Source organism: Polistes canadensis, unplaced genomic scaffold (genome assembly GCF_001313835.1).
Source record: "Polistes canadensis isolate GaletaPanama2010 unplaced genomic scaffold, ASM131383v1 scaffold_49, whole genome shotgun sequence".
NCBI classification, from domain to species: Eukaryota; Metazoa; Arthropoda; class Insecta; order Hymenoptera; family Vespidae; genus Polistes; species Polistes canadensis.
The window spans coordinates 212,763-283,062 of NW_014569596.1; the positions used below are offsets into that span (position 1 = coordinate 212,763).

At 32.7% G+C, this 70,300-nt stretch overlaps 3 protein-coding genes across 3 annotated transcripts; 2 read left to right on the forward strand and 1 right to left on the reverse strand.

Annotated features, from left to right (window-relative positions):
* Nucleotides 1-1,739: 1,739 nt before the first annotated feature.
* Nucleotides 1,740-4,282, forward strand: LOC106785399 (E3 ubiquitin-protein ligase RING1). Its single transcript, XM_014745819.1, has 4 exons — nt 1,740-2,200; nt 2,541-2,988; nt 3,077-3,379; nt 3,455-4,282. Exons 1-4 carry the CDS (start codon nt 1,916-1,918, stop codon nt 3,670-3,672), a joined length of 1,254 nt encoding a protein of 417 aa, XP_014601305.1. The 5' UTR covers nt 1,740-1,915; the 3' UTR covers nt 3,673-4,282.
* Nucleotides 4,283-11,860: 7,578 nt separating this feature from the next.
* LOC106785404 lies at nt 11,861-45,057 on the forward strand. The gene is made up of 2 exons (XM_014745828.1): nt 11,861-12,014; nt 43,196-45,057. Exons 1-2 carry the CDS (start codon nt 11,998-12,000, stop codon nt 44,154-44,156), a joined length of 978 nt encoding a protein of 325 aa, XP_014601314.1. The 5' UTR covers nt 11,861-11,997; the 3' UTR covers nt 44,157-45,057.
* A 3,171-nt stretch (nt 45,058-48,228) lies between these two features.
* On the reverse strand, nt 48,229-49,047 carry LOC106785370. Its single transcript, XM_014745760.1, has one exon. It carries the CDS (start codon nt 49,014-49,016, stop codon nt 48,234-48,236), a length of 783 nt encoding a protein of 260 aa, XP_014601246.1. The 5' UTR covers nt 49,017-49,047; the 3' UTR covers nt 48,229-48,233.
* Nucleotides 49,048-70,300: the final 21,253 nt, after the last annotated feature.

Here is a 70,300-nt window from a genome sequence, read left to right on the forward strand (position 1 = left end):
AAGCGTTAGTTATCTAACGCGAATGCATCTCACGTCCTTTCTACACGAGAGAAAGAAAAAGATAGCTTAAGATGAAGATGAAGAAGAAGAAGAAGAAGGAGAAGATGAGGAGGAGAAAGAAGAGAGGGAAAGAAGCGTCTGCAACTTGTTCTCTCTTTCTCTCCTCTCTTTCTTCTATATGGCTGCGTGCCTACGCCCAGTAAGGCTGAGTCCTTACACACAGTATCGCATACCGTTATATTATTTATACCGGAGGCATATATTTTGCCTACGCGAAAGCCCTCCTCCTCCTCTTATTCTCCTTTTGCACGCGAGAGAACTCGCCTTAACCTCGATTCATTATCGAGCTTGGCTCTAAGACTTTCCAAAAGGATTACACATTTCCTCCGATCGATGACATAATGATGAGAAATTACCTATAGCCTCTTCTATTTATTCAAGTAATTTCTCTCATCGTGATGGAAATTTCGAGAGAAACTAATTGTCCTGACGATTCTATGAGACATTGATAACTAATCCTTTTTTCGAGTATCGACACGTTCATATTTATTGTGAAAAACAATTTAACAAGTATAGGATAATTAAAAGGAATACTTCCGTAAGAATATTAACTCTTTTAATATCTGTGAAAGAAGATTAACATCGATTTAAAAGAGAACATCATACTTTTATGATACGCAGTTGGTATATCAAGTATCAGTCTTGATAATAAAAGTGACGATATAAATAATATTACGGGTAATTTGTTTATCCCGATCAACGATTGGATTATATGATCTTTAGATCCGGTTTCGAATATGGTAAAAAAAAGATTTTCTTCTTTTTTTTTTTTTATTTACGTAACGCGAGTAGTAATGGACAGTTAAAAAATTGATGTCATAAATTACTGTAACGTGCGAAAAATAAATTTCTAATAATGGGATCGTGACAGGATCGTGAAAGCATTAGACTCGTATACTTTACGTATCTCCAAGTTCGTTCGGGTTTCTTTACGAGCTTGCCGCGCCTTGTTAAAAGCCCTTTGTCGCGCGCCACCGACGTTTAATTATAGCGATCTGTTTTATCGACGCGTATAATTTCTTTTTTTTTTTTTTTTTTTACTATATGCGCCTGCTTGATTTTTCCTTTCTCCCGTCGATCCTCGATAATTGCAATTTCCGTTTAACGACGTCCTAGCTCGTACACGTTAATAGGAAAGCTAAGCGATTGCTGTCGCGCGTGTCGAGTTCCAAGATACAAATAATAAAACGAGTAATATAATAAATGTATTTCATTTGATTTACACATAGAGAAATATTAGAGAACATTGCAATAAGAAGATTATGAATTTTTTATTAATAGGGGAATACGATGGCTATATAAAGTTATTCATATTTTACATTAAATGCAAAGCGAAATAGCGATGTTCATCAAGTTACGGTATTAAGTCCTATTAATTAATTGAAATCGTAAATAGTCATGATGGAAAATAATATATATTTGTAATTACATACCATAATAGTGTTACGTATTGCGTAAGTTTTTCTTTTTTTATTCAATGTCTATTTTACGTTTTTTTTATAAACCATTATTTTCTCTTACTACTTTTTATAAGCACTTAGAAAAATATTTTGAATTTATGAAACACACACACACATTTTCATAAATTGCCGGTAAAGAAGAATCAGTAAATGGCGCTGCGAGCGCTATCTTAAGGCTGGTTCTTAACACGCAAGCTGATTGGACAAAATCAGAAAGTGTTCAACGTATATAAAATTCAGTACAACGTGAGCCTTTTACTTCGATGTGCCTAATATTGTATGATTTCATAATCATCGGCAGTTGTTTTTTGAGATATTTTGATAATATCAGATTCATTAGTGTTTTATTTAGAATATGTGAAATAATTATGCATTAATCTTGATAGTGTAAATACATGGTATTTGTAGTTTTAGCTGATAATTTGTACATGACCAAAATGGCGTCAGCCGAACAGGTCGGTCTTAACAAAACTTGGGAATTATCGCTTTATGAGTTACATCGAACGCCTCAGGATGCAATTACCGACAGTACTGAAATCGCGGTTAGTCCGCGAAGTTTACACAGTGAACTTATGTGCCCTATTTGTTTGGATATGCTCAAAAAGACCATGACTACCAAGGAGTGCCTCCATCGTTTTTGTTCCGATTGCATTATTACTGCACTTCGAAGCGGTAATAAGGTAAATATTTACCATTTAATACTTAGAATCTTTAAGTTGTTGTTTATTTTATTGTTTGCACAATCGTTCTATTTATTCTCTTATTCTTATTAAACTTTGAGCTGTGTTGTTCTGATTGTTAAAGATTTAAATATGTAAACACACGGTTATTAGATGAAGAAACTTCGTTCAATTAACCTTGACATTAATTTTATGTTTGAAATATAATGTTAGGATTGGTGGAATATACAAATTTATCTATTTAGAAGATATTTAACATTATTTGTTGGAAAAACTTTTAAGTATATCCTTTTATGTTGTAGTTATTGATATGTACTGTATTTGTATTGTTTATTTATAGGAATGTCCAACTTGTAGAAAAAAATTAGTTTCTAAACGTTCCTTGAGACCAGATCCAAACTTTGATTTGTTAATTTCAAAGATATATCCTAGCAGAGATGAATATGAAGCGCATCAAGAAAGAGTTTTGGCTAAATTAAACAAATCACATTCCCAGGCTGCCTTAGTAAACTCTATTACAGAAGGTATCAAATTACAAAGTCAAAATCGACCACAACGTTCCAGAAAAAATGCAAATGAATCTGAAAACACAAGTAATGCAACTTCGTATAATAATACCCCAAATGTTAGTGCACCTACAACGCCAAATCCTTCTACGAATGCTGCAAATCAAAGTGATTCTTCGCAAAGTGCTACAGGACCATTAACTACTAATAATGGTGGAGCAAGTAATAGTTCGCAGAATTCTACAAATATTTCTCAACCTGCAAGTAGTCCTGCAGTTTCAGGTAATTTAACTTATTTCTTTTATTACCGTACAAGTAGTATATATTTATATAAAATATATGATGTAACAAGAATTTCCAATATTTTTAGGAACTACATCTAGAAATTCTACAACACCTTCTCCAAATCCAACGAACCAAATACCAAAGCCACCAAAACGACAAAAAAGTCTTCAAAACTCAGAGAATGATTCTTCTAGTGCGGAAGCAGAAACAGGCGGTGGAGATTCTATGGTTGATACAGAAGGCGAAGGTCCTAGTGAACCTTTGATGCTTAATGAAATTGAACTTGTTTTCAAACCTCATCCAACAGAAATGACAGGAGACAATTCATTAATAAAAGCATTAAAGGAGAATAGCATTCGATATATAAAAACTACAGCAAATGCAACAGGTAATAATCTTATTAAGAAAATCATCTTAAACGATTTATTTTAACAAAACAATAATAAATGAATTTTTTTTACAGTTGATCATCTCAGTAAATATTTAGCAATGCGGTTAACTTTAGACCTCGACACAGAATTGTCAGATTCAGATAGGTTAGTAAATTTTTGTATTTATATAGCACCTTCGCCAGGACAGCTAGTCGTATTGAGCGGATCACAAACATTACGACAAGTGAATGACAAATTCTGGCGAGTCAACAGACCATTGGAAATGTACTATTCGTGGAAAAAAACCTAGGGAAGGCCTCGAAAATATCAATCAGATGGGGGCTAGTTGTATCATGCTCCAAATCAAAATTAAAACCTAGATATCAAGGGAACTATGTAGGACTGTTGTGAAAGAAAACACCTGATGTATTTTATTATATTTAGTTATATTATATATAAAACAGCTTTGAGAGATACAACTTAAGGGAAAGGTAGAACACGAGGAGAGGGTTCTTCGTGTTATTTTGACAGTGCAATTTTTACGATATTTTCAAATGGTTCTTAATGATTATGCTATACGAGTTTTTGTACAAGAGATTGTTATGGCAACATATTTTTAAGTGATAGATTTAAATTAGAAACATGACGTATATTGATGACGATGATTAGATAAAATAGGAAAGGGTGAGTGCATCGCTAGTATGTGATCATTGTTTTATATTCCTACAAGTAGTACCATTCTAATCTTGATATTTTTGAAAAGGTAATACTTAGGCCACACGTCATATACATTTCTATACTCGAGCAACGTCAATGATTAATTAACTTATTTCATAAGCGATGAACGAATTGCTGTGGACCATTATGTACAGTTTTGTGAAGAAAAAGAAAACTAAATAAATCGATGTATATAAGCGAGAGTTATGACAATCTTTTAAGTTATCATTGTCCGTTTTATAAGTTTATTAAATTTTTTGTTATTTTATTTCGTATAATATAATATATTCAATAAAAAGGTGCATTGTGCAATATGTTTCCCAAATAACATTATCTTATCCTATTTAGAATAATCTATGTATATAGGGGAACGCGTGAATGCTTAGTTAGTCTACTCTAAGGTGTTGGAGCTTACATTTTCTGTGAGTCAGACGCGATAATCGAAAATCACATTTCCGGTCTCGTTAAAGATACATAGAAACCGTCTTTGCCATGGAAAGGCAGAGTAATCGATAAGAGAACCCTACGACGCACCCCTGCGTTTGCCGCTGAAGCGAAAACAATGCGGATACTACGGCCTTTGATAGCATGCCACCCTCCTTCACAGTCAACGACAAACCAGATTCTGAATTCCTCCTCTTTCTACTTCATGAGAAAACGAAGGGATAATATCAAGAACTTTGGAGAAACATATAACAGGATTCTTTAGTAAGCAATCTCATAAGGATAACTTCGAATAATCTTGCGAAAAATCTTCATATTCTTAGATGCTATTTATTTTTTTTTTTACAGCTTTTTCAAAGTTATTTAAGCTAACTAAACAAGATTTATATTGTTCGTCTCTTTCATATTATTGTCCTTTCGATTCGTAAGATTATTTCCGCAATACGAGTAATGATTAATGTTTATGTGTTTAATAGAGTGCTTTATTTTTTATTAAATCGCTAAAACTGTACAAGACAATCTTTACTATTCTATGTTATAAGATAGAATCATCAAGTTTGCACCGTAGGAAATTCGAGATCATATATCTTTTTCAGAATAATAGTCTTCTGTTTATCGTACGACAATACGCTTTAAATTACATTCACTGACGGAAGTATTAAACATTCGAAATTTCCGGTCGTATTTAATAGTATGCTCTTTGTTCGAACTGTCCACAATCGGCTCGATTTTCACGTTCTTAGATAGTTCTATATGAATTAATTAAAGAATACAGTGGCATGGCCGCGCGGTGAGCCTAATCTAATTACAGGGTATAAAGCAAAGTAATACCGCCGTATAATGACTTCTTCTAATTAGCGCTTGAAATGTATTCCAAGATTAATAAGATCTTTCTGCTGTATGCGCGGTCTAGAAACAATGATTAATGTTCTTTATGTGAAAACTAATTGGTTTAAGTATTATTATACGAAAGTAGATCATATATAAGAATATATTTTAGAAAATATTTATTTAAAAAATTTGTTTCTTTTTTTTTTTTTAATAGTTTTTCAATTTTTTTTTTTTTATAAATTAAAACGATTCTGTATAAATTTTATAAAATGGCAATACGATTCATTGGAGCGATTAGGTTTACATTGGATTGCACGAACGAAACGGTGATCACAATTCGATGATTTATCACGTTCTCTTACGAGATTTCAATTTTAATTTACAATAGGATATTACAGACGTGATTTGCGATCGAATTAATGTCTAGATTTGAAATAATTAAGAATCGAATCATCGAACGGGAAGCGCAGTATCAATGTTTTCGTAATCTTCGTCCTCGTCCTCGTTTTCGTTCTCTTCATCCGATAGTAATATCGTCGAATGGTTTTCGTCATCAGTTTCGTCATATGAAATAGAACTTTCGGTGGAATTTTCGTCGACAGACGAATGATCGAAAGATAGATTCGTTAAAGATTTAACCGTATTTCTCTTATCTTCTTCGGTTTTTTTTAAATTTACGTTGTCGTTTTCATCCTCGGAGGTCGAAAATTCTTCTTCTATACAATTTTTCGATTGTACATTTGAATTTATATTCATTTTAGCATATTTTTCTTTAAGAAGTTGATACTCTCTTTTTGCTGTGATTCTAAAACAGAAATGTTGATCGAAAATTGATTGGGAAAGTGTGACGTAAATGAAAAGAAGTGAACAAAAAAAATGGAGGAAGGAAAGAAAATCGATGCTTGTAATATTAAAGATTCTATTACGGTACTCTTCTTGGTCCGGTTTCTTCGTTAACGCAGGAAGAGAAGACCTTACTACAAGATAAAGTAGGGTCAAGACCGCTTTGATTATACTCACGGCATTTTGTAAGGGTCCTTGTACCAAAGCGGATATCCCGTGGGGTTTTGTCTTCCATCGGGGATAGAATTTTCGGACGGTAGTGGGTTCACTCGGAAATTTGCTGGCTCAACCGTCTCTTCTAAAAGGGCCGAAACTTGTCTTGCGTATTCCTCAGTACCAGCTGACCTTTCTAGTCTAATAAATAATGAAATATATTAATGCATTATGCTGTTTATTTATTTTTATGATAGGACAGATCAATATAATTGACTGTAATAACGTTATTTTTGTTATCTACTAACATGTGAAACATTTGTCTCGTAAATTCTGATTTCGTCGATGCATTTAAATCAACATTTTCAACACCATGATCTCCGTTATTAATTTTTCTAATAGTATTTTCTGTAATTCCATAAAAATTTCCAAAATGTACTGCTGCATCTCGTGGAACTTTTAAAGGAGATAGTTTAGGGATATTAGATTTCACATTTCCTGTTGGTGTCGTTCTTTTTGGAGGATTGGATGTTGTAGTCTTTTTTATATTCCTTGAAAGAGATAAAATGAAAAGATTATTAGTACATTTAAAATGTTAATATTTTTTTAATAATTAATTTGATGTGAACGCCTTATACTTTCAATCTTTCTGTTATTATTCTATATATCATTCTTACACGTAACGTTACGAAAGCAGTATGCTACAATTATAAAATCATTATTATCGAAATAAATACGTAAGCATAAGTTTATGTGAGAAAGGAAATGTTGTTCATATCATGCTATAAGAAGCGTACAAATTCCACCACAAGATGATTTCTAATCTTATGATGTACATAAAAATCTTGCTTTATGGCTGAAAATAATATACGAATGGGCATTACTGTAAAAAATAGAAAGACATACGAGTATTTTACGGCCTAAGTGGATATTGTAAAATGGTAGGACTGATAAATAAACCGTTTTCTGTACGTATAAGTATTTACACGACACTTTGACGGATAGTTAATGACCTGTCTCTTTAAAAGTCAACGAGGGCCAACGACTTTACCATGAATACTAATAGTACAGTCTTACTTAACTTTTGTTTCTTTTACACGATATTACGTAAATTAACGTTTGTTTAATTTAAAAAAAAAAAAGAAAACATTTTATATATTATTATCTTAAAAAACAATATATAATATAGATCTTTACTTTTCACTTTTATTTGGAACGGGAAAAATTCCAGAAGTTTTCAAATTTTCAGACTTGAGAGATTTTTTACTAATACTTCGAGTGATTTTTGTTACAGAATTGATTTCAAAATGATTCAGAAGATTTTCAGCTTTTTTCTTATTTTTTCTTACGATTTTATTTTCATGATTTCTTTTTAATCTGCGTTCCATCGTTGATGAATTACTTAGAAATTTATTTTCTATTTTTTTTTTTTTTTCTACTCTCTTTTTTTTTTTTTCTATATATATGTATATATATATATTTTAAGTTTTTAAGATGATAGATATAAAGTTATTTCATACAAGAATCGATTTAACTCATAGAGTATTTCGCTCCTTTCTTTCGATGATTCTCAAACCGATTGCAAACAAATGAGATAAAATTTCTCGTCGATATAACGAATGAAGTTGGTTTTCCAAAATGAAAACGATTAACCGCGAACGTTTTAACGAAATTAATCGATTAGATGGCATATGATCACAATCCATTTTAACGAAATTACATTGGTAAAGAGAAGAAGGGGATACTCGTTTTCACCCTTTCATTCTCATCCACATGTTTCCGCACGATTTTCTATTATCCTTTTCACGTATCATTCTCATTCTCAATAAATCAGGAAAGACTTTTATTACTAGTGTTTGGTTTTAATGAAATTTTAGTTCTTTTATTAAAAAAATAATATAGAATGATTCATTATAAAAAAATTTTTTTTCTTGTACAATAAAATTATCAACGAATCGTAGACGATTAATGAATATTTTTAATATTTATTTTAACAACGCGTATATAAGAGAGAGAGAGAGAGATTATTTTATTTTATGTATGTGTGTACGTCGTATATTTTTATACATAAATTCTTTTTCATCCAATAAGAATATAAAGTAATAACAGAAGACAAAGAGAGAAAGAAAACGTTCCTATGTGAAAAGTTTAGCAAGCGAAATACGAATAAAGGAGGAAGGATATAGTAGTAGGTGTATTTTTATTTACGATCGAAGGTGGCTTAGTAGCCGCCGGCGGTTCGAAATCGTCCTGCACCATCTCAACAAAAGCGAGCAAAACGTACCGCTTTTTTTTTTTTTTCTTTCTCTCGTACGTGATATGCAAATGGATGAATTCTTTCACGTATGTGCACGCGTGTGTTACGAACAAAAAAAAATATATATACATATAATACTGGCCCACGAAGCGGATCTACCGAAATTATTTATCGCCCGCTGTGTTGAAGGTTAAGAAAAATTTTTATTCGTTCATTTTGTTCTTTGATATCACCTTTTGTTTAGATTTTATTTTACGACGAGGGAACTCGGAGATACAGGCTGTATCCTATTAATATTCGTATATATTATATTACTTTGATATTCAATCGTGAATAGATAAAATTATCTCGCGAGTGATAATGAAAATTAATTACCAGGTGGTCAATATTTATTACATCAGTCTGACGCTTTTGGGTTGGTGGTTTCGCGTGAAGGTATCATTAATATTAATGTTGATTTTAACGATTCCCTTTCTCCTTTTCTTCAGTAATAATAAAGTAACAATGATAATAATTTTATTTAACGAATATAATTATAGAGTTTCTAATGGAACATAGAAGAAAAGTTAGTCAAAGGATATATTTTTAGAATTTCATGAAATTGATCTTTCTGTTCCCATACGTAAATTATTTGTGTTCAGTAATTCGTAAACTGACAGGAATAGACGTAAGATGATTTTTTTGAACTTTAACAGCTGGAAGTTATAGATACCTATTCGCTTTCCTGTTAGTAAAGTTTAATTACTCGATGGAAGCTGCCGACAATCGTGAGTATAAAGTCTTACGAGTAATAAAAGTCGACGGGGGTTTTGAAAAGTGATCAGGCAATCGGTAGTCGGTCTGTTCACTCTGGTAGGACACGAATTTCGTCGAGGGTGGTCCTTTGATCATTCTGGCATTTCTCAGTCGGGTACTCTTGTGTATGTGCAGGAACACTTTTTAAAACAACTCCAAGACGAAATACACTATTATTGTGTACTCATACGAATACAATTTTTTTCCAATTAGCATAATTAAAATGACACGAATTTTTAATAAAAATTTAACATTAGAATATATAAAATTCATAATAACAAGAGGAATCTCAAATCACTGATAAAGTATCATATTATTCTGTGTTTTTAACCCGATCCAATCCGATGCTATGCAATGCGATGTAATTTAATGTAATATATATTTACTTTCTATAAGAATAATATTACAACAGTATATAATATAATTCTTAAGTAATGCTGTAACTATAATGTGTGTAAACGATGAAATATAAAATTTATAAATTGTTGCATCGAAAAAAAGAATCCTTTCAGATAATTTTCTTCTGATTTACTTTGATTGCTAGTATAAATGAAGATTTTAACGCATTGCCAAGAGACATCTGTGTTAAGGTAAAACAAATGTTTTTTAAAATTATATACTCGATTGGAAGAGACATATTTGATTTATTATTATAAATTATTTTCTATAAATTAATCTCTCTCGAATAATGATAGTCTTTTGTAATATATCAATCGTGTTTTGGCAACGAGCCCGTGTGAATTAATCATCTCGGATTGAGGTTGGTTCATCATCTGACAAAACTTTCATGCACTACTAAGCGGAATCGCGAATCGCTGCCAAGTTACAGATACCTTCCAAAGTGAGAATGTCCTTAACATCTGCGAGAGTTAGCAACTGCTGTGACATTCTACCGAAACACGTGGGGTCGATCTTGTAGACATCGTAAGATGCAGAAAGGATCAATAACAATATCAAATCACACAAAAAAATAAATATCATTTAATATTAGATACTTTAGCAATCTCGGAATGATGATCTTTTTAATTGGTAGATTTTATCAATTATGTTCATTTATATAAATACTGCTAATTAAGTTATATAATGAATAAATCATGGAGTTAAGATAGATTATAAAAAATTATTAATACTATCTAATTATTATTTAATGAAAATATTATATTATTACCATTATATATAAATATACATGAAATTCCTTGTTTAAATAATACAAGATAAAATACAATCATTAGAGTGAAACGATGATTTTATATACTCGTAACTACGATCTTCTGCTCTTAATATAAACGCGAATCAAATTATTTTCTTTACGTTCTGATTGATATTTAGAACATTTAACATAGGAAATCAAGTCGTTGTTCTTTCTTTTTTTATTTTTTTAAATAAATTTTTAAAGCGTCTCGCGATTCCATCAAGTATATTTGAATAGGGTCTATTTACCTTTGATCAGTACTTGCCGTTTGTGCCCGTTATTTCTGATTTGTGTTGTCGATTCTATCGGATCGTTAGGTCAAAGCTATCGGTTCGGATCTCCGATTGAACTAAAGACGCGTAGAAGGAGGAAACTAGGAGGGTTGGATAGGAGTTAACACACGGATATCGTTGTAGGTAGGTACATGCAGTATGTTTCTACGATACCATGGCATTCCTGACTCGGTCACAGGTTTATATACATATGTACATAGATACACTTCGTTTTAACGCATATACGGGCACATCGCTGTGGGAATCGCTCGGCTGTTCTTTCATACACCGCGGAGTACCTTGCATCGTTTGCCAACGACCAGGCAACCTGGCCTCCTTACCTTCGCAACTCATAATATGTGCAAGTAGAAAGACGATTGAAGTTGGATAACAGTAGGGGGTAGAAAGAAAAGAAATTATTGGATTTTTATACAACCACATTGCATACGCGGGCGCGAATTTCTTTCAACTGGAAGAATCTTATTTACATTCCTTCCTGTGAGTTCATAATTTTTCTTTTTATTTTTTTTTTGTGTTTGAACATAGCTTATTAAATTTATTATTCTATCGCTCGTATATGTTTATTTTATATTTGGATAATACTAATTAATAAGTTATCATATTCATCGAGTTTATAATTGTTTAGAAATGTTACCATAAATTTGGATGTTTTTATAATGAAACTTTGTTAATTAATTGGTTTTGAAGGATTTTTAATATGGATAATTGTATTTATGAATGAATTATATAATTATAATTATATTTTTCTTAGTTTATGATATTAAAAGGTAATAAGTTTGAATTTAAAAAAAAACAAACATTAAATGAAAGAGGAGGTGGTAAGGGTGGGCCAACAGGAGCCTTATTCTTTTCGAACATCCTTTTCACCTAGTGTTCGGCAGTGTTCGATTGAATTCGGTAACATTCGGCGGTACTCGGTGGGGTTCAGTCTTACTCTTAACTCGTGCTCACGGCGCTCGGCTCAGTCGTCGAAGCGCGCTTCTTTCGTAAACATTAGGTGTCACGCTTATTGTGTGTTCCTTGTCTTTACTTCAACAAGCTCGAATTGAGAGGAAGGATCCTACACCATTGAGATATCGCTTATCTCTCACCTACGTTATCACAGAAAGGATGTTTGGAACTACGAGGTTAGAAAAAAATAAATATATTTGTTCATTTTATTTTCAAATTTATATTCAAAAACACATTCGTATATTTTTTCTATGTAATTTATTTTATTATTTAATTCTAAATCAATGATAAAAAAAACATTGTAAAATGATTGAAACTTTATTCGTTTAATTACTCCAATATTTTAAAAAAAGGAATAGGATAATAAGTAAACATTTTATAACGTTGAAAATAACTCATCGTGTAAACAACGAATTTCAATTGTTTATAATATTAATTTTTTACTTTCGTTCATACTTCGAATAAATTTGAACGTACGAAGAAATGAATTGACCAACAAGTGATGACTTCAAATTATGTATAATAATAAAATAATCAATTAATGTAATGATCGTGTGCTAGATTGGATTAGTTTTAATTTCCTGAATTTTATTACACGATAGGTTAACAAACATTTTCGAATTAGCATAAGAATAGTAGGGATCGTTTGTAACATTTCGAACGCATTGCAATTACGTTGGAGTTGCGTGTAATGCGAATAAATTGCACTGAACGCTCGAGTAGGATTTCCCTCAGTGCTTTCAATGATTTTCGCTGGAGAACGTTCTCGTTCGTCCAGCAACATTATGCCGTTTCGAATGGCTATGCGTTTTAACCAATTTGACATAAATGGCTGCAACTCTATGAACCATGTATTTACTGCATAATTTTACGATAGTATAAATATATATATATGTACACATATATATATACGCTCTTTGAGAAGCAAACGACGTATATTACAGTTCATTTGTTGTCTTTTAAACAGAATTGAAAAAAAAAACAAATCTGTTACCTACAAAAATTCATCGTTTCTCTCTTTAAACATTTAAATTAATAAAAAAGTAAATAATGTTGCTAATTAAAATTGTCAACAATTTATAAATCGTTTCAAATGACTTTGTTGAATTTTTTTTTTTCCATCAATTCGATGTGTTTCACGTAATAATTCCGATTAAAAATTGTAATAACGATATATCCCAAGCATTAAACTTTACCGTACGTTCTCGCAGTTTCATTGTTCCCAACATCAAATATCGAAAGTCGATAATGGTCCTTTAACGTCCATCGTTATCTTCTTTCGTACGCGAATCCACGCAGAATCCTTCGATGATACTCGCGCTTTGCAGTTAAAAGCCTTACGGGTCATTAATTTAATAATCGTTATGACAAACGTAATAATGATTGTATATTATTAATCGAATAACACAGATGTTTTCTTAAGAACGATCATTAGTTACTCGAATAGATCAAATGATTGGCCAATTAAGTAGAATATCTCACGTATAACACTGAGATATAAGGTGTTCGAATACTTCTAAGAAACGATCCATAAGATGGTTTGTATTATACGAAAAAATAGTGTAGACAATTTGCAAAAAGAAAGTAAGAAATTAAATCGTCACATTTTGGAAATACCGATTATTCACAAAAAAAAAAAAAAGAAACTAATAAATTTTCATTTCATTTAACATAGAGTAAAAACTTTCGTGAAAAATTCAAACTTTTCAATGAATTATTATTACGAGTATCCTTTTTAAACGTATAAGATTATATTTATTTCTATCATAAAATTAATTTCTCGTAAAGAGATACAAGATTTCGTATTTAATTTACCTATCCTTTTAAATCAAACACAATTAGTGTTATCAATTAACTATAATAGCTTTGAATGTAAAGAGTAAAAAAGCACTTCTATTCGATGGGATCCACTCGAGTTGTTACTGACGTAGCTCGAATCTCTGTAAATTTGGAGTCTTTTTATTATTTTCATTTTACCAGGTAATTTCTCTCTATCTTCTCCCTACAAGCTAAGTTCGAGAAAGCTAATGCAAATATTTGCGAACAGAGCCTTCTCGATTGAATTTGTTGTAGTGCGCGGCGAACGGCGCCGTAGTCTCTATCCCAGCACGGTCAATATTGACTCTGGCTCGAGCCAAAGCCCATCGTAATAAATTATTGACTTCATAGCAGCGATACGAGAAAGAAATATATATATATAGAAAGAGAGAGAGTGAGAGAAAAAAGAGAATTTGAAAAATCTGCAATGATCTGCATTAACCGTTAAGCTTCCTCGCCTAGCTTGAGTTACAAGAAGATGGTATTTGTCATGGGACATACACGAGAAATCATATAATACATAAATCACTCATGTACATATATATGGTAGGGTATTTATGTTCGTAACGCATATGTATATGTATATAACTTTTTCTCATCAATCATAAGAAAGTGACAATGTAAATATCGATGAACGATATATTATTTTGAATAATATTTAACAGGTAGATGAGTGCACATTGAACATATACGAAAATTAATCTTTTTTTTTTGTTTTTTTGTTACGTTCCTCTTGTGTTCAATTTGATTAGAGACTTGTTTAAGTTATTCATAGAATTCTGATAGATTGTGTGTGGGGTATTTTATTGAATAGATATAAATGAAATCGTATATTATATTGTATTATAGATTGTCATATTAAATAAAAATAGCAATATGATTGTCTATTTATATGAGAGTTTGATAAGTAAAAAATAATTGAAACTGAATAGAGTAATGAAATCAAGTAATTACCTTTAGATTCGTTTAAAATTGTCGGTGATCGATAGCTCATGTCGTTTGGCATCGTCCTGAAAAAGGGAACATGGCGATGCGGAGTTTATTTCTAGTCGTACTACTCACGTTGTATTTTGGGAACGAATTTGTTCTGTTAATTGATCACTATCACAAGTATCATTCGGTATTGTTATTTTTTATTTTTATTAAAATTCATTTTGAGTTTAGTACATTTTAGTTTTTTTTTTTTTTCGAAGATCGTTTTTCGTAAACCAGATTTTGATATACGAAAATTAATCTGTAATATTTTATTGCGTAACGTTTAAATGAACTTTCAAATTCATATATTTGCGGTTTAAACGAAATGTAATTGGTATTTATATTGAAATCAAAATAAGACCGAATCCCTTTTTTTGGGAAGAGTTCAAAGCTACATCGAGATATTCGAGTTAATGAAACTTTATATATCAAGACTTCAAATGAAGTAAGTTTCTCGACAAATCTGTCATCTCCATAATTTCTTAACATTGTATACACAAATTAAACATTTATATTTAAATATTATATTAAATTTAAAAATAAAATGATTTATTATATTAAAAAAAAAGGTTGAAAAGTTTAATACGAAAGGTAAAGATCGATGCGTGCAACAGAGTAAATGTGAAAATCAGCTGTTCGCGTAGCACAGAACATTGACACGATACATAAACAATAAAAGCGAAATATAAAATTACGTTAGGGACGAAAGTGATCGTTTCAAGATCGAGTATGAATAAAATGAACATACATAACTACATATACGCTGCATGCATAGTTCTTGAAAGTGAATCGAAATAAGAGACAGTAGAAAAAGAAATAAATAAGGATGAGGAAGAAGCAAGCGAACGCAGTGGAAATAACTCGATGACTAAAGCAAGGTGTATTCCACTATGCTAACGATAAATTTGCTTGAGTATGTCGTAATTTAGCATTGTGGCTTCTCGGAGGGAGACGCCATGCTTCGTGTTTTCCGTCGGTGCCTTCGGTACTCGATATTTCGTACGTTGAAGGGGTCGCCCACGCACGAGTGCGCATTTACACGTATGTACGCCAAGTTATTTCTTCTATTTTTGCTTTTTTCTTCACATTTTGCCTACCTTTCGTCTAGAAAAATGATGAAAAATAGATGTCACGAAGGAGGAACAATTGCTTCGTTATGTAAGATGATCTGACTTCAGCATATTTTTTCTTTACTTACCGTTAGCGAAATTTAGATCGTCAAACTTTTGAGTATTATCAAATGTATAATTTATGTAACATTTTTTAGATATCTTTTTTAAGAAGTACACATTGAATTATTTTTATAATTATTTATTAGCTAGACGAATTTTTCTTTAATTTACAATTTTCAAATCATCGTAATTCAGAAGTCAAAAGGGTAACATAGAGTTTAGAAAAAGGTATTATTTAAGTAAGATTCCTTCTATGATTATCATAATTCTAGTGATAAGAATTTGACTTTTATCGATTTATTTTTACATATAGAATTATCCTTATCCTGGTTTCAGTCACAAAAAATGAATATATTACGTCGAATATAGTCTGATGATGATGATGAGATTCGATTCTTAGAAATGTCGTGCTTAAAGAAATAATGTTGTTTATATTCCAAGAAAAAGTTTTCTTATATTGTTACTTATTATCTCGTTCATTAAAAATAAATGTTGACCAAATGTTGATAATTTGACAGTAACGTCGATCGTGACCCTGACTCATTATATAATAATATGAGGGTTGAAAAAAAGAGAGTGCACAACGAAGTAGCTCGTAGATCTACGGAAAAAAGAGTTGGGAAAAAGGGTTGGTTGGTGAATAAGAGAGTAAAAGTAGTAGTAGTAGTAGTAGTAGTAGTAGTAGTAGTAGTAGTAGTAGTAGACGCTTCAGGGGTCAAACGAGAAATCGCGGCGCGAGAGTGCGTGTCGAGTGCGCGTAATCGTTCCTCTTTCCCTTTCAATATATGTCGAGAATACAGCTTTGGCCCTCTGTGATTTTCGTGGCTTCGCTATGACCGTTCTTTTATTATTTATTATTAGCCTTTATACAGCCTCTGTTGAAGTGGCTTCCTCTCGTCTCGAGATTTAGTTGCTCCCTTCGTTACACGAGAACACCTTGCGTATCATGTAAAATACATCTAGTCATTTATTAAATTACACCAATAATTACGTTCAATCGTAAATTACAACGCGATGCGAGGAAATTCAATATATAATACATTTATATAAAAATAAAAATGAATAATAAAAAGGTATCTTAAGGAATTTGAACATTCAAAAGAAACGGATCAAGATTTAACCAAGTGTAGATGTATAGTGTTTTGAATATTATAAGTAAAAAGAAAAAATGTATGTCTGCTTAAATAAAAAAAGACGCTGAACTTTAGAGACCAAATTCCCTAAGATACCTTTTTATTAATAATTTTATTTTTTGGACGAGAGAAACACAACTAATTGAATAAAAATTAATTATTTCCATAAAAAAAAATATTCAAATATTTTCGTTTTATCTAATATATCATCGCGATTAATAAATTACAAAAATAATTAAATATTTATATACGCGTTGCAAGCATGTATCCAATCAAGCTGCTACTGACGTCTTGTTTTTTTTTAGAGTTCCTTTGATAAAATTTTACTTTAACCTGCAAATTCAAGGATCATTCGCCCTTTTTGAACTGCAAGACTCTTCTTTTAAAATATATCCTTGTGAGACGAGTAAGCTTCGTTATATAGTAACAGGGATACGTTATAGACGCAGACGTTTCTTTTTGAAAATAGCATAGTGTGAAAAGGTGGAGCGGATGGATGGATGGATGGATGGATGGTCGGCTAGACGCGTGTCAAGTGTTCGTAACGAGACAGAGCGAGCTTTATTGCCTCCGTTGCAACTTGCTTGCTTCCCCCCTTTTCTCTCTTCCTCACTCTCTTTATCTTTTTTTCTTTTTCTCTATCTGTCTCTCTCTTTCTCACGTAAACGCTCTGCATTTCCTGTATCATACTTTACAAGTGTAACCGTAGTACGACACATGTGACAGCCCTTGTTAAATCCCCGAGGATAAACGCGTACACGTCAAAGCAAGATGGACGCATTTACGTGAATATATGCCTTCGCCCCTTTCAAACATTTACTTCGACAACTAACGCCGTGCTTCGCATGCTAGTTTACCCCTATTTATTGTTGGTACTCACGTCTGTCTTTTTTTCTTCTTTCTACATACACCTCGATCCTTTCTACACGTAGAAAAATAATTGTTGATTTAAACGACAGAGAGCTAAGAGATCAACGGTTTGATGTATAATATATTCGTTTTACGATAGTATTCAATATATCATACTTTGTTTCTAATATTAGATATTAATAACATATTCTTACGTTCATTACGAGATTATTCGACTCATTTTTTTTTATTTGTAATGTATATTTTATTATTTTTATTATATTTATTTTTAATTAATAGACTATAGTCACACACACAACGTTGGATTATTAGTTTGAGTCAAATTATTAAAGTCAAGCAACGTTGGCACGGTTAATAAAATGGATAGGTGACCCGTTTGGTAAAACGAAAACCGTGTGCTGTTGATTCTAGATACGCGGTAGAGAATGACTCGATCTTTTTTGATAGTATTGCATAGGTGTGAGAAGGTGTTTGTAGAAAGCTGATGGGGAAAGAGTAAAAAAGGAATTATTATTTGATGAAAAAATGTTTGGTCGAAAAATCATTCATTGAAAATTTGTATAAAAGATGGATAATTGAAATAATTGTAAAGAAATGTTGACAGCATTGATCAAAACACGCGCGATATATTATTTCCTTCTCACGTAGGTAAATACGAGCATGGGTGATGTCGACACGTTGCATAAGTAACACGTAAATGGCCTCGTAAACGATCATACAACCATACACGCACGAGCACGAGCGCGTGAATCGGCACGTGAGCAATGCCATACCCTGTCTTGCCTTTAAATCATCCCTTTCAACCCTTACAGTTGAATCTGATTTTTTGATCGAATGAAAAATGCCAGTGTTAACTGAATAATTATATCGAAAAATGAGTTTTGATTAATTAAAATAATCGTCACACGAATAAATAATTGGTATTTAACAATATTACCATTTCACTTACAGATTTGAATATATATTTAAACGATTTAAATATATATGTAATAATAATAATTATTCATAATTTATTTTAAATAGATTTTCAATTATACATGGAATGCGTATAATAATATCGTTTTTTATGCATATAGAAAAAAAAAAAAAAAACTATTGTGTCTAATTTAACAAACTTTATCATCAAGTAATATGAGAGTTTTTTGCAGGAGTTGCATCGATAGAGTGCATTGCGGTTGCACTAATCGTAAAAAGAACGAAGTTTATAGTCCGGTCTAGTTACTCTATAAAACCTGTATACTTGGATCTCTTATTGTTCGATTTATTTCACTTTACGAGATTTAATATATGAAAATATTCATTTGTATATGAAGATATATTTAGTTGTTCTTATTTTAAACGGGTATTTTGTAATGTAAGAAGAAAATTTAACGGTATTGTAAAGGTAAAGGAAAATAAAAGAAAATTTTTGCTAATGAATTCGAACTATACGGGGAGGAGTGTATCCATGAAGAATATTACCTGGCGCTATAAAATGTCAGGAAGTTAATAAAAAGGAGTTAGATAGTAATCCGTGATGTTCGAAACGCTCGAGGCATGCCGATGAATGTAAGGAAGAACGAACGGGCGGCTTATTCGAAAGAGAAATTACACCCCTCGCGATTCCTTCGTGCGTTCTTCCCCGTTGCTCCTTGTCTCACCTAGGGACAAGTCTTCTCTCTTTCTATCTTATTCTTTTTCTTTTTTTTCTCGGGGTGTTCAGTACCACGCGGGAATCGCGTCGACTCGTAATTAGTGGCAATTAGCCCTCGGTAAAGTCAACCGTTCGACTCGAAGGCGTAGGGACACGAGGAGAAGGGAAAAAGAAAAAAAAGAGAGAGAGAGAGAGAGAGAAAGAAAGAGAGTAAAGGGAAAGAGAGATACTCGTATAAAGAAAGAGTGTACGAATACACCGATGCAAATACAGAAATTTTCTTGGGATACGGGACGGGACGAATCGTAAATAACAGACCGAGTTCTAGCAAAAGGGTAGAGAGAAAAGGGTGGGATAGAAGTCACGTTCGTACGAATAGGATAAGAAAAGATTATTCGATTTGATCTTACATAGGTAACAGCAAATTTTCTCTACTTTATTTACTTTTTTCTTTTGTTTGTTTATTACTTCTTCCTTGCTCTTTTTGTTCTCTTTTCTTTTGTTTTAAATTAATCTTTTTATATTTTTTGTTGTTGTTGTTCTATTTCTCGCATCTCGCAGAAATGATTTCCGTCCAATTTCCTCAAGTTTCATTATTTCTTAAGCGTCTTCCCTTAATTATATCGCTATACCTATGGTAGTAGGTAGGAACGATGAGAGACGCGTGCTCTCCGGTTCGATGTCTCTCATTATGCAAGAAACACGCACTCTCGTCGTATTGAAGTGTCGTTTGATACGATAGAGGAGCTTGCATACCACGATTACGCGGTGGTACTTATGTGGTTATATTATATTATACCTCATACCAACCGGTGCACGTGATTACATCTTGATATCGGGGATACCCTTACGTATATTACACAATTTATCAAAGAACTCGGACTCGTACGGAAATCACGAAATAATGTTTAATTATTTAAATCTATTCATTTTTTTATTATTAATAATATATTATCCAAAATAATTATGATATATATATATATTTTAATTATTCATTTTGATTACAATAATTCGAATGAATTCGTTTCGTATGAATAGAAAAAAAACAAACAGCAATGTTAAATTTTCTTAAATACCGTATCGTATTTTATTTGTGATTCTTCGAATCGTGATTTATGGAACGACGTAGCTAGCAACATCCTCTTTCTCGGATATAGTGACATAATAGGCAAACGTCCAGGCCGATGCACCGTTATACTGAATGGTCCGAGGTCAAAGAGCCGACGGGCACAGCGACCACGTCGAGGGCACAGAAGGTAGAGAAAGAGATGGTGTTAGAGGAGGTGAACGAGGAGGAGGAGATGAAGGAGGAGGATGAAGAGAAGTCGGGATATGCGTTTCAGAGTGCATCGGATATACTCGTTCGGCTAGTTCGCTCATGTATATTCGATGAGACGTTAAACGAGGGAGGGAAAGGACTGGTGGGGGGAGGGGTGGGCGGTTTGTAGGGTAGGATGGTACTAAGAAGATACGCGCTACGAAACATCGTAAGGATGATCTTCGGATAAGGATGATTCAGCCGCGAATAACGTACTTGAATTTAGATCGTAAATTTGAATGAGCTCGAAACCATCCGAGGAATCCCGATTCTATTTTACTTTCGAAACAAATCGAGCGTTGAAATTTTATCGTCCATCATCATTTCGCTTTCCATTTAAATAGAAAAAAAAAAAAAAAAAAAAAAAAAAAAAAAGAAAAGATTGGAAATGCGTTTAGAAAGTTGTATACCAGTTTTGAAAGACAAGTAGAGCGAGTTTTATATTATATTTTTTTTCTTTTTTTCTTTTTTTTTGGTATTTATCTTCAGATTATATTTCTCGAGATATTATTATTGGTTAGTTCGCGCATAAATTTAGAAATCGATCGTTCTACTTTTTAAAGAATATATTGACCTATATTAAAGTGTTATCAATGAGAGGTATCACTGTATTTATAAAGATAATATCTAGGACATTGAATTAATGTGAATAGTATAATGTCATGGGAAATGAATAATCGATGAACATGATTATCCCTTTTGAAAGCAATTTTGATGAACAACTTTGGAACAATCGATGTTTCATACTGATAAAAAGAAAATAAAACTATTGAGTGAACAAGTGTATGTGTATATATTATGTATACTCGTGAATGCAATATTTTGTGCAATGTCTCTCGTAACCGATTGAAACAATGTATTGCGACTGCTTTTGATTGATGTTTGCGTTAGGGTGATATTTAAACCTTGGTCATTGACACTGACCCAATAAGTGTCAATGAATTGTTCCTCGCTTCGCAACGGGCACGCGATCTTATTTTATATGAGAGTACGCGTGCATACAATTCAATTGTATTTCTCTTTTATAATTTATATCTCAAGTAGGTATATATATTTTTGTTAATTGTTTTTACTCTATGAATAAATTTTAATACATTTTCGTTTATAATCGCGCGATTTGATTATTAATTAATAATTCATAGTAATAGGATAAAATAAACTTGTCAAGTATGTATTGCATTTTATATGTTCTACATCGTTCGTTGATATGCAAATATACGCACGGAAGCAAGTCGATATCTGTGAGAAGATCAACATGTCTTCCGCATGTTTCATGAGATTCGATACTTCCACAAAGTGAAACACGTTTATTACTTATCTTTCTGATCTTTCTCTCGATCTACGTTCTCGCGGTTTTATTATCAATTTTTGTCTCTAACTGTATTTGAATTTTTTATTAGATATTATTCTCACGATTTTATATGAAAAATTAACGATTAATTGTCATCTTAGTTTTAAATATATATATATGTATTATAAACAAAATTATAATAAAGATAAATATAATATTTATAATATAGAAGAGAAAATGTTTCGCCGTTAATATTTAATTAGGCTATTCGTTTCTTGTTTTTTTTTTCTCTCTCAAAGCGAATAAGTGAGAAGAATTTTATCAATGAATATTATAACTATCACATTTATCTTTAGCGAATATATTTATATTATTTATAAACTTAAAAGAGAATTCAAATGAAAGATTAGCGATCTCAATTCTATTATTTTAAAATGAAAGCAATTATTGAAGCGTACTAATTTGGTGTCGAATTCCATATACAAAATTAATATCGTTGAAATTTCCTGAGCGTATTATCGAGACGAGATAGAGACAGTTAATGTTGGCAGCTGTCCATTTTCCCAGCAAGTATTCACGTTATAATACGGTATTTCATCTATTTCCATCTTGGTAACTATTAATATGGAAATAAGCAATAAATATAATAATAACCGTATATATATATATGTAAATTTGTTAATCGTGTAAAGGTATGTGCTCGCATACTTTCCGTTAATTATTCGGATGGTTTAAATTCCTATCGTTTAAATGTTTTAATAACAATTTTCATATATTTTTCGAAACAAATCAAAACTGTTAAACGTAATATTTCTTCGAAGATTCCTTGCCTCGACTAGAAGGGTCTGTTAGTATCGAGATGTCCAGGATATTTCGATCGATCGATTGAGAGAATAAAAGAGGAGAGGGTGGCACATTCTCCTGGGAACAGATGTTTAGGGGATGAGATACTCGATAAAGTTTCCAAAGGGGAAATAACCTTCTGAAAAATTATTACTTCTTAAATTTACCTTAGAAATGTTATTTGTTTCCATTCGAATATAAAATCATTAATCAATTCGCGTACGTGTTCGAATCGAATTTGAGGAACGGTGATTTATTGTATTGGATTTAAGGGATGAAAAGACACATGATTTTTACGGATGTCTAAATATTCACTCATAGTCACCCTCTTCTGAGACAGCCATCTAAGAAAATTGAATTTATTACATGTCTACCGAATATTTTCGGGCAAGCAAATTTGCGAATGATAAAAAAGGGATTTATTTTCGGAATATTTGATAGATGATATAAAAAATGCAAAATATCGTGATAAAAATAATTTCTCAATAAGATATATTTTTACATTCTTAGTTAATTTGATTTATGCATATAATTAATGACTTTAGTTGTTAATAATTCTTATTAATATTTATACGAAGTTGATTTTCCCACGAGAGAAATGACAAGAACGGTCATGCTCTTGAACCAAGTTAACGGTTATTATTGAGGTGTGTTCATGTTTCAGGAAGTATATATCGACTGATACATAGTAACTTGGCGATAATTAATCGTTAGTAATGATAAGTCAGCAATCTAAGACAACGTTTATGTTTAAATATTCGTCGTACTTTCTCACAACTACCAACGAGTTTATTTAATCTTTAAACAATAAGGCAACATTAAAATGCGTTAATTAATTCATGAGTAGGTATTATTGAGAATATTTATATAAAATTAATTAATAATTATATATATCGAAAAATTATCAAGTTCTCGTAAATAATTATTCTCGTATTATAATACTTTGTTTAAAGGTAATAAAAGGGAAAGAAGTCACAAGGCTACATATTTGTAGAAAATTATATAACGATTATAAGTCATAAAATAATGATGTTAATAATAAAAATGAATTAGTCCAATTAAATAATGATGTTAGGATTAACGATTGCACGTAAGAAGAAATAATGACTGCGTTAGACGAGTTTTAGGTTTCCTATCGTGAATAATAAAAGTTAAATCGTTAGCTCCGGAAGAAGTCGAGGGTATATATTCTTGAATTCCCTACAAAGAGAAAATGAAAGTTTGAAGGGGAGGAAACCGAACGACAGTCTCACGAAACTCGTCCGACTAACTCCGGCAGTTTGTCAGCGTTCGAATATCCCCTTTTTCTGCAGCATCCCAAAGCACGGCTCGGTTCTTCTCGATATACGATTGGTAACCCGAGAAAAAAGCAATTCCATTTAATGCGCTCGTTTTTCATCGTTGCCAAGGTGAACGTAATGGCGGACTTAAAAAAAACTGGTACCATTTCCTCGATGCAATTTTGTGACCAACCAAAAAGTATCGCGATGCGATCACGACATCGATGAGTTCTCACCACATCATAGTCACGTACATACTACCTACACATACATCCACGCCTTGTTATTCCATGGAACCGTTAGCAAGAACGTGCTGGCATATTCGCGAGATACAAATTAAACGTTCACCCGTATGAATGTTCTCTCTGTGTGTTATTAACGTGCTAAACGACACGAAATATAACGGTCTCGTTACGCTTTAAAAACACTTCAAAGGTAACTGATAGGTACTAGAACAATTTTATCATCATATAATATTAAACGAGTTATTCTTTTATATATTTTTATATATATATATATTATGTTTGTCAATTTTATTTTGAAAATTTAATAAAATCCTTTTGAATTGGAAAAGAAAAGAAAATGAAATGAAATGATTTGGGTGAGTTTCAATTTTAGGAAAATTCATATTTGGTCGAGGAATAAAAAGAATAGATAAATCAAAGTTTGTAAAATTTTCGTACGATTTGATATAACATTTTGGATAATATCAATTTAAAAATAGGATCGAATACAAATTGAAATTTTCCGTCTGGAACGAAGAATGTCGGAGCGACGGATATCAGAAAATTTCTATAACGTCAGATTTAAATGAGATGAAATGTAAGAGGAATCCCGTGGATGCGGAAAAAGGGCTGGGACTTCGGGCACTATAGAAATTCCATCTCGCGAAATAAACGTAACTCCATCCCTCAGTTTCTCTCTGTCGTCTCGAATTTCATCTTCTTTTCTACATATATCGCTTTTCACCAACGTGATTTATCAGACGAAAGAAATTCTGTTATTCGTAAACTCTCTTCCGCGTATATGAGAATTTGTATTTGAAAGGGGAAAAAAAAAACTGGATAAGTAAATGAGAAAACGTAATTAATTCGTTCGTTTGTCAAAATCGATTAATTTCAGACAAAAAATAAAAAGTAAAGAAAATTGATAAAATAATATACATTTTTGTATCATTTATTATTTGAAAGGTTATACAAAATTGTTATCATTTAACACAGTATTTAGTTTAATTATTAAAGAAATTTATTTTCAATATTAATGAATTAAATATCGATCAATTGCTCGATAATTAAATTTACAAAAATTCCAAATGTGTAATTAATTACTTCGTTCTGTGAACCGTTTAATTTACAATACTTATATCAAATATGAACAATATATTCTTTTGATTATCATTGAAGTAGACATCGTAAATTATAAAAAGACATGTTCAAGGAAATCGTTTATCAAGATACACGCGCGTGACACGTTTGTAGATGTTTATCATCGAAGAACATCGGAAATAGACAACATCGGATCGCTTGTCTTGTCTTAGAATCTGCTTTGAGAAAAAGTTAGACGGACCACCGTGTATTTAATCGAACAATACATCTACACGATTTACATAACCGAACTAGTCACTACATACTTAAACGATAAACAACGATGAACGACGAGCAACAAGAAAGATCATAATTCTTGGACCTGTTCGATTAACGAGCAGAACATTCACTTTCGTTTGTCTGCGACCGACAGCTTCGACGGAGAAAATTAATTATGCCAAATAGTAGATCATTAATTTTTTCTTCAATATAAATGAGCATTAGATTAAAAAAATAATACAGAAAGTAAAATGATTAATTGGACAAACAACGATTGTATAAATTTAAATTATATTTTTGACTCGATCTCTTATACACATTAAATTACAAGTAACAATTGTATCAATGAAAAAATACAATAGAATATTAGCAATCCCCTTTTTTTAATCATTGTATATTTTTACTCGTAGTAGATTTTCTATAAAATAAGATCGAGTAATTTGGAAACGTGATAATGGTATTATAAATAGTAGCGAGTTTGAATAACGAGTTTGTACAGAAATAAAATCGATCATGGGAACTTGATTATATATGAACTGCGAAAATTATCTATCGATAAATATGTAAATTAGTTTGTTGAGTCGATTAATATGGTGAAATGGGTCTCGTTAGATAAATGAAAAATATTCTTAAACGTTCAATTTTATATCAATTTCTTCTACGATTTAACATTCGTAATTTTTATTATTATTATAATATGATGCCAACACCAGAAACGTGAAATAATTTAACAAACGTTATAGTAACATTTCTTTTTTCCTCGCAAAAAATGAGAACAAACTTAAAAGGCAAACGAGTACGAAAAGCCGAATATTTAAACGATGATAAAAATGAAAGATCGTTCGTTGGTTGCGTACCTATGTTACGTTATCCAATTATCGGTGATAACGACGTTTCTCTTTTGTGTTCGCCGATCATTCTCCCGTCATTTTTTCTTCCAAATATCTCTCCTGCACTGGCGCGTAACGTGTAATCAGAGTTTACTGCCGAAGACGCGTAATGACAGGGTTAGGCCTAGCACGCGGAATTAACGATCTGGGAATGGAGCTTTGGGCGTAGTTATCTCTCTCTCTCTCTCTCTCTCTCTCTCTCTTTCTCTCTTTCTCTCTCTGACTTTTCGCTCACGTAATTAGCTTTTCACGTAGGTACGCGCCCGAGAGAACTTTGTACGTTAATATACGTGTAACGAGAGAAGAGAGTTGGACAGTAAATTTTGGTAAACGCGCGTTCCCAAAAGTACATCTTTATCTTCGTTAATTCCTTTTAATTAGTTTTATAAGTAAGTTTTTTTTGTTTCTTTTCTTTTCATTTCTTTGCGAAATACTTTTTCTCTCTCGCGGTGCTTATAATAATTTTTTTTTTCTAAATACAATATATGTTATAATAATGCCGAGAGAAAACAGATAAATCGAGTTGAAATTCCTCGTTCATAACTTTCAACAAAGTGTACGAGGAGTTAGCTACTACTAACAGGTATTAAATTTTCCAGGCACGAGTTTAAAGTTCGTAGGATGGAATATAATCGAGAGAGGGAAGAATTTCCACATGGAGAATATTTCGGATGGTTAGCGTGCGTCGAAAGAACGGATAATGGCGCTTTGTTAATCACGATTGGTTGGAATAAAGGAGGAGGAGGGTGTAGGGGGGAGGTAGTTTCGAACTGGTAGGGTCCATACGAGGAGTAAAAGGCCGCGAGGCTTCACATCGAAGTCCTTCCTTGCTTCCTTCCTTTTCTCAACGTAGTGCTTGAATGGAGCTCGGTGTTGGGTCCTTAGGTATATATAGGAAGGTGAAGGGAGAGAAAAGAAGGCAAAGGGGATCCTTGAGACAAATGGTGGAGGTGGGGAAAAAAAGAAGTAAAAGAAAAAATGCCGAGCGGATGTTTCGGACGCGGCTGGCTGCTTTACGTTCTACCTTCTTATCCTCTCTTTTTTTCTCTCTCTCTCTCTCTCCCTCTTTCTATTTCTTTCTGTCTCTGTCTCTACTTTGTTATCTCTTTCTTCCTCACCCTATCCTTCTCACTTTCTTTCCTACGCCTTCAGCTTCGTTTTATTGTTCGTTTCTCTCCCATTGTTTCCGTACCTTCTTGCACGGATCGATTCTTTCGTAGTTTCGAGACCTCTCTCTCGAGAAGGTAAATCGAAGTTATATAGCAACGTGTGAAAACAGAGTACCTACGTTGTTAATATATTTCTCGATGTCCAACCACTGCTAATTTTCTCGAATCATTCGAGTGGTTTGAAACCATTTGGTTGAATGTTGAATCGGTTGGTATATAACACGACAGGATGATCAATATAGGTATTAGGTAGACTGGAAGCAAAGGGAATAGGATTCCTATAGGTCCCCCCTTTTGCCTACATCTTTGAATGCAAACAGGTGTGTCCATTGTCACAAAGACCCTCCTCGTGGTCCTCGTTTTTACGTAAATTCATGTCTTCCTTTTCCCATACCTACTCGCTTGCTTATTCGACAACATTAATTCCAACCTGTCCTTTCGCACGTGTGAAGAAGGAGAGAACAGGTAGCTAGCACGCGCTACACCCAAAACCGATGATCTTGATGGACCACCCTTCTCGTTTTGTAACAACACGTAGCGCCTACCTGTCATCATTTAGCTTTTTTTTTCTTTTTCAAAAACTATATCCAATGTAAATAACACATTTAGGATGAATTATGGCTTATTAACAACCGCTATCTTCATCGAGAATACTTTAAAGTTACTACCTATATCCAATCTTTCGACTTTATTTCTCTTTTTTGTTCGTAAAGTTGAATAGGAAAAAACCGTGACGCGGCAAAAAGATTTGTTTCGATTTGACAATCGTAAATCCAGGAAGTAAATTGTCGAATAAGTATCCTCCGTTGTGGTTAATTCAGTTTAACCTCGATAGTACATTTATTCGCAAGAATCACGCGATCGATCGATCAATCACTCGACGACGACATCCGCGTTGTCCCATGGATCACGTCCATTTCTACTTCTTCTTCTTCTTCTTCTTCTTCTTCTTCATTTTCTTATTTTAATTCTTACCGAAAGGATTCCTTCAAAGCAAGGAGCAAAAGAATTGACAATCAACAAACAAGATATAAAAAGATAAAGGGAGAATAGGAAAGAGAGAAAAATGATTACCGTTTGGTCCTTTGTACAATGTTACTTGGTCCGACAAAAGAATGTATGAAAGTCCATCTCGTTTGGTCCATCCTCTTGACAATGGAATTCCAAAGGAAGTTATCCTTTCTTTCTACCGCAGCCTATCAATGGACCAGCCAACCAATGCACGTCTTCGTCGTCCTCGTCGTTGTTGCAATGCACTTTCTTCTTGGTCGATGTTTCTTCTTGTTGTTTTAATCCTTCCGCGTGTATCGTACGACGACGTGGCACGAGGAAAAAATAAAGAATGAAAAGGGTTGGCTCTCTCTCTCTCTCTCTCTCTCTCTCTCTCTCTCTCTCTCTCTCTCTCTCTNGCACGAGGAAAAAATAAAGAATGAAAAGGGTTGGCTCTCTCTCTCTCTCTCTCTCTCTCTCTCTCTCTCTCTCTCTCTCTCTCTCTCGCTGAATCCTCTTTCAATGTCGTTATACTCCTAGCAGGAACATTTGCATAACCTATAAAGCGGTATTATGCCGTGAGTAAAGTCTCTCTACATCGTAAGTTTTGCACCCGTATAGCTTCATTAGGTCTATTTGGTATCGCCCATCGGCAGCTGCGGTTTGGATTATAACTCTTCCCATGGATAATGTTCACGGAACGTCCGGGATTTACGTTAATCTCATTGGTATGTACTCAAGTAGGGTACTTTATCCCTCGGATTTATTATTCCTTCTCGTTCTTGGGTGGTTTTTCTTACGAAGATCGTTATACTTCTTCTTTTTCCTTCTCTTTTTTACTTCTTCTTTCTTTTTTCTTTTATTTTTTGTTTTTATAAAAACGCCTACTATATCAAGTTAAATGTGATATTTCAATCAGATTTAAAAAAAAACAAAATCGTTTCTTGTTTTTATTTCGTTTATAAAAACGCCGCCTATATCAAGTCAAATGTAATATTTCAATCAGATTTAAAAAAAAAAGAAACAAAATCTTTTCTCTTTTCCAACTAGTCTGGCCGGCCTATTTTTTTGTTCCTTTTCTTTTTTTCCATAGACTCGTTTTCTTTCATCCATTCGTTTTCGAGAAATCGACTTCAACGATAAGCTTTTTTTTATGTATTTTCTTCTCTTACTGTACGTTTACGAAGTATACCTGTTTAGAATATTTAGTCTCTAAACAAAGTCATGCTACTCGTTTGCTCGAGAAGAGATTCTCAATTATCGTCTTTCGTGAATTAGAAAAAAATAATGGAAAACGTTGAAATAATCTTGTTACGAAGTATTGCACGTTAAATTAGATATTATCTAGCATTTATTGCTACTTACTTATTACGAACATTTAGAATTGACCGTGATTCCGGTTCGGTTCTATGATTATATAAATCAAGATACGCTTAATAAGAATTAAAGCAGAAAACAAAATAATAATTACGATTAAAATCATAAGATAGTCGTTAAATCGTAATTAAATGTCACTCGAGTGATTATCGATTAAGAAATTGCTTAAATAGTTACAAGAAAGTGAACGTATATGTGTGTATGTGTGTGTGTATGAAATAGAGAAAGAGAATGAAATGGAGGAAGCCGAGTCCGTCTTTAAAATTCTTCTTGCATTTCTCGGAAAGTGCACGTTTCTCACAAGGTTTCTTACCTCTTTCCTTCACTTTCCAACATTCTCATCGAATCTTGGCGCCATTCGGCTTAGCGATCGTCGATAGACACGATCGAGAGACTTTGCATGGAGTCGTTTTATTTTTTCATTTTTTTTTCCTCCCCCCCTCCCTCCCCCTTCCCCCTCACTTTGGTCCGTAACTATCGAGACTTATCGGTGGTTTGTTCCGACCGCCAATGGAAATGATGTTCGTGGAGATATAAAAAAGGGAAAAAAACGAAATGGAAGAAAAGAAAAAAGAAAAATGGTAACCGTGGGAACGAGATTTCAAAGAAAATAGGAAAAGAAAATCTTTCCTCGTTGTTTCTTCCTCGTTTCGATCTGGAGAACTCGATGAATATGAATTCGTTAAGATATCTGTTATAAAAAGTCTCGTCACGTAAACCATGCATAGTACCGCCTTAAGATCGTTAATAGGAACAGAACGTGTTGAAGAAGAAAAAGAAAATTATAAAATATATAGAGCCTTGTTTTCTCACACCTTTTACGATTTACTACGCAATAGTCTTCGAACTGGCTTCGAACCACTTAGAGTTAGTTTGCTCGTTCGCGTGTAATCTTATTGAAAAGGTTCGAAGATCTCTTCCTTCGACCGCAAAACACTGACATGATTGCATGATGATTGCGTGTTAGACAGGATGTTGGAACTGGACCAGATTGTTAGAGTATCAAAACAGAAAAGGAAACGATACTACGAATTTCGATAATTTCGACGTATCTATAGAGCAGTGGTTTTTTTAACCGATATTGTTTCATTAATTTTTAGTTGAAATTATGAAAACGTTATATCGATCGACTAGTATGTAATATAATATTATATATAAATTTAATATGATTTTTTTCAATAAAAGATATATCAATACATATATTTATTATTATTTTTACGATTTTGAATGGCTAAGTAAATTTCCCTTTACTTCGAAAAGATTAAGAATTACTGTTCTATGTGTGTGTCTTGTAATTTGATATTTTTTTTTTTTTTCATCGAAACGATGAAAGCGGAAGAGTAGATGAGACCAGACAGAATAAGAGTTCTGTCGAGAACGATGGGAACGATCCAATTATTCGAACGATAATTAAGAGATGTGATTTATGCCTCGGTATTTAGAGGTGTGACTATCAAGGATGAGTTACATGCTTCTTATCGCTATATAATTTATTCGCTCTCTTCCTTTCGAATTATCATTTTTGTAGGAGTATACATAAGCGAAGCGTAGAACTAGTATGACATGGATTTTCTTAAACGAATATTAATTTTAATAAATAATCCAACAGGTATTTTTTTTCTTTTTTACTAAGATACACGATATAGTAGATATAAATAATAAATATAATGATATATCTACGTAACGATAATTTATATATATATAACATATATAACATTTATAAATAGAGCAAACCCTTAATAATATTGATAATAAGTTATGAACATAAATAAAAGTTAATTTGTAGATTATTTAGAGTAGCATCATGCTGAGAAAATGAAGTTAAATATATTGGCGAAGTATTGGTACCACGTTGTTCGTCAATAAATAACAATTAGAGATCGTAAGTTGGTTTCTTAAAGGAGTCGGCAGGTGTTAAAAAGACGATTCCAAGAATCCGTAGCAGGATCCGTTAATCGTTAAGAGAGAAGACACTTCCTTAGAAGGGATTCGAAACGTGGTTGGAGCCAATTACGACGAGTGACGAGCGCTCCTCTTTCAATGTATCTCGAAGAATTCTCTGGAAAGCAACAACACGAAGAGCTAAAACAAAAAAAAAAGGAAAAAAAAAAAGAGGGAAAACGTTTAATGGAACGATTCCAAAATCGAGGATCACCGACAAATTCCTATGCGTTTCGTTTCTCTTGCTAGTGCGAATTGCTTCACGAGTTCGTGACGAGCCTTCGTCTTGGCGCCATTAATAAACTAATTCGCTAAGTAACTATTAATTAGTTAAGTCGAGAAGTACATGGGATAGGACACATACTTGCTTTCGAAAGTTTCAACCTTCGCGGATGTCGTGGTTCTGATCCAATTAGCTAATTAGTCTTTTGTGAATGCGTTAGTACGTTACACTAATTAGTTTATTTATTGGTACGGAAAAAATTAGAGAAAGGAAGGAGAAAAGTAATAATCGAAGATTTATTGTAAAAAAAAAAAACAAATAAAAAAAAAAAATAAGGTCAACGATAAGACAACAGGTTGTATATCGTAGTCATTTTTAAAAGAGTATTATCTAGCACTAATGTAGATATTTTCTAGAATACATATATGATAGTTCGAATGTTTGTGCTGGTACTATCGAGAGAAGATACTTCGACCTGTTATGGAGACGGAAGAGGGTAGAAAAGGGCTACGTGACCGAAACAATACGAAGCTTGAGAAGCTGCGTTTTCTCTCGGCGGTTCGTAGCAGTGTTCTTTTGATGCTTGGTAAACTCTTCTTGTTCTTTTCTTTCTCGCATCGTAAATCTCGCGGTTCTCGTCATGCTGCTAATTAATATTTACCGTACCATGTTTCCAGATAGAGAATAGTCCTCGTAAGTTTAAAACACCAACGTTGAATACATTTCTTTTTTCACACGAGTAAAAATTTAAAAATAACAAATTACTTTTGTAAAAATTAAAACACAAAATATATATAAATATATATATATATATATATATATATATATATAAATTTCAAAGAGGATATTAAATTCTAAATAAATATATATCGATGATAAAATAATTACAACCGAATCGATTAATGTGAAAAACGTGTTCGTATCCGTAGGTATGTAATATATATAGCTCGAACATTTAGTCCCCTAAAGTTTCTCTCGAAGCCATACATCTTGGATAGGTACTTTCCCGATGGGGCTGTTTCAAGTTCCACGTTTGAACTAACATCTTATTCTCCTTCCTACATCACGGACCTTTTCCCAATGACCTTTTAGGGGTTTCTCCTTCGTTGATATTGAAGTCCCACGCGTTGTACAAATGAAATTTCTATTGTGAGTTAGATTCGGGATAATTTGTTTTAAATTAATATTTCCAAGCATTATTTTACAATCTACGATTCTTGTATAATCCTACGAGAATTTCTCATTTATTGTTCTTTTTTTTTTTTTTTCCTAATCCGTTCTCGGTGTCTCTCTTAACTAAAAATATAATTTTATTAAACGCTCGCGTTAAAACGAAATCGATATGATACGTAAAGAAACATAACGATCTTATTTACGTCGTAACAATAATTACGTAGGAACGTGCATGATCATTAAGTCTGCTTGTTGATTATGTGACACAAAGTAATCGCCCTTGCTCGTGAAACGAACATTTAGCTACATGTTTGCTCGTCGATCTTCTCTCTGTGCAATTCACTTCCTTTCTATCTTTCTTTTTCTCCAACAAGAAAACGTGTTCGCTCTGCTATTCCTGTTTTTCCTTAAGTCGTTCACAGACGAATTACCTCGGAAACCTTTTTACCTTCGTACTATACGTACCAAGTGACTTTATGATTCAGCTTGGAATTTCTTCCTCGTAATTTCCTATTGATGACGTCACGTTTTTAAACCGGGAAATATATCTATATAACTCGAATTTTTTATTTTCCTTACGGATAACAAATAACACGGTGGGTGGGGTATTTCAACGACGGTTTTATTAATATTCGCGTATTCCGTTTGCTTCGTTGGGCACAAAATAGGATTTTCACGTTTTATTAAACTCGTGTCGGTGATCAAAAAGCTAAGAAATTTTCTTTACTATTAGATATATATATATATATATAGCAACTAGTTCCAGAGAGAGAGAGAGAGAAAAAAAATGCGATAATCGATTATTCCCTCCAAACAAATTCATTCCCTTGTCCTGGATAAATGCGACAGGATTATATACGAGTACAACTTTACATAGGAATAAGCAACGAAAGAATTAATCGTCTCTTCCCGATTTAATCGATTCACCATCGTACGTGGGGTTTTTTTTACATGAATCATCTCGTTCGATTCGAATTCAACTTAATCGAAATATAAAACCGAATAATCGATTAAATCGTATTATTACTTATCGATATATTATGTTCGTTTCTTTCTTATTTTTTTTCTGTTTTTTGAGTCGACATTTAAATGACGTTTCTCATTCCTTTCTTGTCTAGTTGGGTAAAAGAACGAGGTGAGAAACAGTTACTAGGGATAGTTTTCTTTGCCAGGGTCGACATTTTTTGTTTTCTTCCTAAACTTACGAACTATCTTTCTCCCTTTTTTTTCCATCGTTTCTTGGCAATGTTTTATAGATTTAACGGACCGTAAAAGAATTTCAACATTTTATCCTTTCTCTTTCTCTTTATCAAGACGAACATAAGAATCAACGATGTGTCAACTGTTAAAGTACTTTCCTTTTTATCATTGTGATTCTTCTTAACTACTTTTTTTTTCCCCCCTTTATTATTCTTGTCCCCATTAATTAACGACCGCGTAAAATTGTTCGACATTCTGATCGATAAAATTATCCATAGATGTCGGATAAAGAAATAGTGAAAAGGGGAGTGTAGGGTAGAAGGGCAGTGATCAGTTGTCGATGCCCACTTCGTTTTTCTCGTTCCCCCTTTTTCACGCCGGTACCTTTTAATAACTTTCGTAGCGCACGAGTCCTACCATCCCACGCAAAGAAAATTAATCTTCCATTTCCTTCTGTTCTTATTCTCCCTTTTTTTCTTTTTTTTTTCGCTTCATCTTTCTTAGAATAAGCAACTGACAGCTATATCCGATTAAATTCTTCGAGATTTTGATTGATCCTGACACAATTCGCGAACCACTTAATATTTCTTTTTAACTTTTTCTTCAATAAACTATATGTGATCGATTTGGTTTCAAAAGTTTTCTTAGAGTTTATATATCTTTTTCAAACGCGAAAATAAACTTCTTACTTTTTTTGCTTACGGGAATAAAAAAACATTGATCGAGTTAAATTCAAGAAGTTATTTCAAAGATAAATTTATTTAACAAGAGATGATCGGATTTTCTTATTTATAATTAATATTAAGAAAATAAAATCTATTATAATATAAGAATAAATAGAATAGAATTAATATCGATGAAATTTATTATAGGAACACATACACGAACTTCGATTAATTAACATCTTTGATTATATTATATTTGAAATCATTTTAAATAGAAACTACCCTAAAAAGATTTACTCTCATTTGTAATATTATTCTTATATTATCTTGTTTAACACCTAACTAAAATTCTAATTGTTATCTAAGATGAACATTCGCGAAGTAAAGACAATTCACATCTCTACGGTATAATCGAGGTAACTCAGCTCACTGAGAAGGTATCATCGGCATGCGATCAGTCGACCGGTTATTTTCTTCTAAAAGGATCGTTAAACGGACGACTCCTAAGTCCGTCTAAGAGAAGATGCCCTTTCCCGTAGGGTGCCTAGCAAAGGAAGAGAACCTTTCTTGGTTTCCGACATCGTGTTCTCCTGGAGAGATACATGGAAATCCTTCTGAATTCTCGTTAAGATGGCCGAACCGGTTGTCGACCGGTTGGCCCTTCCTTCTTTGCTAGGATGTCTTTCTCGTATGTACTTTTCCTGCTCTAGGTCTGCCTTGGTGATATTGATTTTGAGCCGGTGGTACGTCTGTGGTCAGGGTCAAAGGTCACATCACTTGACTTTTCAAATCCAAACGAGAGAATACGAACGTTTCGCGAACGAACGATCGATCATGTTCCTGAAAGTGTGATTGATTTACAAATTGATTAACATGAATTACCTGTCAACAGTTTACATTGATTATTTAATAACATTATTATTTTGATATTAAAAGATTACGTTGGATAGACTTAAGTGATAGCTATCGTTATTATTTTATGTCTAATGAAAGCCCAGTTAATGATTATTATCTCGAAAGGTTTATTGCCTATTTAATATCTTTGAATGATGGAATTGTTCAGATCGATTTGTGTTGTAGAATGTAAATACGTTTTATGTTCTATTTCTCTCTCTCTCTCTCACTTTCTCGTATACTCTTTCATTCGTATAATCATCATAATTAATATCTCGTGTTCTATTGAAAAGGAAACGTTTAACTCGATCCACGTTTTCGCTTTTATTTCACGTAACTATTCGAGAACGTTTAACGTCGAAGTCTAGAAGTATGAAACAACCGTTAGAAAATATCGTCGGAATAGTCAAACAGGGTCGGTATTTAATTCTTTGGAATGGAGAACACGTTAGGAATGCAGGAATACGACTATCCTATAACTGACAAGAGTTCTAAGCATCTAGGACCTGCATGTTCGGAAGGAAGGATATAATTACAGAGATCAACGGGCTGACCAATAAATGCGAGTTACTCGGCACCCAAACAAATCTAGACGCATTGAGATTTATGGACAGTACGTCCGTTCATCCGTTTTCTCTGCTACGAAAGCGAACGCACTGTAGTTTGGGCTCGTCAAACATTCCTTCATATATATATGTGTATGTAGTTACATATTATATAAAATCTTCTAATACGAATCGTAAACCTGTACGCATACTAGCTGTCGAAAACAAGAAAAATCGAAATCAAATTCATTGCCATTTATTTTGCACATTTGTCATTTATTTATTGTAATAATTTTATTCCACCATTTGTCGAAAGATGAATCTCGAATGTCTAATTAAAATATATAAATTTTCATTAATTTATTTTATCTAGAGATTACTTTTGGTTTATAAGTTTTCAATAAATTTTGATTTATTCGCGTGCGAACGTTAAAAGATAAGCATACGGAACCAGTTCGAGTATACTTTCTCACTATAGAGTTATTATAGACGCGGTTTGCGTTCATTATTTATACACGTCGTACTTATTATCATGCAGTAACATGACAGGATGTCACGTAGGAATAAGAAAACTTCTTTGAACTCGAAGACGATCATTCAACGATTGAATTGATCATTCTCGAATTCGGAGGATTATGAAATTTATTAAATTTATTTATTATTATAGAAAATTTATATTCATCACAAGTTAATTTTCTTCGAGATTTTGTTTATAAACTGATTCTTTGTAATGCTAAATTTTCAAGTTACGAGAAAAAAAAAGAAATCAATACTATCTGATTCTGGCTAAGAATTGCAATTTATATTTTATCTCAAGAGACACATTCCAAATGGTATCTATTTTATATTCATAGCTTCTAAAATTTGCATATAAAATCCATATATAGCTTATAAATTGAACAATTATCCTAGTTTTGAGACGATTTAAATACATATTTATATTTATCTACTCGTTAAATTACATTGATACTCACGTAGCAAAAAATTTGTTTCAATTTGTAAAACCGATAAGTATTTTGATCGAGTAGCATTACTAACAAGTCTTGAATTATGCAGAACGATAAATTTAGCACGTTGTCCGATTATTTCATCCGATTTGTAACATGACGGGATTGGTTCGATATACGTTGAATTAGGCTAAGTGCCTTTTCTAGTTTCCGTCAAGACAATACATATTTTAGCTTGTATTATTCTTTTTTCTTTTCCATTTCGTTTATCTCTATCTCTCTTTTTCTCTATATATATAACATATTTCTGTCACGGTGTCTGTTCGTCTTCTCAGCTACGTTCTTCGTTCTTTGTAAAATGTAATCGTATGCGTAGGAACGTTACACGTGGACATGTGTAGCGTTCCTGGCACGAGAGAAGTCAACGTTGAAAGATCGAGTTATACGAGCGAGAACCTTGCGTGGACACGAGGCTACGTTATTCACGCCAACCATAGTATGTTTGCTTGGATCACTAAGGTGAACAAACTCCTTCTTCTATTCCTTCGGTGTCACGCTCCAGGATATCTCGGCGATGTTCGTCGAATGATTTCTCTTCTACAACGGAGGATGTCTCGAGTACGAAACTATGTGGTTAAATTAATGGTCGATAAAATGTATTCCTCATTTTTATCATGAAAATTCCATTCGACTTCTCTTTAAAACTTTAATCATATTAATATGACAATTTATATTAGAGAATATTGTATATTATATTTTTTTATTATTATTTCTCGTTTATTTTATTTTTCAAAATAAAATTATACCAAAACAGGTAATATCTTTCGATATGATATAATATATTTAGGTATATCGATATTGTAATAATCCTTTTGTATTTTAGTAACAAGAGAAGATTCTTCCGAACGTTAAAAATTCTTCGATATCTTCGGAATCAAATTCCACGCAATTTATGGAAATTCTCGCGAATGATAGATATATTCCAAGAATCCTGAATATTCGGGGCTATCTTGAGAATCAAGCCGACCGATCTTCGATACCTAATACTGCGCTTCTATAGATACTGTCGGTATCGCGTGCGTTAGCAAACGCCATTATTTAAGTTCCAAACCCCTTCTCGGTAACTTACGATCCCTTTAACTTTCGAACTGTCATTATTTTTCATAGCTCTTTCTTTTAGCTGATTTTACGAACCGATAAAATATACTTTAACAAAAAAATAAATAAAGGAATAGTATATTTTTTTGGCAATTTACAATTGAGGCTTATATTATTTACATTAAAAACACGAAAGATGGGATACGTTTATTGTATTGTTTCAAGTCGACATAATGTGATTCAAATTATACTATTTAAATTGCATGATAATTACAATTATTATAAGCAAGATTTCACGCTTGACACGAAAAATGAGAGAAAATTTTGCAATAAATACGAAACTGTGCGAGAGAGAGAGAGATAACACGTTACAGAGACAAGTCGTAAAGGCATACGATTTACATAATAATAATTGTATGTCGTAACATCAATTTCCGCATTACTGTCGGTTGAATGTAAAGTAAAAATTATAATGCGGTCGATATAAAAAGAGTATCGGATGGTTGGATGAAGGTCTTTTAACTTCATAATTTCGATGGTGATTCTCTCTCTTTCTCTCTCTCTCTCTCTCTCTCTTGTTCTTTCTCCATCTCCATCTTTCTCAGACTCCCGCATGTTAACTCGACCAAGACACAAATTATAGGCTTCGCGAGCCCATTACAACCCTGCGGCAACCACCGTCGTCTCATCGCCTCGTTCACCTTACCCTTCTCCTTCCTATTCTTAACCCTTCAGAGGAAGATATTCTGCTTGCGTTGGAACGCACTGGCGAATTGCCGCGTTATTCTCTCGTTTAAGCTTTCATGTGATCGTACCTAATTTATATTAGATTATTAAAGAAAAATAAAGAGAGAGAGTGAGAGAGAGAAAGAAAGGAAAATTTGTGCGATTGAACCTAACAAATAATTGTCGTTTCAATCGATTACCTTTCTCTCAACACTTTTTCCTTTTTTTTAAACGTAATTATTCAAAATACGGTTTTTTAAGTAATATCACGAAGTATTGCTAATTTAAATTTGATCCTGCTTTTGAAAAACAAATTTTTGTTGAATATTTAATCATAATGAAAGGCATCGTAATAATATAAAATTGGAAAGTATTATAATTGATATTATTATTATAATGATGATGATGATGATGATGATGATGATGATGATGATTATTATTATTATTATTATTATTATTATTATTATTATGAAGGTTCTAAAGGACTTAACCCTAGTGCACTTATAGGAGCACCAACTTATCAAGAGGGTAATTCCGATAATTTTCCTATGATCTCTTTGAAGGCGTTTAATCGAAAGACGTTGAGAAGATAAAGAAAGAAAAGGAAAGCGAGAATGGTACTGTGTAAGGAGGTGTGCTAAACTGGCCGATATTCCGAGTTATTAGAGTATTATTAACCGAGAAATCAAGTGGATGATGCTGTGTAACCGCCGATTTACTTGATGATCATGAAGATTAATCCCAACTCATCGTTAAATTTCTTTTCATCTGTCATTCATTTGTAAACGTACATGCGCGTGCGCATATGTGTCTTATTTATTTCCCCTGTCTTCTTCTTCTACTTCTTTTTCTTCTCATAGCTGCCGTTGTCGTTGCTTTTGCTGTTGCTTTAGCTGTTTCTGCCATCCTCGAACCTTCCAACGTTATTTTTTGTTGTTGTTGTTTTCTTTCTCCCTCAGAATCTTTCCTCCAGCCATCTCACTTCTTTTCTCTCTCTCTTTTATTTTTCTTTCTTTTTCTCGCTTCTTCTCATTCTCTCAGGGTCGCTTCTTCCGCGTTCCACCAACCTGCCAATCCTGTGCTTTCCTCGAATACGTCCGGCCATAATGGGCCACCGAGGAGAGATTCTGCGTTCCTGCATCGCCTTCGGCCTTTCGAATCAAGCTTCGATGTGTTATTTCGCTATGCGATAAGAGAGAGAAACGTGCCTCCACGGATAATAAACAAGAATCTTCTTTAGACCAATCAAATCATTCTTACTTGATCATTTCGATCTTTTCAACTTCTTTTTACTTTTTATTTTTTAAATATATTTTTGTTATACCTACACGTGTGTGTTAATTATTTAAATAGAATCAAATTTTGAAAATAGTTCTTAGGTTATTTTTAAATTCTCAAGTTTAGTCACAAGAAACTATCCGTTAGTTAAAATTAAACAAAGTCAAATACAAATACAAACACGAAAGCGAGATTCTATGCTAGAAGTGAGTAAAGGAAAAAAAAAAATAAAGAAAAGGGCGGGAGGGGGGTTAGAGAAATCAATGCGACGATTCTTCGAAAGGATAATTACAATTAAACGGTCAAATACGATTATGGTAATTATAAAAGTAGATAGGTGGGGTGTCTAATTGGGTCTTACCAGGTTTTTCGTAGAACCGATTCACCCTTTTTCAAGGAAACAACGAAATCTTTCTTTCTTTCATTCTTCGTTCTCATTTTATTTTTCTTTCATTTTTGCTTGGTTATTTTTTTTTATTCCTTTTTTTTTTTTGTAAAGCAACGTTTATCGTCGTCCTTCTTCAACAAAAGCTTTCCGATAGCTCGTAGTACTCGAACTGACGACCATGCGAAACGTTTGCCTGCGATGTGTGATGGAAGGAGGAATAATTTTCCAACGAGGGAGACGCCTGGCTGGCGTATTAATTCATGGACATCGCGTGACGGACGTCCCCAGATCTCCATTCCCCTCCAACCACCCCCTCCCCACCCCACCTTTCCCATCCCCCTTACTCTTTTTCTCTCTCTTTCCCTCTCTTCAGGATGGACGTTGTCCGATGCAAAACGTTTACTCTTTTGCCAACCTCTACCCAACCCGAGCCCATCCTTCTCGGGTTTTTTGCCCCCCCCCCCCGCAACAACGACGACGTCACTGCATAAACGAATATTTAATTATTCTCATATAAATTCATCTCGGAATTTCTCTACCTTATTCTTCTTTATCGTTTTACAATATTATTTATTAGTGTAACTTTTAAGTAACATTTTTAAAGATATATATATGTATATGTGTATGTACATAAGCCTTTTTATTCATTAAAAATATGAAACCGTTTAATCTCGTTTGAATATTAATAACTAATTTTCATATATATTTTATAATCACATTTGTTATGCAATTTAATATCATTTCTTTCTTTTTTAACGCTGTATTAGGTATTTCCTAGTTTATGGTATCACGTAAACGCGTAAAGGTACACGAAATATTATACATTGGGTTGTATATCGAGTTAAGAAAATAGTGATGAAGAGTATAGTAATTATGAAAGCATATCTTCGTACGGTGAGTAATTAAGAGGGAAAGATGATTTATCATCCGTATGAACGCATAACGTTGAACTGTTTTACACTGGTAGAATATTATAAGGAAGAAATGAGCATAGTACATACCTTTATTCGAGATACGTAAGTTTCATGTTCATTTTACATCTAACAACGGTCTTGATAACATAGATGAATAACACTAGCCAACGCGAAGCGATTTAACCTTTGTAATAGACTCTTTAATGATCAAAAAACGTTTATTAAGAGTACTTATTATTATATTCATCGTTCAACAGTGATGACTTCGTAGTAAATCGTATAACGAATCCATTCAATTTATAGGCTACTTCAAAGTTTTCAATATAATCCGACTCGATTTCAAAGTCATTTTAAATTTGATTGTTAAAATGGTTCATTGGGAAACTCGTCGGTTCAATACTCGGTGTGTCGGTTTAAAATTGAATTTTTGTTTTATTTTCTTTAATACTAGGACCATATTTATGGTATGGCAGGTGGTTTAAAGTTTCTCTCCGTCTCTCTCATTCTATCGTCATTCTTTACTCCAATCGTTTCTTCGAGTAGCGTCGGTCAGGGTCGTGCTCGGACGTGCTCCTTGTTCTTCTTTTTTTAGAACTTTACGACGTGGCAGCCGTGATGGATCGTTCCTTAAGACGACATAACTCTTTGTCCTCCTTTTCTCTCTTTCTAGATTTCTATCCCATTTTCTCCTACCTCACCAATCTACAAAGATAATGTCGGAGAGTCATAGAACTCACAAGATATTATTCCTTACCCCTTATAAGATACCCCCTCTAATTGCTTATCCGAACGAAACAACGACGTACTTGCAACAATGGTGCTCATAAATCGAGTAAACGGCGTGTGAAATCAATCTCACTTGATCAATAGAAAATAATAAGAATCTTGGATAAAATCTAAAATTGTATTAAATGTTTATTACGTATAATTATTATTAATAATTTTCAAATGTGTGTGAACAAAAGAAAAATTGTAATCGACAACGATTAGAACGTATACTGATCATTTTTTTATTTCTTTCAGATTACATCTTTTGAGCGGTAGTCTCTTGATCATTTCAACTGGAATTCTTGCGATCGCCGCGGAGGATGCTTCATCGTCCTTTGAGACTGTCCATAACAGTAACGCAGCTATCTTGAATCGTCTCGGCTTGGCACCCCTTCAAATCCCCGATGGACATCACAAGAAACGTTTAGCCGGGCCCGAACCGCCTGGACTGAATTCCCAGACACGAATTCATCAGGGTTACAGTCGTCGACACGGCCATCGGGACAGTCATATTTACATCGTCAAATTACCAGCCAGTCCGCCGTATTACACGATTACAAAACCTCACAAAACGTCTAAGGACGAGAAAATAATCAAAACGGGACCAAATCTTCCAGTTGGTTTTCACGGTAACGGCAAACCAGCTAAGATATATCATTGGAACTTACCATTGGTTAAAAAGATCACGGAGAAGAAGAGACTCCAAGCACAAATAAGAATGGATCTTGCTAGGAAGAAACTTGAGGATAGCAAAAAACATCAGCAATCGGAATCAATTCCCATCGATAGAGCCAATTCCGTGATAGACAATTCTCATCGTGAAGAAACGGAGAAAAAGAAGATTGTACCCCATAAGGTTTCAACATCTAAGCATATAAGAAATAACGATAAGAGATTAAATTATCCCGATGTAATTGATAAAAAATCAGATTCAACCAAAATGACCATGAACAGTATTGCGACTAAGACTTATAGGCTCGACGATTCCAATATGCATAGAATTCATCTGAGCAACGAGCTTCATGGCTCGAGGAATAGCTTGTTGAAAGTGAAGAAACACCGAAAAAAGGCAGCCATGTCTTATTACGCGCCGATAACTAGCAAAACAGGCTCTACCAGCATTCACAAGAATTTCTCAGGAAATGGAAAGCCTAAAGCGTTTTATGTAATGGAGAAAAGTCGTAAACCCGTCTACTATCATCCCCTGCTTCCTTAATCTCCAAAATTGTTCTTCGCAAAATCGTGCACAATCCAGGAACGACTTGAGGAGTCTGTTAACTTTAGTAGATTAATCTTCGCCACTTTGATACTCTTTGGTTAAACAGAATCGCGAATGGTCGTTCGTTTAAAGGAAATAATGAAGAACGAGGGAGAGAGAGAGACTTAGACTATGACCTCCGTATCGATGTCTGGTCAATCATTATTCAAGGTCATGCGTATCCTACAAACCGTTCCATTTCTATCGCAGTTAATGTTAGAACAGATTAGGTTTAGGTCGGAGACGATTCTCTCTTCGGCGGGTGGAACTTACGTTTAAGATAGATTAGGTTTAACTCGTACATAAACTTACGTGCATAACACAGAAACATCTGCATCCGTTTTAGTTTCGAAATCGATCGATAATAATATACATTCAATTTTATTTTAATACAAATTATTTTACATCTTACTCATTATTACTATTTCTTATACTACACATACAACTTTTTGATCGAACTAACAATAAGATAGTTATTTAAATATACTATATATAAATCATTTAAATACAAGGGATAAATTAATAATAAAAAAAAAGTATGGGTTTGATTTTATCGATAGAAAAGATCGATCGATTTTGAAACTAATCGGACGCACTTATCAAATCCCGTAAGATCTTATTTCGACATTGATTCATCTTTTCAAAGTTCTCTCGTCGGAATAAGATTTAAACTTGGGTGTTTCTTCTTTTCAGTAAGAACTCATGTCAAAGCTCACTTCTCGTTACTAGATTAACGCTGTATAATTATATTTTTCTAAGTATAACGAATACTTTTTTATATCTTCGCTCACCGGCGAGCGATCTCTTCTTGATTTAAAGGAGAAAAAAAAGGAAAAATAAAAAAAAAAAAAAAAAAAAAGAAAAAAAAAAAGAAGAAAAAAGCAAATATGCAATCACGAAAAAATCGCACGTACGGATGATGCCTCGATTAAAGACTGGACAATATATTTCTTCGATGAAAGGTATGCACATCTTTTTCTACGTCTGATCGCGCAAGGATCTTTCATTATTACTGGTTTTACTATCGAATTGCAAGAATAAAAGAGCGACAAGTGATCGCATTTTTTTATATTCTTATATTATAGAACATACAAAGAGATAAGAGAAATGGATCCCACAGAAATGAAAACACATATGTAGTACATACATACACGTACATATATATATATATATATACTAATATATGTATACATGCCGTAAAGAAGCAAACTTAACACAAACGAGCCATGTCGTGAAAAAGAAATAATACAACGTATAAATATAATAATAATATTAAATCGTGTGTTCGATCACAGTTTTGTTCCTTCGCAAAAAAGTTAAGAGTAATATTATACGTATCTAAATATCTGTCTATGTATTATCGAGATAAAACATGTGATGTATACACATGATGATTGGCTCGTTTTCTCCGTTATATCTCGCGTTGATGGGTGCAATCCGTTATTTCGCGTTAAGTTGTTTTTCCATAACCCTATAATAATGTATTAATGGACATTATTATTTCGACTGGTTACTTATTAATAGGCATACCTATTTTTCTATTTACGTATGTACTTTTAATTTTTCATCGATTAGTCAATCCCAACATGTACGTGTTACGTTTACGAAAATATTCGATTTCTTTGTTAACATCGTTTTGATAATAATTATTATTAATATTCATTTTTAAATACTTTACACACACACACACACACATGCTGTATAAGTAAAGTACATTATAATGATTATGTAATAATTTACATATACATACATATGTACACGAACAATACACACAGATACACCGTTAATATTAAAGAAACAATATCGTATTATCAAAACTGTATGACGATGATCGTCCCTTATATTCAAAACGAAAGCAAGACTTTTTGGCTATGCGTCATAATTAAAGACAATTGTAGAAATCTTAAACAACAAATTGTTTTCTATATATTGTGTATAATATTAAGATACTTTTTCGTTTTCTTAACCTAAATGAGAGCCACTGTTTGCAACCCGTTATAGCATACTTACGATAATATCAGAAAGCAGTACCGCGCTAAGAACGACGAAAGAGAGACCCCGACCGGGCCCCCGACCCCTCCCCACCCCTTTCCTCCCTTCCACCTCCCCTGGGCGCATATTTTTCGGTAATTGACCGTATAAATTCAAATTCCCTGCTGGAACAAGTTTTTCTTCGGTATTAACGCAGCAAGAAAATTTCTACTCGAGCCTGATTACCGAGAAAGAAAGAGAAGTGGACGAAAAAAAAAAAAAAAAGAAAAAAGAAAGCTCAAGGAAAGGGTAAGAAAAAGAGCGGTCTCTTTTATGGCCATTTGTCGAATTTCAAGAGGGAAGTTCTTTTATCTGTGTTGACCAATCGGCAAATTTTTAATTAGAAACACGTGTCTTGTTTCTTCTCTAACTTACAAGACTGTCAATGATTATAATCTTTCATTTATTTTATTCGTCTATCGTCGTTTCTAAACGGATTTAATTTGTTTTCATTTATAATTATGCATTTATCAAATATATCGTTGGGTTTAATAATGAACAATCTTAAGAGTCTCTAAATGATAACATATTGTTCGTTTAAATCGTAATTGGCAAAAAAAGAGAAATAGAAAGAAAGAAAGAAACAAAAAGAAGCAAACAAATTGTTTGACTTGAAGACAATAGAAGACTAATAATCTTAGTACGGAATCCTCTTAACCATGTAATTTGGTCCAGGAGGTATGTGGGATGGTAATGAGTAAACGGGCCGTATCCTGGGCCCCCTAGTCCCAAGTCAATATTTGCACTACGTTCAGGGAGAGTGGATGAAACATGTGCAGCAAGATTGTTTATTTTTCTGTCTCCTTCCATTTTTTTTTCTTTCAGACGCTAACGAGCAAGCAAGAAAAGAAGAAAGAAGATAGTCAAATGGAATTTCAGGGAAAACGAATAAGAAAATGGGCAAGGGGTGAGGGTAGAGAGCGAGCGCGTTTCTCTTTTTATATTACGAATATATTTCTTTCTCTTTTTTGTCTTTTCTATTTATTTACAGCAACAGTTAAAACAAGTGGTAGGACGTTAAAAAATGGCTACAACAACGTCGTCCCTGTTAATATATTCTACATACACATAATCACGAGACGACAAATTTTATTTATAATATATACTAGATAAAAAAAAAAGGATAGAGAGGAATAGCATGTTCGTTAAATAAATAACTTAACATCGACAGCTAAAATATATAAAATAGTCGTTCACTTTAATGATCACTCGGTCAATCCTAAATTATATATAATAATTATAATATAAAATTATTATTTAGAGTATTCTATAGAAAGGTTTTTAAGAATTACACATTTCACTACTACACGCTATAGTACTTTGCTATCAATTTTTCGTATAAAAAGAAAACAAATACATACTTATATACCTACCATTCATACAACATACAACATATACGCATATAACTTCGACTCATTAGGAATAGATAATATTATAATGGTGTTATATTAATCGTATACAAATTGTCCACTTGGTAATGTTCATCGTCAATGAAAACATAGGTTTAATATTATGAAGACAAGGAAATAAAAGTGAATGATATTCACGCGTGAGAACTCATTAATTGATCATTCTTACATACAACTACATAATAAGCCACCTTTAAAAGGACTGCTTTAATTACATTACCGTTACTTTCTACTGGCACCTCGTTTACTGTACACACCGAACCGCATAGTCCATTTGAAAGCGGAATAATGGCTAGCACCTTTACAAGGTCATCGACGAGACATAAATCACTGAACGAACCTCCTCCCTTCTCAATAGAGGAGGGTTGGTCGATAAATTATTACGATGCGTTACGAGTCGCGCTTTAAGCTGTAAAATTAGTAGCAGATTTCCACCATTCACGTGTAATAATAATAATATTAATATTAATAATGGTGATAATTATCATAAAAATAATAATAATAATAATAATAATATTAACGGTCATTGATTTCTTTTTAATTTCTCCGGTAAGTTCGGCGATTGAAATTCATAATTTCAGCACATTATTTTGTTTTAATACGAATTATCATTCTCGAAATCGGAATATCGAATTGGCTGATGATCGGAACTTGTACCGTCTGATTTAAGAAGATACAAACTGATTGGTTTCCCATTGAATAGGTAAGGTCCCTTGTCAAGATTATTGACGTAGTTGTCGGGCCTCTTGCCAGGTTTCAGATTCGTGTGCCATTGATAGATAGTCGTTGGCTTACCGTTATTCACAAAACCGGGTTTGAGATCGTCGAGATTGGTGATTGGACTGTCGGTTGTTAGTTTGACGTTGGTCAGAGGTTTCTTCTTTTGCCAATGATAGACGGAAGTTGGCTTACCGTTGCTCACAAAGTCTATCGGCAACTTGATAAAAGGATTCGGTCTCCGATAAGTTTGAACTTGTGGTCTGGATGGTTTCGACTGAGGGATATGCGGTCTCAGGTTGGCAGTAGAGTAGGTTGGTGGTTGAGAAATGTATCCTAAACCTGGTACAAACATATAGGGAGTCGGTGGTAGTCTAATGTAGAAGATATTGCTCTCGTGATACTTTTCACCCGTATTACTCGTTGTTTTTTCTTCTACATTAGGATCGTAAATATCGTTATAACCGATGTCGTTGGCTGGCGAGTTAGGATAAGTTTGTCGCAATTTTGATATCAATGGATAATCCATGAAAATGGCTTTATGTTTTCTATTTTTTTTCGTAACCTTATCCATTAATTCTTCCTCGTTTTCTTCTTCCGTTTTTCCTTCGTTTCTTTGATACTGATTTAAAAATGACGAAAGAGGACTACCACTGTCCATTGTAATATCATTTTCAAAATATTTCTTTGGTTTACTTTCATTCCCTTCGTTATTCTCGTTATTGTTATTATCATCAGTCATCAGGGTTTCCAAGATAAAAGGAAGTAATCCTTCGTTTTGTTTAGACAATCGATTGTCAGGTGATTGTTGAAATGGAGCTGCTGTTACCCCGACCAATATGGGAACCAGAAAGACTAGCGATGTCATCATCGTATCTGAAAAGAAAATCAATGAACGTTAATACGAAACTTGAATCATGAACGGAAGCTGATCGAATCCTCATATCCTATTTACTATAGAATAAATCAATTTATCAATTGAATAAAAGCTAATCGATCATTCATTGAATTGGATAATAAAATTTTCATTACTTCTGATTCGACGAACTTTATTGAATCATTTTTCTCTCGTCGATAGAGAATTTATATATATATTATTTTTTTTGTTCCCAAATTAAAGGCAAATCTTTTTTTTTGTTCCGTTACACGTAGTATATTTTTAGAATGAGACAGGAGATATCATCGAAGCTTTTAAAGATTCATTGACCTTCGAGACTCGTAGTTAATGTTAGACCACTTTCTCTCTATCTCTTTCTCTTTTTCTTTCGTTCATCGAGTGTACTCAACGTGTTCAAGGTAGAATAAATCACGTCTGTTAGTCAGTTCTTATGGGTAAAGAAGAATAAGAAGATAGAAAGAATCGGCGACAAAGTCTAACGTGGCACTTAGAGAGCCCTTCGCGCAAGTAAGTACCTTTTGCTCGCTCGTATTTTCCTTTTTTTTTTTTCGTGCAGCATCCAACATCGAGAAAGAAAGAAAGAAAGAAATAAAGGAAAGAAGAGAAAGAGAGGAAAACAAGAGCAATGAGAACGGTAATTGAAAGCGAGTTATAAAATCGTCGAGTCACGCATTCCGTGTGACGGGTCTTACACCATTTCTGCGAAATGAAAGAGGACCTTGCCGAAGGTCAAACAAGACTTACCGAAGAAGAAAGAATTTCGATGAAAGATATTTTTTCTTGAAATTTGAGTATTTTTTTCATATATAACACTCGTATTATATCTTAAGTATATCATTTCTCAAGTAAAACTAGTTGAGTATTATTAAGATGATAGGATTGAATTATGTGGCAATGATGCTTATTCATTTTAAATTCTTCGAGTCATCGACTTCCGATCGTTTACGGTAAACGATTAGTTTGCATTTTCATTGATCGATGTTAAGAAGATTTTTCGATGATACCTCATGGCAAAGCTTGCTATGAAACGTTTATCAAAAGTACTACTACCGACAACTACCGATTTTGTTATTTGCATAGAAATATATATTTTTTATTATTCCGTGAAACGGAATCGCTTTTTAAGTTAGATTGTAATTCATTAGAATTCATCGTGATATATTAAAAATTTTCGTTTAGCTGATCGTTATGTGCTTTGTGTATAAATGAAATAACGCTAATTTTTACAGCTCTGTTTAAATTTTTTTTTTTCCTGAATTTTTGTTTTTTTTTTTATTTGTTCAGATAGTTAAATTTCTTGTAAATAAACGATTCTAATATTTAATTAATAATACCTTATCCAAATTTTGTTTTATTTTATAATTTTTTCATATAATGTATCATTGTTTATATTATCTTTTGTGATATTTTTATGGTGTGAGTTTAAGGTAAGTTAATAGAGCTACTATTGCCATCTATTAGCGATCTTCATATTTAAGAAGAAAGATAATGTACAAAGAAGTATTTATTACTTAATAAATATTATTATTAAATTATTACAGCGTACATTACTTAATAATACTATTTTAGCATTTAAGAAATTAACATTTTATATTTTTCGAAGATAGATACAGAGATCTACATTAGCCACTTTTTCTTAAACATATAGAAATCTATATTACCAACAAAAGATTTTGTGTCTTACTAGGTACAACAAGTCTACTGATAAGTTCCAATAATTCTTACCAAATTAGTTAAATATCAAATATTTAATTAATATCACGACAACTATTTTTCTCTAGAACTAATACATGTTAGTTTTTTTTTTTTTTAAAATTTCATTGAAATTGTGTATCAAAAATTGTATACGATATCAGTAAAAATGAAGTTGTTTCAATGGATTTACAAATTTAGTTTCTTTTGTATAAAGATAGTAATTTACTACTATAGTTAATGAACTTATTGTTAATGGTAATTGATATAAAAACGTACTAGTTTCTATGAGATATATCTAATAATAAGAAACTTGCTAGGTCTGCTTTAAATCGCAGGAAATCATATGACTCGAGTGTTTTTCAAATTATTGTTCGTTAGATATTAGACACGTTATTGACGAGTCATCAAGGACAGGAAATTTATCGGCACGCTCGTCATAGGAACGAACATACGAAGTTAACACTCTTCTTTTTCTTATCCACCTCGATCAAGGGAAAAAGAAACGCGAACATCACCAAGTCGGCGTCCATCAAAGATCCAATGGTCAAGTGTTGTCGACAAAGAGGTGATTCTTCATCTCATTCGATGTGCTGGACCACGCGACGTAGATGTATACGCGTTCTTTGATTTCCGATAATGATAAGTCAAATTACGAAATATACCTGCCGTCTCTTCCTTTCTTTTTTTTTTCATTCTTTCGAACTATCTATATCTGTTTCTTTTTTTTTTTATACACTACATTTTAAACAATCATCGTATCTCGATTCGAAAATAATTCATTTTCATCATACGGTCTTTTTCATTGTTATTTTTTTATTGTTCTCTTTTTTTTTTCTTTTAAATATTTACTATTATTTATATATATATATATATATATACATATACCTATATGTTTTTATATGCTAGTACACTTAACTCTTTTATAACACGGTACAAAAATTACGACAAATTATGACAAAGTTTTTACCTAACACTTTGATACAAATTTCATTTCCTTTCATGTATACTATTTTTAGGTTTAGCAACAAATCAACAGAGTTATAATAGGGTTGACTATAATTTCTTATCAAACTCCGTTAATCCGTCGAAAGAAAGTAATTGCATTGGCGCGTGTACCTGTATATTATCGTCAAATCGGAGATATGAAACAACATAGGTATATCAATTCGAGTTAAATCCGAAATAAATTTAAAGTCAGTTGAATTAGTAAATTGTAATTCGATGGTTTTGCAATTAATCTTATTATAGACACGAGTAACGGCGATCCCATTTTCTATTAATCTGTTTTCTTATATTAATGAAAAAAAAAAAACGAGAACACAACATCCTCCAAAGATTCTCTGCAATAACGGTTATGTTATGACAACGTCGTAAATTAAAAATTATAATTAATAATTTCTCATTCAATTATTATTACTAACAAGATGTTTGGCATATATAAATATTATTGATAATAAAATTAATTATTATTCCTTTCTTCTTCGTCCAATTATATCTTGTCATTCTCTAACAACACTTTCTACATCAGCGACAATTAAATGCATTGCTTGCAATCAATTGATCGATCGATCAATCATTCGTTTTCGATTTATGCATCAGATTTTCTTGAACGTTGCTTCCAATGTTAAACGACAAGCTACCTTTTAACGATCTCTTCTCGTTTCGTTGCGTCGCGTCGCGAACAATCTGTCATTTCACGTAAGATTAATGATATCTTCGTACGGCTCGCTACGCTTGAACGAACTTTCTACGGATATTCCTTCCTCTGATTTCCATTTCCTTGTATCCTTACACTTATCAATGGTTTCGAAGAAATACTGAACGTAAAATACAAGAAAATCGAACGTTTCATTCTTTATATACAACGAATCGCAGGAGTATTTGTATTATGTCAATTTAAAACAATCAGTATTTTCTTGTAATACAATATTTCCAAATTTTTATACATGGAAACATATTTTTTTTTTTTTAGGATTATTAAACTGTTATATTGATATAAATTTTATTGATAAAGAGTATTTTTTTTTTTATAGAAATATAGTAAAACTTTACATTATCGATAAAATAAGATTGGTCTCATAAGTTATGTCCAATCGTTTGAAAAGAATTATAAGAGTTAAAGGAAAAATTAAAGACTGCAGATCAATTTTTTATTATTTCAATCAAATTATATGTCTTTAATAATAAAAAGTTCTTCTGCAATAAAATTGATATAAAATTAAAAGTTTAATAATCCTAAAATAGATTATTGTTATATTATATAACAAATAACAATTATTAAAAATGTATAGTTGGAACGGATACGAAATTTGTGAACACAGTTAAGTGATGTAAGTATACATGTACGGAATAGATAAAAACAAAATATTTGAATACTTTCTAAAATCTTTTACCTTTCTTCAGACCAGATAATATATTTTCAATGAATATTTATTCCGAATTGTTTATCGAATAAATCTTTGGACATAATTTATCATATATACGTTACGTGAATTTTTTTCATAACTGTTGTACATTTTAGTTGTTTGTTCGTATTTGAAAATAAACAAAAAAAAAGGAAAAAAGAAGAAAAAAAAAAAAGAAAAAACAATTTTTCAACGTCAAAAAGTGTCGGAATATCTTTTACGGCTGTCTGTAAATAGGTAGAATGTGGGATACTTATGTGCGTCGGACCGGTGAAAAGCTTACAGAAGCAGAGAATACACGACGTTGAGTCTTCCACTCGTGTACGTGACTTGAGGCTTATTACGCGAAACGAAACGAAACAAACATGGAAATCTCGCTTATCTCGAATGCGCACGCCGTATGTCGGAGAGGAAAGGATTCGACATTTCTGTTTTTGATTTGAAAGATCATTCAACGTAGGATACTGAACGTACAAACGATACATTGTCAAAATATCTTTTCCAAATATTTTATAATCAACTTAGAGGAAAAATCTTCTTTACAAATTCGAAAGCTTTTTACGTCGATTACGAATTAACTGACTCTTATTTATCATGTCAAGTATGTTCAGATATTATAGAACTCCATTTTTCTCTTTACTCACTCGAGCCTTCCTAACCATCCAATTTTACGGTTCTGATTTTTCTACGGTAAAACCGTAAATACTCGCATAACTTGTATTATAAGTTCCTGTCAGGATGTAGCGCGAAAAAAGAATAAGAAGGAAAAGTATGAGAGAACAATGATATGTGTATGTGTGTGTGTGTATGTGGTCTCATTCATAATATGAATATAATTCAGATAGTAGTAGTCTTGTGTATGATCGTAAAGAAATAAGAACAAACACTGACGAAATTAATAATTGTCATTAATTAATTTTTTTCATTTATAATTGTTATGTTTTACAGATAATAAGTAGTTTATTTTTCAAGTATGTATGCGTCTAACGACTAATTGAAAAGATTAAATCAATTAAATTATTATCTATTTTCTAATTATATTTTCATTTTGAATTAAACAACTGACAATTGGTTATTAGCATTAGATATAAATTATATTACACGCTCTTTTGTATTCTCGATTAATATTTCTTACTTAAATTTTTCAAACAATTAATTAACGGATACGATTAAATCCTAGAAAATAAATCTATAGAATTCTTCGCGTGTGTCGGCAACGAATTACACGTAACATTAATCGAATTTTATTGTTGTGTCGGAACAATGATCCGTTCAAAAAAATTGACCCAACCATTTTTTTTACTTCTTTTCTTTAAGAAACCTTTCCGGATCTTCGAGTACTATTTATTGAGAAACGAAAAAAAAAATCTCAAGTGATTTTATACTTATAGGGATCAAAGGACAACAGTTTTTTGTTACGTTAATAAATTAGATTTATTTAGATTAGAACTTTTTATAATTTACTTTTTTAAAAAGAGGTTTGCACACGGAACGAAATTCGGTCGAAAGTTGAAACGAAACGTGTAATGTTCAATCTGAAGAAAAAAGAAGAAAAAAAAGAGGGAGAGAGAGATTAAAATATAGGAGTTAAGAGGATATCGATAGAATGTATCGATTACGTGATTAGAATCGCCTGTGTATCGATAGAACGAATGGACTATTGTTCAGACCAATCATGCTTTCCGAATTCTTCATTAGTTTTCCAAATGTTGAAGGTCCAATGTATAAACTATTATTTCGTTATAAATCTTTTAACATTTCAAAAACATTTTATTTCATGAATTTCTATTTGATTTTCATTCATTGAATTGTTGTTTAACAATCTGGATAAAGTTATTATAGGAATAATAAAATAATTGTTCTTATGTTCGATCTTATATTATTTTTTAAGCATACAAACGTATTTTGAAACGGGATTAGATATCGAAAAAAGTAATAGATATAATAAATCGATTAGCTCGATTACATGGAAGGCGATATTATTAACGTGAAACAATAGAAATTGGTTTGATTAATTAAGCGTGATGTTAGGTCGTTGACCGGATGAGATTTAATTTCGGTCCGTGAAATCGAATTGCGATTTGATTCGGTAATGACTTTGGTCTTTAAAATATTTTCGTATATTGCTTTATCCCTTTTTTTCTTGTTTCTTTTTTTTTCTTTATTTTTTTTTTCATGATAATCCTTATTATAAATTAATTTAATGGTTTTCTTCTTTCTTTTTTACATATATTTTTTTGTTGTTCTTCTTTTCAGCGGTGTCAAGTAATCGGACCAAGTAATTGGCATGGCTCGTTTTAATTTCATTTCACGACAAGACACAAGCGTGAAGAATATATGAGTTAATGAAGCGTTAAGGAAAGTAGAGTTTCGAAGAATGTTAACAAAGTGTTGTTACGTATGAGAAAGAGCAGAAGTCCATCTTGTACGATGGACGGTAGATATATGGAATTCATTAACCATCAAATTAACGTATAATAGAAAGAGAGAAAATTATATACAAGCTAGGTATAAGTTAAAATTATAATTTTACGTTTCTAACAGGAAACAGAATAATGCAAGCTGAACTCTGGATTTAGCAAACTACCGGAACAGTTATACCGGTTTTTTTTTCTTCTTTTTTCTAGATTACTCGAGCAATACAAGATTTTACTATTTTCATTGATTTACAAATATTTCGGTATAAACTATAATGTATTATATATTATCATATTGATTGTAAAGTGATTTTAATTGACAATAGGTTGAATTGATGTCTCATACGTGCGATTTAATATTCACCCACTTTTGAAAAATTAATTTATTTGTTTCTCTTTCTATCTGTCCCATGTTTACAAGCGTACATGGGCTACTGACTTTTCAAAAATGCGAGCAAACTTTCACCAGAAATTTACGAATCAGATCGCATCGTGCATCGAAATAAGCATCATCCGTTCTCGTATACACTCGGCACGTAATTTTGTGGTTGAAATCTTGAAATCTCGATTACGGAGAGAGAGTTGAAAAACTCAACCTCAAATTTGACGATTTTCTACTAAATTAAATGACTTTTTTACGTTAATGTTCGACAAATGGGTTAATCGATTTATAATAATTTCTTTCAAACGCGTTCGGTTATTCTCTATTTTGAAGTAATTACGAAAAGGTCAGAATTCCGACACGACCGGTTTGCGGCTACCACGTAATATTTCGTATCTCTTCGGATATTTTTTGTTTCTCTATTTCAATGATCAGTCAAGAGTATCTACCACGTAGGTAACTTTGTTCCGAATTCTCATGAGACTTCGTTTCACGTTTTCCAGATGTTACTATTACCTCTACGTATCGATTTCTTGAACCGTGAAATATTTTCTTCGTGCGTGTATCGTACGTTTCTTTTTAGAATTAAGGAGACACTCCTTCTTGGCATAAACAGAAAAAAGAAAACAAGAAGAGAAAAAAGGAGTAAAGAAATATATATACGAGTTTAAGCACGACAAGCATGAATTGAACGAGTTAACAGATCATTAAGAAAATAATTTTATATATTTTTATAAGTAATTAACACTTTCTACAATAAAATAAAATATATATGTGTGTGTGTCAGTTTATTCTCCAAATATTTTATCCTATTTGTTATCATTTTCTCTTTCTCTATCGATTCTAATATTTTAAAAGAAAAGATATTTCCTACGTTGAGTCTCATAAATTTGATTTTTACCGCTAGTCACAGTGTGTTCTCTCATCGTTTGTAAATTATAATTTAGTACTTCAATAATCAATGTTCACAAGGGAAAGAAGTTCCAAGAGGAAAGGAGACTATAAAATGATAAAATATAGAATATGTCTATCATACGTTTGAAGTTCATCGAGGTCTTGTACAGTCTGGTACATCCGTTAAAGAGAAATAACGATCGAAGACAAGTGATATTTCTTCTTTTAAAAGAACGAATCAAATAATTGATAAAAGTAATAACTTAGCAATGGTAATCGAATAAACTCTATGGAATTAAAAAATGTTATCAAATTAGGTACTAATTCTGGCTAAATGTCTTCGATTAAACACATCCAGTTTGGAATTTTCTCGTAATAGAAGAAATCAGGTTGATAATAAAACATTGATTAGGAAATAACTGTAACTGTAGCAAATCGCAAATTGTGTTATATTCGAGAATATCATAAAAATCTTTTAATGGGTTTAGAAAGAAAATCAAAGAACAAGACTGTACGTTAAATCGAAGTTTAATATATTATCGGAATGAAGAGAGAGTGCCATTCCAGGAAATGGTACGTGGGATGATAATAAAGGAGATACGCCTATTGAAAATAGAATTCTCGTTAGTAAATCGAAATGTGAGATATCTGAAATCCGTAGTTTCATATTATTCGCGATTGAAACGATCGTGCTTTCCGCGACACAGCAGGACCGTTTGTCTCGGGGGCGCTGCTATTTGTATTCGAAATCACTAGGAAGTGAAATCCTAAACCGGTTGAACGTGTTGTTAAGCCAGATGCGTGTGAAAATCGTTCACCACCCGGCTGTTCATTTCAAAGCAGCTCACGGACGATCGATTCCGCAAATGGAAATAAGTCTTTTCGTTAGAATCGTAAACGGGAAACCGACTACCAAAGAAAATCGGTTAAGAAAGAGATAGTTGGATAAATAGACAGAAAGAGAAAGAGACAGAGAGAGAGAAAGGACTTTTGCTCTTTCCAAAACACATCGAATTTATTTTTATCGCAAACCCTTTTCACGTCTTTGATTATTTAAGAATCGGTGTAATTCATAATAAGCGGGAAAAAGAAATTTAATTCGTTTCCCTTATCTTTTCCTTTTTTTTTAATCGTCTAACGGGCATACTTCGTGGGTTAGAAGATTAAGGTACGCGATAAGACGTTCATTGTAGAGATAATTTCACGTTTAGAGACAAAGTTAGAGAGTGGAAAGGAGGCCGGGTGAAGGCAGACATTCCACGTGCTATCTAAAGTGCTAACCTTGAAGATTAAATTACATCAAAAGCTTTACAATTGGAATGCTCGAGTTAATAAACTTTCTAATCGGTTTTTGCCAGCAAATGCATATAAGTTAACGCGAACTTCGTAACATTTGATACTATCTTTTTCTATTTAACCTTCTGACGTTGAAAATGAACTCGTCAAAATGTCCGTTAAATAATTCTCATTGCTTTTATCTCTGTTTACATGCCTGTTTCTAAGTATTTTTTCTCAAAAAAGGGGAATACAAATCGAAGGTGGTCAAGAATTGGCTGAAGATAAAATCTCGTTATTATTATATTGTTTGCAAGCTTTTACGATACGATACAGGCACGCGGTGAGGTGTCGATTGGCTAGTTAGACCGACAAATTCTTGAACGTTCCCAGGCCCGTTTCTTCTGGTGCTCGAATAACGTTCACGTTTCTATACGTTAATAGAATAACAAACTAGAGAACGGCCAACGAGGATGATCCAACGATCGTCGCAATCGAGACAGAATCTTTTCAAATAGTTTTGAAATATTGCGACCTCGGTTCACAAAATTATTATTTCATGATCGATCGGTATCATTTTTTCCAATCAATTTCATTTCTTTCCCATTTTTGAGATATTATTTCGTTTGCTGTAGTTTTTTTTTCTTTTGATTGATCATCATGATTATATCGTGTTTTCATCACTGTCATAATATTTTTATTACGTGACGACGGATCTTACTTCTCTAGTATGTAATAAAATGTATTTCTTTCTTTTCTTTTCTTTTCTCTTCTTCAAACTGTTTAAATAGCTCTGATAATTGGAACGGCTCTCTAATTGCCGTGTCTCGGTTAACCGAGCGCGACAGATTGACTGCTACCAGACTCATTAAGGATCAATTTTTAAGATTAGCCCATTAATCACTCTCGCAAACAAGTATTCAACATTCTGTTCCACCCGTTTCGCACTTTCTCGATAACTCAATCTCGTTATCGAATCGCTTTTCGCGGTACCGTGAATTAAGATCTATGAGACTACACGATGGCGTGTCTACTCTCGTCATGGGCGTTGGTCTGAAAGATTATTCTTAACGATTTGACAAATTATTACCCAATTTTAGAAATTTACGTAATAATATAAGAAGTATCTAAGAAAAGTAGATTAGAAAATAAAGTTTGTTTTCATAATTTTGAAAATCATTTATGAACAATAGAATCTTACATTTTATCCAATTTCGTTTAAATCAAGTAGGACAAAAAGAAACGATAGAAAAACAATAAAATAATATATATTCGCATAATATATGATAATTTAAATATTGAAAAAAGAAAAAAAGAGATCGATAATTAACGTGCAATCTATTAACGTTAAATAAATTCGTGTGATTAGAGTAATAATAAATTTATTCGATCTAACGTTAACATTTTCACGATATTAATCTTGATAATGGAGATAATAAAGAAGATTATGATTTACGTAAAGCTGACGCCAATGCGTTTTAGCTGGTTATACTACTCGGATCTTCTTCGATCTCTCGTACACATGATGATCGATGGACACGTAAATGAATCAGCGTTTTACATTACACAGATACAGATTCCGCGATTGGCCGTATCCAAGTGATCGCATACGTATCTATGTAATACTTGTCGATGATTTTGATCGGCGGAACACAAATCGATATTGCGTGTCTATCTAGTTAAAAGTAAACGACGATCTTACGGCAAGTTATACCGCTGCGAGCATGAACGAGTATATCAGCTTTGCCCCGTGAACGTCCGCACCGGTTCACTTATGGTCATCCTTTTTCGTAGGGAATAACTGTGTGACGTATAGGATAACGTCTCTTTAGATCGTACGATTTGACTGCCGACGTGCCGTGAGAACCAGACACACAAAAAAAAAACACATTTTCCGAAAGTACTCTTCTCTTCTTCGATGATCGGTGGCTCGAGTTACCTGTCTCAGAGTGGTGGTATACTTTCTATAAGATTTTTTAAACTTAAATCCAGTTAACAAAAAGCAAAGTTAAGCAACATTCTAGACTTTATTAATTTACCAATCTCTACTATTATTATTTCTAAGATTACTCGTCGTGCGTGAAATGATATTTATTACGATAAAAATGAACAACTATTTTGTTTGTTTGTTTTGTTTTTTTTAAATCATACTATTATCATTCGCATTTATATAGATATTCAATTTAGAGTAAGAATATTTTCATCGAAAGAACGTTTGATTCTGTTATGGAGAGTAATATTTTTGTTGTTTTTCAATCTTGGCATTAGAAAATGAATCCTGGAATCCGTCCAGTCGACCGTTACAAGAGAGATATCTTGGAAACGTATGTAGGAAGAAAACTTCTTACGATTCAAAGGTAGTCCGATCAGACATAGTTCAAGATCAATCTTATTTTATATCGTAATTTTGATCGAAAAATGTTCGGCAAGTAGGGTGGAAGATCACAAAGGTTGAAATAGCTGAGGATGAACGACTGGCCTCGAGCCAGGAAAGCGGTAGTCGATCGAAGATCTCCTACATTTCAATTAGTTGATAAATTATAAGCGCCATCCTCGTCAAAAAAGGAAGAAATGGATATGGTCTGCTTGAAAAAAAAAAAAACAAAAAACCAAAAAAGAAAAGCGAGAGAATAATATTTTATTATTTTTTCTCTACTTTGCTCTCTCTCTCTCTCTCTCTCTCTCCTTTGACGCATCGACCAAGAACTCGAAGTACCCGGAGCTATTCCCTAATAAACGCTCCAACATCATATTCTGAGAAATTTCCATGGTTTTCGCTAAGATAACGACTACGTCGATAACGTCCTTCATTATCGTCAAGGATACGATCTCATCCCTTCGATCTCTTCTCGCAAGTTCTTGCATAGCACGAGCACAGAATCGATCTGATCGATCCGTGCGACGTTATAGTTTCTTAATGACCCTATAGCCCCAGGCTAATACATTTTTTTCCCCCGTTACACTTATCGATAACGCGTCATCATAATTTTCAATTTATGGATCGATCCAGAGCGATCCTTCGATCCGATATAGACAATTTCTACCCTTACGTTACCATCTTCCTTTCTCTTTTCGGATCATCATGTACGATCATCTTGTATGTTTCTTCTTTTCTTTTTCTTTTCCTTCATTTTTTTCTTTTTTTGTTTCTTCTCCTCCCTTTTTGTTTCTTTTTCCAACAACAAGAGCGAATCGAATCCTATCGGATCGAGCGACAGGTCGTTAATGTTGCACCAAGTATTCGCATTAGCGGTGCAAACATCGTAAGACGCGCATAATAATGTCCAATTAAATGACGATGGTTTAGAACGTTCATAGAAATAGTAGCGATAAATCCTCGATAGCTCGACAATTTCTTTAAGACGTTACTACCTGTTTTTATTCACATATTAGACGATCCGTTATCGCCTTTCCATATTACGACAAATTGGTCTATTATCACGATTCTGTTGGCACGAACTGGTTCGTTAGCGTGCTTGTAAAGCGTTAGATTTAACAAAGCAACAGCCTCTACTCGTATCTACTTGGCCCGTATTCAAAATGTCCTGTTAACGTTACTCCAACAACGAATAACAAACGCGAGTTTAACGTTCCAAGTTAAATCGTTACGTTAATTCATAAGAAAAAAAAGAAAATACTAACATTTTACTATTTTTGTATAAACTTATATTCAGTCAAATTTTTATGCATAACATTTACGAGGTAAAATTTGAAGTACGATATTTTTAAAACTGCATTCTACATATTTCACTAACAAGGTCGCTGACATCTCATTGCGTAAAAGTGACGGCCACGTAAGAACGGTTAACAGAACTCGGTGGTAACAGTGCTTTGTCGTTCACTTTAATAAAGAAAACCCTTGCTTGCCGCGTTGGATTCTAAACGCGTGTCTCGAATAAAACTACTACAAATTATCTTCGATCCTAGGTGTTTTCTTTTGGGCGGGGCTCTTATACGATTCTATATAAATAATCTCCTATAATATTTTATTTGTTCAATTTTTAAACAATTTTTTCTTCATTACTCCCCACGTAATCGTTAAAATATTTAAGATAAGATAAACAATTAGACCGCGTTAAATAGTTTCGATTGAATAAATATTCGATATTATATTGCATTGATAATAATGACAAAATAGATTACAGAAAATAGAATGATTTATTTACTGTAATATATTGAATTCACGGCCATTCGATTGAACTTAAAGTTCGTTTGTAGATATTCAGTGAAATATAGTCTACAGTAGGAATGTAAAAACCGTTTACAAAAATGACATATGTTAATATCAACCGGGATATTTATTACGACTGGTCGGGTCAACTTTGAATTACATTCCTTAAGTAACATAAAACAGTAGTCCGGTCTAAATAGGGAACACTGGGTTTCGGGGTCGCAAAAACGTCGTTTCCTTGTGTCCCTCGAGACGCAAACAAACTCGTTGTCAAAAATACGCGATACGATTTGCGAGGACGTGATTCGGAACATGAGTTCAACTTAATTCGTAACGTTTCGGTCCCTTTTTCTTATTTTCTTATTCTTCCTCATTCTTGACGAATCTTGTTCCACGTATAACGACGATAAAAAGTTACGTTGAACGACGTGTACTGTCGTATAGACGTCTTTTACACGAGGACCAGAAGTTGATTCGTGAGATAATAAAAAGGTTTCAAGAGAATATATACTTGCTCTTTTTATTTCTTCGTTTTTATTTGGTAACTTCGCGTTAACGTTTTAACGATTGATAATCGAAATTAACATTAAATAATAACTATAATTCAATTTAAAAATAAATTACAAAATATCTAAATTGATTGATTATCTGTGCTGAAATATTATAATTAAAAAAGAAATAAAATTGTTGTCAACATATTCTTGACGCGATTAAAATTAAAAAGACATTTTTCTAATTGATAAACTATTAAAACGTTTTTATAAAATGTTGTAATTTGACGTTAAAGTATCTATTTATTGTATATAAATCGAGAAGAGTATACGAAACGCGTGCATTAAGAATTCTACGAGATTGTTAAAGACTGATTATAATTTATTTGTGCTCCTTTTAATGCGTCCTCCTGGTCGGATTTATTCTTTTTCTTTTATTTATTTATTTATGTTTTTTTTTCTTTTTCTTTTTTTTTTATAGGATTAAGAGCGACAAGGCACTTCCTGAAGCAGCGAGAGCAAGGAAACGAGCGCAAAGAGCGAGGTCCTCGAAGGATGTGTGCCCTTCATCATCTCTCTTCTTCTTCTTCTTCTTCTTCTTCTTTTTCTTCTCCAATTTTTTATTTCTTCTTATTTATTTTCTTACTTTTCTTATTTCTCGTTCTTCTCTGAAGCTTCTACTACTCTTGTCTCGTAAGGTGGGTAACCGTAAAACGTTTTGCCGACAAGCAGACCGTCGTTAACGTCTTATGAAATTATCGACAACGAAAGGAATCTTCATCGCGACAACGTAGTTTCTATTTTATTTCTATTTTTTTTTTGTTTTTTTTTTTTTTTTCGTTAACTTGATAACTCCATTTCTTTCAACATAATGTTACGATATATATATCTTGCAATAACCACGGATCGAAAAACAGTAACTAAACTCGAGTGCAATATATTTTGTTTCATCTTTCTCTTTATTCGTGCTATTGAAAAATGAATATAAAAGAAATATAATAAAATTTATTATTCTATAGGAAATAAATGAGTTTAATAAAATAGGAAGAAGGATGGAATGATAAATTATATCTAATTTTTTACTTCTATTAATAATATAGGTGTATATATATATATATATATTGCAGGGAAATTTCTCTTAAAGTTGTTTCAAAAAGAAAAAGAAAAAATGGCTAATAACGTCGACCAGGTCAGAAAGTGATCGTAGAACGGAAGTCATCTTGGTTAACGATGTATCTTTAAATAGTAGCAGGAACTTTTCGATTTTGAAAATGTTCACGCTCCTTTTAGCGAGCATCGTGAAAGTCGTGACTATGGAACAATGACTCGTTTGAGGATGTTTCGAGTTTCGGTTAGCAATAGTTAACGTCTTGTTAGAGACCTCGGTGGCTTTAAAGAGTTCAAGTTTCGAAAAGTGCTGATTAAAACTTTCCTAAAGGGAGTCCAATCCAACTAATTTCATGATCACGAATTTGTTATTTATTTTTACGCGAATATTTTGCATTGTTCTTAGAGAGACTTTGTGTGAATTGAATAATCATGATTCATCGTTTTATTTTCACGAGATTATCAGATAAATATGAGTCAATTAATGTTAAATATATTGAACGCATATAATGGACGAGAGATCCGTTATATAAAAATGAGAAAAAAAAATTATTATTAAAACATTATAGTTTTAACCAATAATATCCACAAAAGTTAATAATATGAACATTGTTATTAACAGTATTTCCGCAAACGATTTAAATATGAGATGTAATCAGTAATTTATTAAATTCGCATTACGAATGCTAGCTAAACAATTTTAATAGAAACTTTGAACGATATACGATCCTCATAACATTATTATTTTCGTAAGTATTTTGCTCAAATTAGTACAAATTTTACCGTGAAAATGAGAGCCTTCTTGCATGAATATATCTGCTCACGCAGATTGATCAAATAAAAACTGAACATCTGAATACTTATTTTCTTGGGGTTGAAAACGATTATAACTTTGGAATTTGATTGAAGGCCATTGGATGATCCAAAAAATGACGTATATACAAATTTTTTCGTATGAAATTTACGTTAATCTTCGAGAAATACATTAGACATTTTGATTTATGATTAATACACTACGTAAGTATACACAGCAATGTTTAAATGACTCGAAAAAAAAAAAAGAAGAAAATAAACTCTCATTAATTACTTTCTCAAAGGTAATAAAACGGAGGCGTACTCCGCATATTTGTTTTCGCTTCGTCGCCTTCTTCGTACCACGTAAGAAACTTTGTGGTGTTTCGAATATACGACGAGGAAGACGATGCATCGCACGATTTATTCTTTCCAAGAACATCAAAGCCACCCAACGATTGCCATTAGATTTCTACGAAGAAACAATGTTCGGCCTTGTGCTTACGTAAATCTTTCTCGTTTAAACCGTGAACGCGTTCCCAATACACCTTGTACTTCTTACAACGTCTCGCGCAATTACAAAGAATTACATATATAAATATATATATACGTATGCATGTATAATATGTACAACGTCCTAAATTTTTTCGCACTTACACTCGAACTCTCGACGTCGTCCTTGGGGAAATATTATGTTGTTTTTGGATCCTTGCCTTGAACGATCACCACTTCCTCTTCTTCTTATTCTTCTTTTTTATTTTTTGATGACAAAAATATATATAGGAACTTTAGCCGATAAAATGATACGAAACGTAGAAGAATAACTTTATTTAATGCACAGAGTCATTTATAAATATTCAAATTAATCGGGACAAAATTTGGAACTATCGAAAAGAGTTAGCCCACCTTTTTTTTTTAACAGTCGGATACCCAAAGTATAAGGAGTAACGCGCGAGTTCACCGACTTCCGTGGATCGCGATCTGCTATCAGAATGAAGGCTTTTCTTAAGGCTGTCTCGTACTTATGTCGCTGCCCCCACCTGTGCTAGCCCAACGGGCTCTCCTCGCAAACCTCTTCGTCTCTTACTACCCGAAGAACGATGCCCCCCTCTGGATAAGAAAAGGTAATATGTTCGGTCTAGGACAGACACGGCACACTTTCCTTAGACTCGCTTCTCTTTCGGTGACGGTTCACTCTTCCTGCCCTCTCCTCATTCTATTATAGTTCTCTGCTCATCTTTCACCTCATCCTTGAGAGATAGAGACACTTTTGCTCTCTACCACATCACCTTTCATCTTTTATTATATCTATTTATATTACTATTACTTACGTATGATCTAATTTGTTTAAGAGATCTGATTTATAATTTACTATTTTGTCTGTTGATTATCAATAACGAATCAATTTTTTATTTCATTGTCTTATAAGTAATTGGTTGTTTTTCTTTTTGTTTAAATTTGATTCGCAATTTAACGTTTCGTCTGTTTTTTTTATTAAATAAATAAAATAAAAATATAACGAATAGGAATCGATTGATATTCTATTCTTCCCTCTCTAAGAATCTATATAATAAAACGTTCTCGTTCGATTTAACGATACGGAGACTTCAACGCGTGGCACGTAGTAGTACCAGTAGTAGTAATATCTTCGAGTAAGAGAAATTGGATAAGTGAAGTAATGTTAAGGTAGAACAAAACGAATTGGAAATAATTTTGTTGTAAGAATGTAGTGAATTTATCGTTAGAGGAAGGAATAACGATGTCGATTCTACGAGAATAACCTTTCCGTTCGTTTCATCTCGGATTTCACGCAAAAGCAAGGACTGTTCATAATTCCGAGCAACTTCGAGTAGATGGAAGTAGAAGAAGAAGAAGAAGAAGAAGAAGAAGAAGAAGAAGAGTCTGAGACTCGTCCGATTCTACGCACTTATCTTCACATTTCTCTCCCTAAGAACGAATTCATGGATGCACGCATACATAGATATCTAAGTAACGTCGTATCTATCTACATATACCGTGTTAAATAACTTTTCTCCAAGCTCATCTCGCACGAGCCTTGCCACCCTTGTTCGTCATTTATTAACGATCTACCACGGACTTCGCGGTGAATTAATTTTCTTCCGTCTATCGATCCCGATGATTGATCCTCGATCGTTTTCTAACGCGAACTCGAAACTTTTCATCCCTTTTCGACGATGCCAAGTAGTAATATACGCGTACACTTCCAGTTTACATCTTATCGTATCGTTCGTCTATCCTTAAAGAAAATAAAACAAAACAAAAAGGATATCAGAGAGAAAGGAAAGAGAAAGAGAAAAAGAAAGAGAAAGAGAAAGAGAAAGAGCAATCTCGTTTGCGGTGGCAAAGAACGCGTGTCACGTCGCGTTAGACGCAGAGCGGCCATGTAATAGCTCGCTCCTGCGATTACAGTCGGCGTCTTCTTTCCTTAGGCTTAGTTTACGTACGACGTTTATCGTCGGTTTCGCGGCTTCCGATACCGCGCGTCAGGATCGGTATATCTTCTGAAAGAGATAGATCTTGACGATTAGCTCGATATTCATGCGAATATATAATACTTAACTCTACCTATCGCGTACTTATAACGATTGATGATGGGCTTCGTTTATTTTCAATTTATTCATTTTATCTGTTCTCTCGTAATATTACAATAAAAAATCTAGAAAATATTTTAATCGTTTACTATTCCTTTTTTTTTTTATCTATAATAAATTACAATAGTTTAACGTTTATCAATGTTAAACATTGTTGACATGAAATCGATTGTACGATTTCAATTAAATATATAGAAAAATAATATTCGATAAGATAATTATATATATAAATGATGTAGTAATATATAGATAAGATTATTATTAATTTCATATGTGGAAATATTTTATATTTGACTACGTAAACAAAATATAAAATCTCTTGTCTCTCCAAAAATAAAATTATTAATAAATAAGTATCGTAGGGAATTTGGACATTAAAAAGAACTAGAACTTAATTTTGATTAATTGGACGTTTACGTAACGTGGACGATACGTAAAGTTTATTAAACTTTCACGGGGGTGGCGATCGAACTTCGAAGAAGAGGAAGTAAAAGAGATAGTTTTCCCCTAGCGAAGATGAAGAATGATCACTCGTACATATCGCGTACAGTAAAGGATATTTCGAAATATGACCCATGCTTGCAATCTGTTTTCAGATCGTGCAGTTTATTTCCGTGGAATACCGCTACACATAAGCATCCTCATTATCAGCCTCGATTTATCATTTTATAACGCAATGAAGACGGGCCAGTCATTGTCCAAAGCCGAGTCTAATTCAACGACCGGCAAACCGTTGCGTTGAATATTGATAAATTGTCAGATGTTAGAGCAAAAGAAAGATAGAGAGAAAAAAAAAGAGAGATAGATAGATATATTCAGGTGTTTCTTACGTTTCATCACACGATTCAAATTCTACAGTAGATTCGTTCATTAAGGTACTAATAGACTATGGAAGAGACATTTACCGATGTATTTTATAGAGACCGACGACTTATTTATTACTCTCACGTGTTCACTTCTAGAGCCAACAAGCCAGTAAAATCCCGATCGTATGTTTTCCTTCTTTTACCATCTTTCGTAACTTCGCTTACAATATGGCGTATATGATGTTTTTCTTCTTTCCCTCTCTCTCTCTCTCTCTTTTCATTTATATAAATGTATTATATTTTCAGTAGAAATATACAAAAATCAGAGTTAAAATTAGTTACAAATTTTCATTCAGTAATTCGTATTAAAATTGTAATCATCTATTTAAACGTAATTATCAAATTTCTTTACTTATTCTTTGTTTTTTTTTTCTCGTTGATCCCTTTAGTCAGATTAAACTTATTACAATGAATTTATTGCTATATATAAAATTGAATTTAAATATCATCCTTTTAAATTGTGATACTTTTTTCTTCGATATTTCTCACTTAGTTGTTTTTAATGATTTGAAGATCATTACAACGAATGTGGGGATTTTCTCAGAGAAACACCAACTACTCTATACCTTTATCGTTCGGTTGATCTTGGATCGTGCAAAAATCTAGATCGATCGTCGTTGCTCTTTGCGGGAAAAGCCGTCCTCTATATTTCTCGTGCGAAACTCCATTCTATGCGATTTCTTCGACTAGTCGTTGTGCAGTATCCGTAGAACGGAATGTAAGACCGTTTCTCGATACCCACTGAAAGAACGGCACACGACACTTCCGATGAGTAAACGACATCGACGACATTCCGCTCCATATTCGTAATCTTTCAAAATGGCGATCTTAGTTTAATGACGAACGTTCTTTTGTTCCTCATTCCTTTTCTCTCATTTGATACGCATTTTTCAAATTTCACCTAAGACATCTTCTTTTAAAACTAACACTAGATTTATACTTGGTTTTTATAGTTTTCAGAAAATATAATATATAATTTAATTATAATTATTCTTGTCCACAAATATGTTATTAATATATAAGTCTCAAAGGGAGTTATAGACGGTTAATAAATCTTATCAACAATTAATTTGAACTAGTTGTACGTTTCGTCCCTTACTGGGGACTTCATCAGCAACTTGATCATTAACAGTTCACGTGTCAATACATATAATCTTTTTTCCAGAGTCATACATTTCAATAAAACTTAACATATTACAATACAATTTGATCCTAAAACACCTTATCTTATCACACGTAATCAAATACTGATTCTAGCTAGACTAGTGTTTAATAATCTAGATATCTTCAGTATTGAAAATATGGTAAATATTTTTTATGCTAAAAGTGAATAAATTTTAATAAAACTTAAATTAAATTAAAGTACACTCTTTTGTCTACGCGTAGAATACCATATGGAGTTATAAATTTAGCATTTAAAGTTCAGGAAATGTCAGAGAATGCAATACTGTAAATTGTGCATCTTTGAAATTTTTTGGAAAAGTTTTGGTAAATATTTTGTATAGTTTTAGCAAATAGATTTTAATGATTTTTATATTAAATTAAAGTACATTCTTTTGTCTACGCGTTGAATACAATATCGAGTTATAAATTTAGTATGTAAAGTGCAGAAAATGTCAGAGAAGGCAATGCTGTAAGTTGTGCATCTTTGCAATTTCTTTGAAAAGTTTCGGCCAATATTTTATATACTTTTAGTAAATGAATTTAAATGAAACTTATATTAAATTAAAGTGCACTCTTTAATCTACACGTATAATATAATATCGAGTTATAAATCAATCTGCAAAGGTTCATAAAATGGCAAAGAATGCACTGCTGTAAGTTGTGCATCTTTGCAATTTCTTTGAAAAGTTTCGGCCAATATTTTTTACACTTTTTGCAAATAGATTTTAATGAAACTTATATTAAATTAAAGTGCACTCTTTTATCTACATGTAGAA

Coding starts and splice junctions, on each gene's coding strand:
- LOC106785370 (XM_014745760.1), bottom strand. CDS start 49,016: ATGGACAGTGGTAGTCCTCTTTCGTCATTTTTAAATCAGTATCAAAGA.
- LOC106785399 (XM_014745819.1), top strand. CDS start 1,916: ATGGTATTTGTAGTTTTAGCTGATAATTTGTACATGACCAAAATGGCG. Junction 2,201..2,540: donor CACTTCGAAGCGGTAATAAG/GTAAATATTTAC, acceptor GTTTATTTATAG/GAATGTCCAACTTGTAGAAA. Junction 3,380..3,454: donor AACTACAGCAAATGCAACAG/GTAATAATCTTA, acceptor TTTTTTTTACAG/TTGATCATCTCAGTAAATAT.